This window comes from Thunnus thynnus, chromosome 15, assembly GCF_963924715.1.
Source record: "Thunnus thynnus chromosome 15, fThuThy2.1, whole genome shotgun sequence".
Classification (NCBI taxonomy): Eukaryota; Metazoa; Chordata; class Actinopteri; order Scombriformes; family Scombridae; genus Thunnus; species Thunnus thynnus.
The window spans coordinates 30,232,890-30,298,278 of record NC_089531.1 but is presented as its reverse complement, the minus strand read 5'-3'; the positions used below and the strand labels follow the sequence as shown (position 1 = coordinate 30,298,278).

The 65,389-nt window shown below is 39.2% G+C and overlaps 2 protein-coding genes across 2 annotated transcripts; both read right to left on the bottom strand.

Moving 5' to 3' along the window:
- Window positions 1-14,163: 14,163 nt before the first annotated feature.
- Window positions 14,164-40,557, bottom strand: sh3bp5lb (SH3-binding domain protein 5-like, b). Its single transcript, XM_067611728.1, has 6 exons — window positions 39,890-40,557; window positions 39,511-39,573; window positions 39,245-39,373; window positions 28,160-28,321; window positions 21,486-21,659; window positions 14,164-18,393 (listed from the first exon to the last, which is right to left on the bottom strand). The coding sequence occupies exons 1-6, from the start codon at window positions 40,151-40,153 to the stop codon at window positions 17,779-17,781; spliced, it is 1,407 nt and encodes a 468-aa protein (XP_067467829.1). The 5' UTR covers window positions 40,154-40,557; the 3' UTR covers window positions 14,164-17,778.
- A 2,230-nt stretch (window positions 40,558-42,787) lies between these two features.
- gtf2h4 (general transcription factor IIH, polypeptide 4) lies at window positions 42,788-62,386 on the bottom strand. The gene is made up of 14 exons (XM_067611727.1): window positions 62,230-62,386; window positions 61,678-61,796; window positions 61,464-61,568; window positions 57,155-57,286; window positions 54,881-55,066; window positions 52,794-52,902; window positions 51,264-51,332; window positions 50,709-50,792; window positions 48,584-48,752; window positions 47,912-48,042; window positions 45,031-45,078; window positions 44,846-44,924; window positions 44,381-44,442; window positions 42,788-43,077 (listed from the first exon to the last, which is right to left on the bottom strand). The coding sequence occupies exons 2-14, from the start codon at window positions 61,791-61,793 to the stop codon at window positions 42,967-42,969; spliced, it is 1,401 nt and encodes a 466-aa protein (XP_067467828.1). The 5' UTR covers window positions 61,794-61,796; window positions 62,230-62,386; the 3' UTR covers window positions 42,788-42,966.
- Between the last annotated feature and the right edge of the window lie 3,003 nt (window positions 62,387-65,389).

Here is a 65,389-nt window from a genome sequence, read left to right as displayed (position 1 = left end):
CTCCTTGATCGCTAATTTCATCTCTGATGGTTAAATGTCTCTGTGGCTGTTGTGTGAATTTATCTCCTTAACAAGAATGCAGCAGAGATCATATAATGTGCTGTGGGTAGTTTGCTTGTTGAAGTCACAGTGAGCTGTCTGGACTCATTCATTCATTTGGAATTGATCCCGTTTTTAATTTAGTGGTTGTTCAGTCAGCTGTTGATGTTGTGTGATTAGTGAATGAGTGTGCAGGAGGTCCGGCTGCTGGCTCGTGAGAATTTCTTCAGTTCGTTTTTAAGCTGAGCCGTATATTGAGTAATAAAGTAACTAGAATAATAAGTGTTAACATGTCAACTTTGTAGACTATATTTTGTATGTCGTGCATATAGATAAGACTGTGTAAGTCATGTATTTGATACATGCATTAATACTTTCTGATGTGAACCTACACTTTTAGATCTGTGAATGTTTTTATTGTTGCCCCCCACCCCTCCGATTTCATTAGGTAGAGACAATGATATAATATGATGCAGTTTATTGTAAGATTCCATGTTAGTTTTCTTCCTGTCCTCCCTAATTTTATGAATCATCAGCCACCACTGTCAGTGATAATGGCTAACATTATATCCATAAAAACATAGATTTCTGCACTGGGTTGCACCAGCCATGTGTAAGCTGGCATGAGCCACTTGGCATCGTAGCACATTGTAGTAAACTAGATCAATATTGAAATATCATATCAATAAATTAGGTTTTACTGGATTACTGTTGTAAAATGGCAGCAAGTAATGAAAAAATGATGCTGTGTTGCAGAAAAACTGCTGTTTTACCATCAGTGAGTTCTGTGACATATTATGATTGACACCTACCCTAAAGGCATGTGTGTAATTATTTAGTTGTTACTCAGAGTTATGTTGTAACTTATCTCCATGGTGCAAGCTTTTCTTTTAGTAATGCATAAATCACAGCTTAGTAATAATTTACATTATAGCTAAGTTTGAACTTACACACAGCTGGAGCAACAGGCTGCAGCAGTTGTTTGTCCTACTCTGCAGCTACATGTTTTTGCTTGTAATAGGCTAATATCTACTCTTTAACTGTCCAGATGCACTCAGGAAATATTTGCAGAAGCCCTCAGCTGCTGGAGAAGTTACATCTGATCTCCCATCTACACCACTCTCTGAAGCAGGTAAGTTCAGCCAGTTAGTGGTCTCTGTGTAAATGATAATACATTGCTATGTTGTCATGTTATTGCCATGTTATTATTATTATTATTATTATTATTATTATTATTATTATTATTATTATTATTATTATTATTATTATTAACATTAAATGTTACAGTTACACCTTGTTACTAATTAAATGTAGGTTTTAGTCAAATTAAATAAAGTTTATTTGTATCGTGCTACTTCATATGCAGTAGAATGACACAAATGACTTAGTGCAGTGGTATAACAGTATGGATGCATTGTATGCTTGAATACAGCTGCAGGTCAAGGAACATCTAGCACCATATCAAGCACACCAGCTACCTCCAGGGAAACACAGCCTGCAGCAGGTGAGTTCTGTTTATTGTATGTTGGGAGAAGTTCCCATCACCACCACTTTTACTGAAAATTAGTGAATGGAGAGAAAATCATTCAAGAGAGGCTGGGTGATATATTCCAAGAAATAGTCTTTACTGCTTCTGCTGCAAGCTGTTCTCACAAAAAAACTACAAACTAATCAGTAATGGACTTAATGACTGGAAAAAGTGCAATGAAATACTCAAAAACCATGAGAACAGTCCAGATTATTCTAGGCACATGACATCATGGAGGGAGCAATCTATCAAGTGTAATCTATGAATAACCATGTGCCAGTGTCTTGGATGTTATTAACAGGTAGTTGGTAATATTTAATAATTTATTAATTCTTTGATACGTAATTTGTTGGATTTAGAAGTAATTTTAATTTTTAAAAATAAATAAATACATTATTGTCTTGAAACCATTGTGCTGTCTGATGTTTGTTGACCATATTTTTTACTGCAGAATGAGTAGGTGGTGACCAGGCAGTACTGGTGGGGTAATTTGGGTGGAATGTTGTTGAGGGGATGGGGCACCATATCCTAATCTCGCCTGAGGCACCAAAATGGCTAGAGCGGCCATGTGCTGTGGAACGACCTGAAGCGGGCAGTTCATGCAAAGAAGCCCACCAACATCCCTGAGTTGAGACTGTTCTTTAAGGAGGAATGGGCTAAAAATCCTCCAAGCCAATGTGCAGGGCTGATAAACAGTTACTGGAAAGATTTGGTTGAAGTTATTGCTGTAAAAGTGGGTCACACTGAAAGCAACCTCTTACTGAAAGCAAGGGTTCACATACTTTTGCCTTATACCAGTATGTAAGATTGGATAATTTTCCTCTATAAATAAATTAATAAGTTTTTTTTTTGTCTCATTTCTAGTTTTAGGGCTTGTGTAAATATCTGATCATGTTAGGTCATATTTATACAGGAATAAAAAAAATTCTAAAGGGTTCACAAACTTTCAAACAGCACTGTATTTGTACATTTAAGAGGGTCAAGGAGGAGATGCCACTTCAAGAATTTTAATGATAATTATACTTTTTTGTGGAAAAACCATATCAGACACACATTGTTTTTTCAAGCAGAGTATTTTCATATGTCTTAATACTGGAGGAGACATTTAAAATTATGCATTGTTTCCTGGCAGCAGTCTTCTTCTTCTTCACTATCTTTGTTGGCACATTGCTACGCTTCTTTGAACATTACTGCCTACAACTGTGTACCCAGTAGCAGAACTGTGTATGGTGCTCAGCATTGATGTGTGTCCTTGTGTGTGTGCTGTCAGGATGAAATGTTAGGTTTTGAAATTAGATGTTTTATATTGATACTTTTATGATAGATTTTACAATTAGATGATTTATATTACATTTTGATACTTTTATAATTACCTTGTTTTCCTATCTTCTACCTTTGTAATTAATCATCTAGAAGGGTTACACATAATGCTGATGTGCTAATGTCATGGAGTTGTATGTCACCTGAAGGTATGCAGGTCATAAGCATTAACTCCATGGTGTGAAGAGTTGACACAATGGAAAGCATTGAATCAACAATGCTGGAACCAGACGGACAACAACAGAACATGGCACCTAGAAGGTGTTACTAACTGTCTGATCATCAGTGATCAGAAAACAAAGGACAAATGGGGGAAAACAAAAAAGACAGTGATGCACTCAGGAAGAAGGGGGTTCACCCTTCAGGGAGACCAGGAAAGCAGCGGGGGGCATTTACATTTGGGCAGGATCAAAGAGGGTCAAGCCTTGTCTGCATAGGGCCAGCAGAGCAGGAAGAGAAGGACATTTACATTCAGGCAGGATCAGTCAAGGAGAAATCAGCAGGGGGCAGGAGACAGGAAGGACATACATTTGGCATAGAGGTTGGGAGCTGAATCCAGGTGTTGCTTGCCTATCCAGATGTGTAATCTTCTTCCTCACACTATCTCAACCTGATTGGAGGAATCGTGTGCCAAGAGGCTGGGACCAGTCTAAACCACGGCCCCTCCCCAACTATAGTAACCAATCATATTCATTCTGTGTCTTCTTATACTGTGTATTGTAAAATTTCCTTATCCTTTTCTGGGCGATTGGTTGCAGAGTAACAGCGCTGGCTGACTGCGATTTTTCAAACAGAAAAGGACCTTGTACAAGCTTTTAATGATACAATTTGAAATAAAAGGTTAAACGGCAGTTAGGAGTTGGTCCTTTCTCAAATCAACAAACACGCTGTCAGTGCACAACACAAACAAAACAGGGATCCGCTCATAAAAATACTGCTCCATAGACCTAATCTAAATGTGGTAAAAAAAAAAACTAAAAAAACTTCATGTTAAGTTTAGTTTGAAGTTCAAACACTGAAAGGAGTGCAATTGATAAAGTGAGCAGGAAGTGTTAGTTTAAATGGAAATCCCAAAAGGGTGCCAGTATACTCTGTCAGAAATGTCTGTCGGATGGTCAAACAGCTTCAGAAACCTCCTCTCACACCTTTTCAACATCAGACTTGGGGGGAATGTGTCTGACAACTTTCCAAAATAGATAATTTGACATTTACACCCACTTCAGGCACTGATTGACTAGATGTGCAGAGGCGAGAAAGTTGACAGGGCTTCTCTCTCTTGCTCTCTTTCTTCATTTATGACACAACTATTTCTGTAACTTTTCATTTGAACAACCAAGTGCAACACTATGAATGATTTCCAGGAGAGACTGTCTGAACATGTGAGCCTTTATACTCATATTGAATCAAATTTCATGTCTCCCCCTCTCTATGACAGCTGGCTTTTCATTCTGCCTTTAAGTGTGGCCGTTAAGAAGAGCTATAAACACTTTTGCCCTTCCACCTGGTCAGATGTTTTTTAGCATAACTTGGGCCTTAGTGTCAGACCAATGAGGAACTGAAAGAAAATGTCAATTGAAGCATCTGTGACAGTCTGTGGATTAACAGCACAAAATATCTGCTTTCTGCAGTTTCAGTCTAAAACTATCAGCCCTTTAAAAACCTGTATCTGTCACATTCTAATGTGCACACACTGACACACAACACCTTTCTACTCTCTCTCTTACTGTGTGTTATAGACACGCCATAAGGAGATGCTGCTGTCTGTTTCTCTCCCCTCAGCAATGTTTCTCCATCAGGCCAACCCTGTTTGCCATTTTCATACTGCAATTATAAACAGATTATAAATGGATCAGCTTCATTATCGTGCATATAAACGCTCTTTTTCCACTTTGGAGTGGGAAATGACTGAGGAGCTGAGCTTGACAAAGGGCATCCTGGCTGCTCTCCATCTTCAGAGCTATCATCCATCTCCTTAACCATTTCCCATCAGTCCCTATGTGACTGCTCCCCACTCCATCATGTGTCATGTTCACCCACTACAGCCCTATAGTCTGTGGCCAATTTTTCCTGTCTCAACTTGCCCCCACTCTATCCCTTTCCTCCCCCTAGACTATCATAATCAATTATCATGTTTTCTATCCCCTTTCACTTCTCAGCTCTCCAGTTCATCTCTCTGTCTCTCCCTGGGTTGTCTGGGTGTATTTACATCACTGCTGAATAACTGAAGCTCATGAGTAGAAGATAATTATTTGTTGCCTCTATTTTTTTGACCATCAACCTCCACACAACACACATTATACAGTATATAATGATATAGTGGCTGTGCAGTTGGAACACAACTCTCTCAAGAACTGGCTGCACATGAATCATGCGTGAATGTATCAAAGTCAGGCTGAAAACAGATAGCCAGCTGGAAAAACCGGTTTACTAAATTGCTCTGTCATTTAGTGAGGGAAACTTTACTGAGCACTATTATGCTCCCCAGAGGATGACCCTAACCCTAACCCTAACCCTGCTCCTTCATTGTTTGTTCGTTATTTTTCCTTCATTTCTTGTGTGCAAGTGGAAACTTTGACCTTATGGTGTTGCTACAGGAATGGTCAGTACACCAACACAAACATGATAATTCATTCTTTAGAGACCAATAATTTGTGAAAATCTATATTCAAATGTGTTTTCTGTGCTTTATGGACCAAAACTTAGTCAAGGGCAAAGTTTGGCCTGATGGTGGCATCAGATCAAAGGTCAGGAGGTCACAACAATTGTTGGACATCATCTTCTGGAAACTATGATCATCTGTACCAGTTTTCATGTAATCTGGGAATTAATTGTTGAAGTATCTTGCTCTGGACCAAAGACAGACAAATGTTAGATAGAGAAGATAGATATTGCTATTCTTGGGCTCCATCCATGTAATTTGTGAATTGTTTTAATGTGGTGTGTTATAACCTAGTATTCAACCTAGTTGAATACAACCATTAGCAAAGTAAGTAAACTTTAACTGTGGTCCTGACTAGAGAAACCAAACTGTAGTTGTGATTCCACTGTAAAGTCTCTGTAGTTTAAATGTTGTTAAGAGGCTTTACTGAAATTTCACTCCACTGAAATTTGCATGTGCCAATCAGAACGCACCTACTGATTAAGTGTGTCTCACACAGTATATACGGAAGTGCTTTGCAGCTGCTCTTATCCAAAAACCACTTGAGCAGATAGTTCTTATAGAACTAGGGTTACAATATCATAACCTTTGTTCAGTCTCACATACGCTCTATGGGTACAGTAGGCAGACCCCAATGAATGTACACCCTGCTGTGACATATAATCAGACTGCCTGATTGAGACTATAGGCCATAGGTTAGTCACCGCAGCCCTCCTACTACTTTATAATCCAAGCCACTTCAGTGGAGCAGTAGGGGGCCCAACACAGCCCAATTAACATAAACATGAAACTGAGTGTAACCAGCTAACACTCACACCACCTTTTCACAAGTCCTGAGTTGGTCTTGCAAGCACAGACCCTTATAAAGGAGCCCATGCTGCCGTACAAATGTCCTCGACACTTGCCCCACTGAGTAAGGCCGTCGACACTGCTACATCATGTGTGGAATGTAATTGGACCATGGTGGGAGGTGCCTGCCTGTAGGCTTGGGAGATGCACTCACAAAACCAACTAGCCAGGTGTTCTTTGTTCAGTGGGCCAAATGGGGCTGTGTATTCAACATAACATGCCAATGCACATACTGGGCACTATAGATGCAGTTTTTCCTCCCTGACATCCCCATGTGGGTTGGTGGGGGGGGGTTGGCATCCAGTGGTGTATTAGCCACATCGACGCCCAACACTCCCAAATTGTTAGCTGCACATCTAGCTAAATCCTTATCCTGCACCAGCGTAGGTAGCGGCTTCCTGCTTGCTGACCAGCCAGCTAAGTGAGGAATCAGGAGGGCTGCAAGGGCCTCTTCCAGGGGGGGCACACCGGGACCGCCTATCAGTCCCGCTATTGGTGACTTTGTTTACAGCAGCTCCTTCTGGGACACTTTGACACACTGTCAGATGTCTGGGAAAGGAGGCAAAACAAAGGCTGGTTGAGCTGGATGAGCCAGGCCTTAAAAGCCTTCACATAGCTGGCTAACTGGTTTGAGTGAGACAGGCGGGGGCAGTGTGAGCCCTACATTCTCCGCTGCCATGGCCATAACTTTCGGGAAATCATGGCGGACTGAAGTCGGAGGACGATTTCCCAAGGTCAGTGATAGTGCAGACACAGTCAAGGGATCTATCTCAAGCTCCAGGTTGCTCTCATCGCAGCAGAATGAGACATCCCACAGCCGAAAATGGTCCCGCCATTGCCGGCAATAATGAGAACCTCTGTCTTGTCAGTATTAAGCTGTAGGAAGTTGTTTGACATCCAGTCCTTAATAGCAGTCAGACATTTGTGAAGCACAGGCCGTTTATCAGGGTTATCAGGCTTAAAAGATACATAGAGCTGAATATCGTCGGCATAGCAATGATAGGAAACATCACTAAATTTGCCGATAACCTGACCTAGGGGGGGCATATATAAGGCAAAGAGAATAGGACCCAGAATGGAGCCTTGCGGCACACCACAGGAAAGAGCAGCTGTTTCGGATGAGTAAGGACCAAGAGACACAGAAAAACTCCTATCTTTGAGGTAGGAGGAGAACCAGTACAGGGCGCTCCCTGAGACACCCACATATTGCCTGAGCCTTTCAGTCATTATTCTGTGATCAACAGTGTCAAAAGCTGTGCTAAGATCCAGCAGCACTAAAATGGAGCACTCACCCATATCTGATGACATCAACATATCATTGGAAACTCTGAGAAGAGCAGTTTCGGTGGAATGCTTCTGTCGAAAACCTGATTGAAACTTATCAAAAATGTTGTGTGCAGTCAAGACAGCAGTGAGCTGTTTGTCGACAACCTTCTCTAAAATTTTAGAAATAAAAGGCAGCTTGGATATAGACCTATAATTATGGAGACTGTATGGATCAAGGTACGTTTTTTTTAGGAGGGGCTGAACAACTGCATGTTTGAAGTATGCTGGGACACAACCAGATTGCAGGGAGCTGTTTATAATGGAAACCAGACATGGCCCAATACAGTCAAGTGCATTTTTGAGCACGGAGGTGGGTAAAATGTCAACAGGGGAGGAGGAGGATCTCATACTGCTCACCAGATCTGTGAGTTCTTGCATGGAAATAGGAGAGAAGCTGCCCAAAATTGATGGCCGAAAGGCATGAGTAGAGAGGGGAAGAGATGAGGGGATAATGCTTGCTCTGACATCTCTAATTTTATCAACATAGAAGGAAAGAAAGTTGTTGCAGTCCCTATTTGACCAGACAGGCACATCCGGAGGTGCTAGAGTGACAATGTTGTTAATTGTATCAAACAGGACTTTTGGGTTGCGCTTACTGGTGGAGATAAGGTTGGAAAAATAAGAAGCCCTCGCATCTTTAATCAAGCTGTTTAGCTCGGTTAATAGATCTTTTAAGTGGAGACGGTGAACATTGAGCTTAATGGATTTCCACAGTTGCTCTGCCCTCCGACATCTACACCGGAGACAACGAATGGTGTCATTTAACCAGGGAGTTGAATTTATGGATGGAACAGGTCGCAATTTATAAGGAGCCACTTTGTCCAAGATTGTGGAGCAATGGGAGTTAAAAGATTGGACTAGATAATCTGTGTCTGCTTGAGGAAACAAGACTGCACTTGGGTTAAAAGCTGCAGAAAACTGAGGTGATTTAAGATGCGAGAGCATTTCAAACTTTTACTGGGCAGAGAATCTAGTTTAAAAAACAGGTTGAACAAAACACAACTATGATCGGTAATAGGCAGCACCTCAGAACAAACAGAGTCAATAGATAAACCATGTGTAAAAACGAGGTCCAAGGTATGCCCCCTAATGTGTCTGGGCCCAGACACATATTGAATAAAATTGAAGGACTCAGTCACGTTAAGGAAATCAGCAGCAAAGTTGCAAGTGACATCATCCACATGAATATTAAAATCACCAACCATAAGAACTTTGTCGAACCTAATGATGGAGGATAAAAAATCACTGAATTCAGATATAAAAGAATTGTTAAAACCAGGGGGTCAATAAATTAAAATACAATAAAAATGGATTAGAGAGACCAACTTTAGTTAACTGCAGTTCAAAAGAGGTGAAGATTGCAGTCTTCACTGACTGACTCTGAAAGCATTTCTTCAGGACCACAGCAAGACCCTGGCCCGTGGATCTCGGGGTGCAAATAAAAGTGCAATCAGGCGGGCACAGTTCAATAAAAGGGCTGTAATCTGTACATTTCTGCCAAGTCTCAGTCAGAAACAGAAAGTCCAATCCTTTTGAGATAAAAAAGTCATTCAATAAAAAGGATTTATTTAAAATGGAGCGAGCGTTCAACAGTGCTAACCTGAGGGGCACAGGGTCATTGTTAGCATTGTTAGCAGCGGCCCGGGCCAAGGGGCGCAGGTACTGAGGGTCTGATCCGGGGATCATGGGATGGGATGAGACAGGAGAGGAAGAGGGGGGTTCCTGAGTGGGTGTGTGCTGTGTACACAGTCATGCACGTGGAGCAGACTGGATCGCATGCTGAAAGTTTGCCGACAGTATTTAAGTACCCTGCCTGTTGGGATGAATCTCGTCTCCTTTGAAGAGCGATGCACGATCCCAGAACAGGTTAAAATTGTCAATAAAAAACAAGTTTTGAGCGCTACATGCAAAGTGGAGCCAGGTGTTCAGGCTAAGAATTCGGCTAAAGCGCTCAGCTCCGCGTCCAAATGAGGTAATAGGCCTGCTGATAAGAATAGACTTTCCAGTGTCCTTTAAAACGCTAAAAAGGAGGTTAAAGTCATTTTTGGTGCCCTCAGACTCCCGACGGGAAGTGTCATTCAACCCTACATGCAGTACTATACATGTAATGGAGGCTGGGAGTGAGGGCAGCAAGCAGAGGATTTTATCCATAATCACGGGAACTGTGGCACCAGGGAAACAGCGAGTAATAGCATTAATGAAACGGATGTCCCTGGTTATGGAGTCACCGATGATTAATGTGGTGGGAGGAATGAGAGGACGAGGAGGTGAAGTGTGCTACCTGGACTGGGCAGCGGGCACTCCGTCTGCGATGACAGCTGTTCAGGTGGGAGAGTCTGTGCAGGTCGGCAGGAGTGAGGAGGCTCAGCCCAAGGAAGATCTCCCGAGTGTCTGATGATGGCCTCCCGCAGCATCCTATGGCGCCTATTCCTGTTCGTAGAGCAGCGAGCTGCCCGTTCTGCACTGGCCACAGGTGGAGGAGAAAGGATAAGAACCGCACAAAAGTGCTTCCTTATATGCCGATTATATGTGAGATACATGTAATGGGTAGGCGTGTCCTGATTGGCCGGCTAAGTACATGCAAATTTCAGTGGGAGATTGCATGCCTGTGATTGGACCTATTACCCATAGAGTCCAGTAGAGGGTGGAGCCGCTGTGAGATAGAACTCACTTAGTTTAAAGAGCTGAACAACTTAGTTTATAGTTTGCTCACATGATACATACTAAATAAAGTTGTGTTTCCTTAAATAACCTTGCACAAAACCTGGGGCCAGGTAGTATTCCACAATAGGAGAGCCAGGTGATTTATGGTATGTACTGTATGTATAGTCCGCTATGTGCACTGTACTCAAAGGGGACCTATTATGCTTTTCCTTATTTTCAGTCATACAGTATATATGTTACAATGTCGGATATTCATACTAAACATGGCCAAAGTGTCAAAATAATGAGGTAAACATACTAGTAGTGAGTAATCCCTGTGAGCGAAAAGCTCAGGCTTCAGACTGCTCCAAATGCTCGATTGCCAATGTTTTTTTTCTGCTTTCAGCCCAAGTCGATGTCGACTTGTGATGGATTTCTTTATATGGTAATCTGCTCCATGCACTGCTCTGCTCCACTAAAATTATGGCATTTTTACATTGTTTTGGGGGTAGTCACGGCAAGCCATGACTCAAGGCGAGCTTGCATGCTGTCAGTGTTTTTCCATTACACAGCAGGGCAAAGTAAAATAAGTAGTTTACCTGTTGGAGTAGTGCTGGTTGTCTGCATCTCTTCATCAACCATCTCACTGTGGCTCTTTCTGCTCGTACTGTTCCTCCCTGCATTATTGCTAACTGATGCACTCAACAAATAGCTCCAAATATGTCCATATGTTGTTGTGTTGACTGGTTTTTAGCACTGCTAATGAAGCTCTGCTAATTCGGTGAGGAACACATTTAATTTCCTGTAAATTCGTTACAATAAGAATCGCAGTAACTTAACACAACTCTGATATGACAGGCTTCCTGAAGCTGGCCAATTAGAACAGAGTGAGCTCATTGGAAGGGGGGCCTTAAAGAGACGGGAGCAAAGACTGCCTGTTGAGACAGAGGAATAGCTGAGGGGCGGCATAAAGGACCAAAATAAGATAAATAAGGAGCTTTTTGTACTGTGAATCATGCAAAGCTACTCTAGTGGAGTCAAAAAATAAAAATAGAGCTGGAAATGAGCATAATACATACTTACATTACTGAATACATACGCAATGTACAAGAAGGCATGAAATGGGGGTGGAGCCATATGTATATGTGTATATAATGTATATAATTAAAGGAAAAACCAACATAAAGTGTCTCAGTCAGGTGTTGGGCCACCACACGCCACAACATCAGCTTCCATCGGCATTGGCATTGATTCTACAAGTTTCTGGAGCTCTTCTGAAGGGATGAACACCATTCTTCCGAAAGATATTCCCTCATTTGGTGTTTTGATGATGTTGGTGGACAGCACTGTCTAACACGTGCACTCAAACATAGAACTGACTTGATAATTATTAATTGTATTTGCATACAACCTCATCAAAAATGCTGACAAGATGTATCAACAGTTCTGTCTCGGGTCTTTACAATACTGAAATAACATTTTTTTAAAAATCCATATCCACCTACCCACTTATACCTCTTGGCTGTGGCTCAGGAGGTAGAGTGGGTCGTCCACAGTGCCGCCGCTCAGCATATGCAGAGTATGCAGAGTACGCAGAGTGCGTGGGGCCTCAAGTACCAGGCGGGGGGCCCCCAAAATTAAGGTTTATAAAAATGTCATGATAATTATCACATTATTACACAAATTGAAAAAATATATAAATTAGTTATGGACAGGCCCACCGTTGGTTTTGTCATTGTATGTACCCTATCACTCAATTCAGGCAAATTGCCATATTAGCTTGCTTTATCAAGCTGTTTTTGAATGAATGGCAAGTAAGAGACAACATGAATCTGGTGCTTAAAAACGGAAGAGAAAACTGAGAGATGAAGCCTGTGCCAGTGTTGTAGTACTCGAGTCCAGAACTCGGACTCCAGTCCGTGACTTGACTCGGACTTGGGTACTGATGACTCGGACTTGGACTTGAGCATTGCTGCATTCGGACTCGAACTTGTTCATTGATAAAGAAGTAATATATATACGTTTTTTTTTTCGGTCAAATTTTCACATAGCTACACTATGGTTCACGTCACGCACACAGCAGCAGCTGCGGCACAGACATTGTTGCCACACACACACACACCATGCAGTCGCGCACACAGCGGAAAGACAATACAGCCACACACACACATCGTCGTTGGTATGGAAGTTTTTTAGCATGAGTGAAGAAGACACAAAGCTTGCAATTTGTAATATCTCATCTCATTAAAATCTCATTTAATTCTTATAAAGAAAATCAGAATCCAATAAAATTGCAAACAGTGCATCATTAATATTAATATGAAATCACAGCTGTGTCATTTTTGTTTAATGTAGACTTTTTTTATTTGTATGTCAGCTCTTTGACCGTTCCAGAGTTACTGGAGCCCATCTGGGGACTCGACTCAGGGCCCCCATGACCAATTATGCTTAGGGCCTCCAAATGGTTAGCAGCGGCCCTGGTCATCCATCACCCACTAACCCACTGACTGCAGGGTTGGCAGTTCGATCCCCAGCTCTTCTTGTCCATGTGTCAAAGTGTCCTTGAGCAAGACATTGAACCCTTAGTTGCTCCCAATGGTCAGGCCAGTGCCTTGCATGGCAGCTCTACCGCCATTGGTGTGTGAGTATGAGTGTGAATGGGTGAACAAGAGGCAAAAATTGCAAAGTGCTTTGTCTGTTAAGTCAGAAAAGTGCTAGATAAGTGCAGTCCATTTAAAGTACCATTTACTAAAAACAGAAAGAAAAAATAAGTAAATAAATAAAAAGCATAAGCAACAAACTAAACCATTATCAAATTATTATGTTTCAAACAAAACAAAAACCAAACAAAAAGGGGGTTTGCCGTAGCTGTGAAGCTTACAGTAGAGTATTACACACATATTTACTATTAACATAGCAATTTCCTACTGTTGCTGAATATACAAGATATTGGAATCCACAGTCTGCCCATACAGGTGCTACAACAACAGATTAAAGCAATTGTTGAAGAATTAATGATGGCTCTTATCCCTTTAAAGTCCCTCTCCACTCAAAAATATGTTTTACATAATGCCACAGCTATGCAGAGTGCTCTTTCAGGTGTGTATAGTGCTGTTTTGGGTGTGAGTGTTTTGTGCTGCCATAGGGACTATACAGTGCTCACACAAAGCAGGTTTGCAAACTTCAGAAGCCTGTGATGCCATTTGCTGAGGTAGCATCCAAAATGGTTGCCAAAGGGGTCAGGTCAAGTCACCTGGATGCCTATTGAATTATGTGTGTGTGTCCATCCTGTCAGCCCTCATGCCTGAGCTCATTTTCCATCAAAAAGGAAACATGGCTGTCCCGCTCACTTCTGAAATACATCTCAGTGTGACATGTCTCATTTAAATTCATTACATACAGAGCAGCAAAGCCACCCTGTTAAGTACACCTCACACTATGAATGTTATTTCATATTATACAATGTGAAAACAACACAATGAACCTGTGAACAACTGAATAATGACAGAAGATAAGACATCAAAAGACGGCTGTGAAGAGACAACATTGCCTGGTAGAATTTATTCATGACATGTAACGTCCAAATTTTGGGAAAGTGGTTTGACAAAAAAATCCTGACTCAAGGTACACTTACTTGTATTTCAACCACATCTCATGGTCTTCATCAGCATTTTATCATGGATATGGCTCAGAACTATACATACATCCACTGAAGAAGACTATGAGATGTGAAAGCACCAGGAAAAAACTAGTAAGTGGACTATAACTATTTCCTTCAAGAATGACACAGTAAAGCAGGTTAAATACTGTAACTTTTTTAATAATGAAGTTCCATAAAATAATATTTGCAAGTTAAATAAGGTACATACAGTAGCTTACGTTCAGCAGTATTACACATTAGTTAATCTTTTAAAATTTTACATTCACTCTGAACAAATATAGTAGTCAATACGTTTTCTAAAGCAAAGTTGTAAACCAGTGTTTAGACTGATGTCATTAAATAAAAGAAAGAAACCAAGTGCAAACACGCAACCAGTTATGCAAACCCACTTTTCTGTTTAAATAAAATCACAGCAAAGGTTTGCAAAACAAAGTTTGCAAACACAATACTGTTTAAGGTACAAGTTGAAGTCCTTCTGTTTCAGCTTTTACTGCCTCTAAATGAACAGTAGTAACTGATGTAAATGTATGAAGTGAAATGAGACAACTTTAAAACATACACATTAGTAAAAACAACCTTCCATTTCCTTCCCATTGAGTTACAATAAATACGATGTTCAAACAACAAATTAGCTTGATTTTATATTAAATGTTATGTTATTCAAATTAGCCGTTTGGCTTTTTTTCTAGGTATAAATGGGGATATGGCTATCTGTGCAGGGCCTCTAGTTACATGGTGGTAAACTGGCATCAAGTGGGCACTTAACGTTCAAATGATCAAACTTTTTGATTTCTTGCATTGTAAACAGAAGAAATGCATTATTTAATAAAAATTGGAAATTTGTGGTGGTGTAAAAGGGGAATTTCAGCTAGGAAATGTAATGCTAGTATCAAGCTAGCAAGAAATATGTGGGGTGGTGGCTCACCATTTATAGGCACATCACTCTTTAAAGGTCCCTGGTTGACATGCAGATCAGAATGCAATCAAAACATGAGTATTTCATGGATATTTATGAATATATTTCATGGAGCAGAGGCTTGTGGCTTTTACTTTCCATTTTTTCCAAAGTTAAAGTTCATTGTGGGAGCACTGACAACAGCATAGCCCAGAAAATCCATGTAGCCGTCTGATAAAATGGAACCAAATTTTGTTGAAAAGTTTAAGTTTTTATATTACAACTTTTATTTTAATGGCATATGATGACAGATGATTTTACAGGACTGCCTGGACAGATTTCTTGGCATAAGCACCCAAAAAGTGAAATCCTTTACAAACATTAGTGTTTATACAGGTTTACAAGTGAGGTGCCAGCACAGTGATGGCAGCTTGTGTGCAACCAGGATTTTTCAATACAAATGATTAATCATTCAGTCCTTCCATCACTGCTCTTTCTCCGCAAGCACATACCGACATACCATACCGCTGTGGAACTAGAAGCCCTAGTGTAACAGTAAATAGATTTTTTCATGATAAGATCTTGCAGTCTTGGAGTTTGTAAGTTACATCTTCAGGTAAGTAAACTATGTAAGCAGTTTTGCGCAGACAAAATTAAATCATTCAAGGCCAACAAAGAGGCTTTGTGTATATTTTAAGGCAATATCAAAACCAGTCGGTAACGTTCATTTTATGATACTATTGGCGGTTAATGTCTCTGCAGCACAATAACTCCATCAAACTGCACTTAGTTGATGATCTTATCAATATATTACATATTGATTTATACAACTGACCCCATATGGCTATAGTCACTTTATAAGGCAATGGAAAAGTGTATTTGGCCACATTATTTTAAATAAAAATGTGTATAGTGATAGAAGATAAGGCCTGCTTAAAATATAGTACCTCTCTTGTTTTTATATTACCCTTTTTTTTGCTATTGCCACAAAACAGTATTCCAGTTTATTACAACTTGGGTCTTATTTTTATAGTTTCCGACCTAATTCCTCACAAATTAATACAAGTTAACAGCTGAGATCTGGGAACATGGTAACATCACTAAAAAGAAGAAGTCTGCCAGTCAAGAAACATGAGCAGTCAGATGATCAGGCAGGTTGGAAACAAACCGCCAGGTTAGTCAAACGTATTTGGAAGAGAAAACGAAGGTGTATATTCAGGCCAAACTCAAATGTGATGAAAAGGAAAAATTTCCAAGACCAAACCCCTAAGGGGTTTTTAAATTTTGACATGAAGATGAAACATTCTGGCCCACACTGAGATTCAGCGAGAAATATAAGATTTTTCTGTTTTTTTTCTGTGGGTACCTTTCAGAAGGTCAGAGAAACTCTTCAGTTGAATTGCATTGAGGCCAAAAGCATAATTTCTTCTGTCATTTGACCTGAACCAGGAGTTCAAGTGCTGCATTCGAATAGCTGGCAGTGAAACTCCATCCTGTTAGTGTTGTGTCAACTGATGCCATTAGCACACACCAGAGACACCATTTAGACAGAGGCAGTCATGGTACAGTAGTCAGCAGACATGCATCACATTGCTGCCGTTGTATGGGATTTTACATAAAAAACAAAAAGCACAGGTATTTTGACACCAGCTATGATGCATTGAGATGAGAGTCATAGAGAGTGAGTAAGGGTTTATCTCAGTTTGCATTATCCAAGTATCCAAACAAATAAATAAATCAAACAAGGAAATAAAGTGCAATACATTACACATGTAATAAGTATTTCCTTTTTAAATATGCATTTATTGTGTCATAATTAAATGAAAAAACAAATGTTAAAAGGACAGTTATTTACCTTTTGGGTTTTTCATTATGACAAGAATTTTCCACGCCACATTAAAATCAAATCACAACACAGAAGTGAGGGGGTGCATTGCACTTCAGTGCTGTCAAGCTGAGAGCAGCATAGCAACATAATTTATGCCCATGGCCCCACCCCCAAACTATGATTGGACACAGAGCAAAAACTCTTTGCAAGAACTCTTTGGATCTTCTTGATTAACATGGGTGCCATACATTTCATGCAAAATACAAAAAAGCAAAAAGTTGGTAATAATACTGATGGATTATCAGATAATTATTTAACTTGCACTCACTTTCAGTTTGACCTCTAATAACGTGCTTTAGATAATCTGGATGAACTGTTGGCTTGTTTAAAACCTGTGTGATTGTCTTGACTGCTTTTGTTTCCCGCCTTGTCCGACTTAGTTGTAGATCTCAACAGTTGCTTTTGTGAGTACAGTGTTATTTTAACTGATAACAATGATGGCCAAAGCTACAAAAATGAGACCAAAAGTCATAACAAACTAACTAAACAAGAAGCATATTTATCCATCTCTAAAGCAAGAAAACAAGCTGACACCATGTCAACACAGAGATGGACTTTTTTTAAATGGTCTGTGGGGACATTAAAAACCAGACGCATGAATTAAACACTAACATGTGTTTACACTGTTTGTACTCTACAGTGATTAGCTTTGTTTCATGCACTTCCTGACAGACAGGACCAGACACTGTCACAGGTCTGATAGCTCTCTGTAGGACTGCTCTCTCTGTTTATTGCTGTCATGTAAGGATTCATTAGTGTGCGGCCAATGTACCTGCCAAACCTTCCTGCTATTCCTAACTGCAGTGTCAATCACTGTCAGCCCTCTCCATTCACATTCCTTCCAGCTCCTCCTCCACCTCTCAGTCAGGGTGCTTTCTCTCCCCCTCTCATTTCCTCTCTGATCCCCCTTCATACACTCGCCATAATCCTCACTCATCATCACTCATCAGCTTCCTCCTCCTGCTGACTATCATAGACTAACACTTCTGTGGTGCTGCTTGATGAAGCTCTCCTGATTCTCTTTACTAACCGTTCCCTTCTCCTGGAGGGCCCCATCATGCTGGGGCCCATCAGCCACTGCCTCCCTGCTGACTTGCTTTTGCGGAGTCTTCCTGTCCCGGTCCCACTCCTCACCCAGCATGCTCCCGCCATCACTGAGGTCACCCAGGTGTTCCACCGAGTCGCACTTCTCCAGGTCAGAAGCAATGGTCTGCAGGCTAATGACGGACATGCAGTCTGAGCTGGCCTGCTCCACCTCCAGCCGCTCCCTTTGGCCCCAGCCGCTCTCCCGGTGCTTCTCCACCCACAGCCTGGTTTTCTCACCGTCTGCCCAGTCATTCTCTATTCCGCCAACTCCAGCGCAGCTATTGACATGAATCCCAACAGCAGCTCTGACTTCAGCCTCAGCACCTACAGGGGGACTCCGACCCCCACAGACAGCAGGCCGCCCCCTGCTGGTCCGGATTCGCCCCCTCTGTGCGTGAATCTGCTCACTGATCTGTTCCAGGTTCCGCAGAGCCACAGAGTACCGTGTTTTTACTTTTGCCACCTGCTCCTCCAGCTGTACTACTTTAGCCTTATGTTCCTGAAAGACAGGTGACAGGAAGTCAGCAAGGCTCAAAGTAACTAGTCTAGTCTTGTAATTTGTAGTCTTGACAGACACCAATGGAGTAGATTTTTAAAAGACATTTTCACTTTTATTTCATTGTACTTTGGTTGAGCACTCAACTGAAGTGTACATGCAGGCATCTGTGGCTGACACACTGCAAACAGTCAAAGCATTCTCATTAATCTTTGCCTTTATCATCCTATTGTTTAAGTCAAACTGAATTCGCAATTTGTTATCCATTTTGCATCTAAAATCATGTCAAAGTGATTTTTAAATGTTTATTGCTAACATTCTTTTATTATCAAAAGGTCTTTAGAGATAAATCAGAAATGTTCCTCTAGCCTCTAAGCTTCTGAGTGGGTGTGTACGTGTATGATTGACAGCTGAGCGGAGAGGGGCACAGAGAGTCAATGTAAACAAAGTGTTCCCTGTCATTTTTTTATTAGACATTCAAACTACTGTTCTAACGTGGAAAAAATAATCTGAAAAATAGTTGGATTTCAAAAAATTCAGCGCAACAGGTTGTGCTGTGTACTCCAGCAGGGGGTGTTCCTAAAATGCACTGTCCATCTGACCTCCCTGCATTCTCTGTTGCCTTCAGTAAAGTAGGCTTGAAATAATCACCAATATATATGAGGAGTCATAGGAGGAAGAATTTGGGACTCAACACAATGCTGACTTAGTGCAAAGTAATTGCTTTAAAGTAAGGTTAGCTTGTCACTCAAGTGAGGTAGCAGAGGCTCCACAAATGAAAGGTCAGTCACATCGGATAAAGCCTGGCAACATTTACTTGTCTGCAAAATGCAGACGGGACAGGGAGATAGCATGGGCAGGGTTGTAAGCATAAACTGTAACAGCTAGCATGGCTACAGAGCTAACAAAAGCATTCCATGAGTTGAAAATGATGCCACACACCAACATTTCATCATCACCCTCTGCAGCTGCAAACTGCAGGTTATAGCTAATTAGCCCTCAGCAAGACAAGGTCCAGGAACAGACGTGTGTTCATCACTTCAGCAGGAAAGCTAATGTGGGCTGTTGTTATTTGGCTCTTGTGTTGAACCGGTGCCTTCATTAAACCAAATAAAATATTTAATCGTCTTCCTTGTGGGATACAGGGTTTTTTTTTTTTTTTAAAGGAGAGCAAAGGTGATTTACAGAGCAGATAAGTATGCTGTAGCAGAAAAAAAACATGCCATTTCATTTCAGTTTAAATGATTAGTAAGTCTGGAGCTGCCAGGATGAAAACAGTTATTCTATTCCTCATACAACCTGATTAATGAAAGACATTCAGAAATACTTGCAAACTATTAAACTTAATGCATTTTTCAACCACTCAAAATATAAATATTCTAACATTAATCACTTGATGCAAAAAGGCATTTGACAGTTAAAAAGAAATTCTTATCAGCAACTTAAAGAAATTTGGGATTGGAAAGTCATTTAGCCAATGCTACCGTCAGATACTTTCACTTTGCACAGGGGTACCAGGCAAGGATGTCCTCTCTCTCCCTCACTCTTCACCATATTAATCAAACTATTTAGCAGCTAAATATTACAGCTATCTGGAGAGCTAAAAGACAAAACAACATATTTTTTTTTTGTAAATGATGTGTTGTTATTCATTAGGGTGATATTACAAATCAATCAGCAAGACTGCTTTATGGGAATATTGGATTTGTATATGATGATTTTTGCATCAATGTGATGAAGTATACGGATTGTTCAGGATTATTCAAACAGACATTCCTATCTGATTCTTTTATCCATTAACAGTTTCTTGATTGCTTTAGTAGAAAGGTTACTATATCATAATATTTATCATTAACCCTCATCCTACCAACATATTTAATATACAAAAACTACTGACTGCGGTACCTGGGGACCCCAAGAATAAACTGCTGTAAGAAACAACCATCATAGCAAAATGTTGACTTGATTTCTTCTCAAAATGTTATTAGTTATGTAATTAATGTCATCTGAAAAAAGAGATTATTATTATTTTAGGAAAGTTACAGTTAATTTGCATATTGTGTAAAACAAAAATAAATACTTTTCTTTAATACAAATTCCAGCTTTTTGCAATCTGACTGACAGAGTGCCCCTACCCTACTGCTATGTGTGATACTTTAAATTAAGACCCATGGCAAATATGAATTCAATAAATAGTTCCATCTATTAAAACTGCATAGGCAGAATTGGGTGCTTTTGACTGGGGTCCCCAAGGACCCCTATACTTTGGCATTTTTAAAAAGCACTAATTAAAACAGAAACAGAAAACAATGGTATGAAATCATTAGGAACAAATTGATTGACAAAGTCATGAAGAACTGGAATGATAGAATAAAGCACCTGTGAGATATGACAAAAAGTATCCTATAACTGGGGTCTGTCGGTAGGATTAAGGTTAAATGACATACATATCCATGATGGAGGATTTTAGCCATATCGTCCATTCCTACTGTCAGAATTATATGATCTACACCTCAGCCCATTATTCGGACAATAGAAGATGACCTGAATCACTGGAGGGATTTACCATTTTTACCAGATTTACCAGAATAGCAACAATAATAAAGATAGCTCTACCCAAAATCTTTAATCTGTTCTTGATAATTCACATTCAGCCCCTGCAACTTTGTTCAAATCTTCCAACTTCGCCCTCACAAAATGTTATAGTAAAAATAAAGCAACTCAAAGCAGCTGAGCTTCATGGGGCAAAGCTTCAGGATATGTGGGTTATTAAAATTTAAATGACATCACTGAAGGTTGAATGCTTTGACTTGCACTTTTTAATGCCTCTAAGCCACAAATGTCTGCATGTTAAATCAATCACATCCATTAAAACATGCGCAGTTTGCAGACATTTCATTATCATTGTAGCTGAAACTAGCCACAGGTAAAGTACATCAACAGAAAAGATGCTAATTCATGTGTAGTATTGTTCAAGGTCAGCGTCCCTGCTCACGCCTGGTCAGAAAGGCTTAAATCATCACCCAAGTTGTTCACAGTATGAACACATGTTGTGTGTTTGTTATATTGTATAGAAAATCACTGCTGGTACACACCTCCAGAATGTGATTGAATTGAGCCTTCAATTCAAAGTAAGGTTTGGACTTGAGGATGACCTTCTTCAGTGCTTTCTGGAGGGTCTGTACACGAGCCTCAGCTTCCTGACAGAGCTGTGTGACTCGCTGGTGCTCCCGTTCACTGCGAAGGCGCTCCTCCTCTGCCTCGTTAACCTGCCCAGCACAAGAAACAAGACTCACAGAAGGCACACTGCATTATCATATACACCACACATGACCCTCTGCCAACACTAGACATGATATGCAAGTGTTCATGTATCATCACAATTACTCACTCTGTCTTGCCAATAAAGCTAAATTAATGAATCATATAAAAATGAGAATTACAGGAGAATTTATCAAACATTAGTAAACGGGTTAATTTAAGGTATGTTTATATATTTGGTATATTTAGTAAACACAGTGGGCCCTATCTTACGCCCAGTGCAAAGCGGCACCAAGCACGACAGAAGTGTCTTAAGTGACACAAGTGTCACAAGTGTCTTGTTAGTTTAAGACCGACGCAGTTGTCATTTTCCCGTCCAGCGCCCACATTGTTTAAATAGCAAATGCAATTGTGCCCATCTGAGCACCCATGGGCATGTTGGTCTTAAAGTGAGGTGTGGTCAGGCGAATTGTTGGCGCATTGCTATCCTGAGGCAGCGGAAAGCGAAAGTGATTTCTATCTATCTATCTATCTATCTACCCATCCATCCAGTTCATATTGAACTTTTATACATGAAACTTGGTTTAGGAACAGTTGTAACAAGGCGTTACAACCGTCCCAGTATCACCAGCCATTCTTTCACCTCATGTTAACTAACTTGACTGCCATTTCTATTTTTAGCTTACAAAACAGTGATTCTAATAATACTTGTTTGGATTCCTAGACATCTGATCTCAGGATAGTATCCAAAAAAATACATCTGATAGGAAAGTTACATTTTTATCTAAAAAAACCCACTTTTGCTGGTAACTTTCTCTGGGAGTTTCAAATGTGGCTCCTTTTTTGTAAGAAAGAAGACAATCTAACTGAGCATGTGTGGAGTGAGTGTAATCACTGTAGCTTGTTTCTGATTGGAGGAATTCAAGGTGTTACAACTGTCCAATGTTACAACTATCACTGGTCTCCCCTACACGGTACCAGCTCAACTCTACTCTGCTTGCTTTTGGTAGAAAGTACTTTTTGGGATTTTGTTTTCCACTGCAGATAGTAACCACTCAATGGGGGCAGGGTTTGCAGGGAGGACCGTCGCTGATTGGTCAAACACATATTGCACTGCTGCTTTGTGTGTCTGTGTACCGCTTCATTCATAAAACAAGGAAGTACTCAAGTATAGATTTAGGACCAGTTTTGGATGAGGGGAGTACATTTCTCTTTGCTTAATAATGTTAAAAATAAAGTTAGACTTTGTTGTTGGCATCCCAACTCATTTTAAAAAAAAGAGAGAGCACAAGTGAGCTGAGAGAGAGAGACAGCGTGGCGGTGGTCAAGCGAGGAGATAGAGCAGCAGTAGAGAGAACAAAGCCAGTGAATGAGAGCAATAAATAGTAGTTATATAGTTATTTTCTGACTGTTTACGTTGGTTACATTGTAAAGCACAAATAAATAACCATCAAACACTCAACAGATGATTTACTGTGGAAACAGACGCCATTATAGTTTCATATTTTTCCTTAACATTCATTAATTTTCCACTGCAGGATGTCCCGTGTCATGCAAGTGATGATTCTAGTGACGATTCTCTCTGACCAATCAGTGGTATGCAGTGTTTTCACATCACCTTTTAGTATCGGCTCAGCTAGCTTGGAACCTCAACGGAGGTGATACTAAAAATGTACTTGGTACCAAGTACAATTCACAACTTTCACCTAATGAAAAAGCAAAAAAAGTGGGTAGAGTCGAGTCGAGCCATACCATGCGGTGTAAAAGCAGCTATAGTGTTGTGTGATCACATCTGTTTATAACTGTTTTGAATGGCCACACTCAAAGTTGGGGTCATAGAGAGGAATTGGACGTCATGAGTGGTGCAAATAGAAATAATGGTGCATACATTCAGACAGTTACTCCTTGTCGACATGCATGGTGTTGCACTCATTAGTTCACACAAAAAGTAACAGAAATAGTTGCATGAAGAATGAAAAGAGAGAGTTGTTCAAACCCTGCCCATTTTCCCCCCTCCACAAACCTGGACATTGACTGCATGACGTGGATGCGATTGTCAGATTGTCAGTTATGAAATAGTTGTAGTAGGTACTACATCTCATTTGGTAATTTTAAAATACCAAGTCATAATAATGAGATGTGAATCTTATAACTATGACTATAAATTACCTAATAATTACAATAAAATGTCTCCAATTTTTCTTCTTTGCTGAATGTACTGTGCTTCTATATTCAACAGGTGACCTGGATGTTCAATGTAAATACACTACACCTGTCTTAATGTGCAATTTATAAAATGTAGTTTATATTTGACAGTAATAACAATGGTGCATTACTGACATATTGACATTTGTAGTAATTCTCACTGAGCCTCCATTTAATGTTTACACTTTTCAAAATCAACAAAAAATATATTTTCTGCATTTCTTTTATTTCCCGCATGCACTGTATGGAACCCTGGCTGCAAAACCAAGGTAAATTAATTTTATGTGGCACTGGTCATACTCAGCTAACTCTGCCTGTCTAAATTCAATAGTTTTACAGAAATTTCCTACATGGCAGGGAGGCCTGACTGCAGAACAGACTACAGTTCTAACTGAACTCTGTAGGCACCTTTACCAGTCACCATCAATCATTAACATTGCAACAGCACAATGACCTTTAAAGTTTAATACTGAGAGAAAAGGAGACTCGCTCTTTCATCCATGCTATTCAAACTTCCCCCCGGCAATGATGGATTACTGGATATTCATTCAAGGAAGTGCTTGTCCTGGTGAGTAACCGAGTTAAGGATCTCTTCACAAACTTTACAATGTTACCAATACTCCAAAGTAATTCCAATCAAGTGGCCAATCATAATGCAGCGCAGGGATGTACAGCATAATGGCTGCTTTGGAGATTAGTGTAGTCAACCTTGATTTGAGTGCATATAAATCATCAGTGATTTGTGAGGGTGAGCAGTAGTCAACTGGGGGTTGTCTACATTAAGTCATCTGTCTGGCAGAGAAGATACAGATGGGGCCGAAAATATTGGTACTTTTACACCTTAAAAAAAAGTTGAAACTGACAGAAGTATATGGTATCCATCATTCTTTATTTCACATTAAATATATATCTGAAACTTAAACATTAGTACCCTTAACTTAATATTTTGTAGCACAGCCTTTAGAGGCAATAACTGTAGTGCTTTCTGTAACTCTGAATAAGGTTTCTACACTTCTCCACTGGTAGTTCGACCCACTCTTCTTGAGCAAACTGCTCCAGGTTTTCTCAGGTTTGATGGCTGCCGTCTCCCAACTGCAAGTTCCAGCTCTTTCCACAGATGTTTAATGGGATTCAGATCAGGACTCATAGCAGGCCACTTCAGAACGGTCCAATGTTTTCTTCTCATCCACTCTTGGGTGCTTTTTGATTTATGTTTGGGGTCATTATCCTGCTGGAAGACCCGTGACCTGCAACTAAGACACAGCTTTCTGACACTGGGCTGTATGTTTCGCTCCAAAATGCCTTGATAGTCCTCTGATTTCATTGTGACCTGCACAGATTCAAGGCACCCAGTGCCTGAGGCAGCAAAGCAATCCCAAAACATCACTGAGCCTCCTCCATGTTTCACAGTAGGCATGGTGTCCTTTTCTTTGAAGGCTTCATCTTTTCTTCTGTAAACATAGGCTTGTCAACATTCATTTTGGCAAAGTGCAGTCTTGTTTTTTATGTCTCCCTCCGAGAAGTGGGATCTTCCTGAGTCTTCAACTATGGAGCCCATTTTCACTCAAACAGTGACGGATGGTGCGACTTGAAACTACTGTGCCTTGAACTTGAAGATCAGCTTGGATCTGTATTGAAGTTTAAAAAAATACAAAAACATCTTGAAATATCACAGAAAAGTTGTAACGATTGGCTGAGGTAGAAAAGTTGGTGTATCAATAAGAACAAAATGTAGCAATGGAAACAGACTTAGTGAATAAATTGATGAGTGTCAGTGAAGCTTCCACTGAAGAGAAAAAAACATCAGATCTGTGTGGAGTGATGAGGAGACTGTAATATTACACAACTTAATACATGAAACAATAATATAAATAGGATATGTGGAAAATAATATTTTCCAGATGGTTTTCCATCATTTGAGCTTTGACTGCCGCTCTTGTAATGACACCATCTCGTTATGTCCTCTTCTTCTGCAGGTGGTGCCATTAATAGTTTAATGGCACCAAATTGAGAATTAGCACTACCAACTGTTTATCTCCTAATATTCACATAACAGTAGTGAATGAAAATGTGCATTAATTCCCTTTTTTCTTTGCTGATTTTCAGTAAATTCAGTTTGAAAGAGTGCTACATTTGGATGGAAACCTGACGACCACAAGGCATCCTTTTATCCTTCAAGTGTCACGACCGCTGTCCAGGGTGCTCAATCTGGGGCTGCTCTTGGTGTTCCACTGGCAGGGACTAATGGGCAATAGTTTGCTTTGACTGATCAGCCTGAATGGCTCAGTAGTCCTTGTTGTTCCAGATCCTGACTGCTGAATCTTGGAGATCCAAAGCTTCTACTCCAGTTTGTTCTGCTTCATTAAGAGAGTTATTTAGTCATTTAGTTTATTCAGTGTCTCATACTGTGCATCACAGCCAACATGTGGTGAGGAGTGGGACAGAAACGCCGAGTAACTCTCAGTTACAGCTGGTTAAACCTTGCAGTCCCTTCCTGCTCTGTGTCAACACTCAGACTGTGTCTAACTCACAATTTAATTGTTCTCATTTACTTGAATACATGAATGTTTCTGAACCAGTGTTGAACAATGATTTGATCACAGTTCATATACTGTACGCTACCTGTTAACCAGGTGAACAGTAATTGCAGACCTGCTGCAACTGAGATGTTGATTCCACACTAAAAGGTGAAGCCAGCGTTTTCAGGTTAATCAGCTTCCGAGAAGGTTTTTGATAAGCTTAGTTTTTTGGTGAGAAAAATGCAGGCTTAGTGTGGACCGAGGGTCAAAATATACATGTATTTTCAGATGTAGCCAGCTTAGTGTGAATGTAATGTAGAGAGTTAAACAATGAGTTTGTTGGCGTTCAAAAAACTACAGCTCTCTCCTGTGACATTTTACCATCTCTATCATATCCACCCCCCATGCTCTGCTCTCTTCTAATGTCATCTTTCAGACTTTTTAGTTATAATATCTGCCCCTCCATGCTGTTTTTATTAAGGCCATGTCTTGACTAGCAATGACCACTCGACTCGCCTCAGTCTGTCCAGCTGGTGACATTTCACTGGCGATGGTGTGTGTGCTTGTGGCCAAAAGGCACCTACGAACAGTAATACAAGTACAAGTACAAGATACAAGATTGTTTTTTAAATATATCATCCCTGTCTTGACATATGAAGTGAACCACACAACATACTGTTTAGCAAGGTTGTATTCAAAGGCTGGATTTTTTTATAGTCAGCAATATTATAATAAGATTTTGAATTAGATTTTCTTACTTCAGGAACAGAAAACTATGTTCTGGTTTTACTTGGTATCTCTGTTACTCTGGCATTGCAGTTAGGCACTAACCATCCAGACTTAATGTCATGTCTGGAGATCTAGGTAACAAGTGAAAGACAGCAATAAACATTTCTGATATAATGTCGTAAAATACGTTCGCCAGTATTTATGTTAGAGTTCAATACTAGAATTTTGAAGCCAATACTGATATTCATATTTGAGAGTTCAAAAATCAGATGGCCAATGTTTGTTTTTTAACAAAAACATGACATAAACAAATTAAAATTTTTCATAAAGATCCCATGAATTTCATATTAACAAACTGAGAACAAGATATGTAGTGAGTGATTCATTTTATAGAGTAAAAACAAACTAGACAGTAAACACACAGGCAGAAAGGCAGAAAAAACTGATAAAGTAAACTTACAGCTGTATGTAGATGAATTACTGGCACAACCTGTAATCCATGTGTAAAGAAAATTACTGCCACACTAACAACATTTAAATACAATATTGACACCTGCTATAAAATGACAGATCTCTCAATACAGGTTCTCACACACAATAACTATATTAACTTTAAAGAGTTGTTTACATCAGTAAATCTTGATAACCATTTCAGTTATTTCAAAAACAAAATTCAGATTTTTTCACCTACATGTCAAACTTATGATTTATGTGTGCTTTGGCCTTATGTTTTATCAGTTTTATATTCCAAACATCAATCTATAATTAAGACTATAAAGACTGTGTGTCATGACATGACATAGGGCTGCACTGTCTCTAAATGATCTCAAACACATCACATATGGTAATTCTGTGCTGACATTTCTTGTTACTTATTAACATGTACATTGATACTGATAAATCTGATAAGCTAAAATCAGGTAAAAAAAAATAACTAAATAAATATAAATATAAATATTGTTTTTTTCACATGCTCCCTTCCCTCCTCAGAGAAACTACCAAATTCCCACATCTTCCTTATGTAGAAATCAAAGTTCCAGGAGCAAGGTGTTTACCTTGGAGGTGGCATGGTTGAGCATCTCCTGCCAGGTTGGGTCCATGGTGTTCCTGTCAGCCAGAAGGCCCTGCTCTGCCACATACACCATCTCTCTGGCAGCAGTGTGCATGGATACGGCCCTCTCATACCTCAGAGCTGCCTTCTGGGTCTCTTGTTGGGCCTGGAGGAACACACAGCAGCAGCTAAATGAACCAATCACACAACTGACTGCATCAATACACATTTAATTGCTACAAGCAGCATGGAGCTGCTACACAAAACTGCAATCAAAGCTGTACATTTTGAGAATTTCTCAATAAATCCTTTCAAATTTTTATTAAGACACCAAAATTTTAAATATACCATTTGGGTTTACCATTTAAATTCTGCAGTAACATTTCTAATTGTTTAGCTCTATTTATTGTTATTTGGGCTTTAGCTTGTGCAGTAGGAGTCACAACTGCAGCAACAAGGACTTGATCCCTCACGAGCTTCCCACTGCGGTTGTGTTTCACCTAACTGTGAAATGTAACCATTACTAAATAGTGCTTGTTGAAATTACTGGAGGGTAAATCAATGTAAATCAGGTTTTGTGACTTGATTAACAATTAATAAGTAATTATTTAATTAGTCAAATTGTGATCACAATATTCAAGTTATGTCAAAAAAATCAAGTCAGGTTGCACACATTGAATTATTCAGACACCAAATGTGAGGTGAAAAATTCAGTCTTGAACCTTCGGGATACCAAAACACAAGCAATTGACCCTGAATTGAACTGATCAGACCTCTATGCTATCAAATTACATTTATATGATCAAATTCACCCAAAATACAAGGAATAAAAGTTTTTTTGGGGTGGGAGTCAGCCTTTTTATTGATAGCAGATAGTGCAACAGGAAACATGGGGGGCGAGTGAGGGGATAACATCCAGACACAATCAAACTGGGGACGTGGAATGGAAGGCTTGAACGTACAAGTTTCATTCACAGTACACAGTTCAATAGTAGAGCTTAAGTCTCTTAAACTTTTTCATGTCAGTGAGTACATCTCAAGTCTCTTAAATTGCATCCACGTTTCCCTCACTTGTGTCCTTTTGTGAGGAAACCATGGTAGGAGGGAGGAAAAAAGGAAATTTGTTTTTAGATGTGAAACGTTCTTTCCTCTGAAGCGTCACGTGAAGCAACTTTGTTTCTGATGACAGTGGCAGCTGATCACAGCTGGATCAGCTGTCAGTCAGCTGTAGCGACTTTTGATGGAGTTTGTGTCTACACACATGGGCATTGTGCTAATACTAATTAGTTCAAGGCTCACAGTTATCACTGCCAGCAGCTGTTTTCTCTCTGCAGTCTGTTACTTGTTTGACAAACACCCGCACATGAATAAAAATCTGCATTCTGTATTTATACTGTGTACTATGCCCTGCTCAGAGGCATATGAACCATTTCTACTGGCAGAATGCGTTCATATTATTTATTCATTATTTGAGTCATTATTTGAGTCTGTGTATTTGAGTCTTGATATATGATATTCTGATTTTGAATTCATTATTTAATAACCAAGAATATGATCAGAGTCTTTTAAACACTGGATATTGTCTATTAGGTTAAATGTTTCAAGGAAAATGGAAATAATGTAACTCATATCAAACCCCATGCTCTGGAATTTTCAGCTTCACATGTGACTGAATGGAAATGACAACAAATAATAATAAAATATAAATGTCTTTAAATTGTGTTTCTGACAGACAGACTCTCCTTGACTTTAATTTTATCTATAATAACAGTTAATGGGGGAAATAACAGATCATGAAAAGAAAAATCTTTCTAATAAATGAAGAAAGTTATTCATGTTTCTTTTGTTGATCAGACAGACAATAACACAGATTTTAACTAGATGATGAATCATAAAACAAATAAAATATAAAATTTGGGAGTAATCTGTCTCTACTTAGGTATGAAACTGCAGTGATGTTGTGATGCATCAGATCAGCCTGATTTGTTGCAGCGTCCAATCAATAACTGATATTCAATAAGGGGGCGTGTCGGCTGGTAAAAGACTTCCGTGAGGCCTGCTCTCATGTGTCCTCGCTCATAGCTCCTCAGAGATCCTTCCTCGCTCCTAGCTCCTTGAAGCAGAAATAAGAGACTTGGGACAGCCTTCAAAATGGCAGACCAAAACAACTTCCGGTTCGAGTGAGGAGCAGGGAGTGAGGAAATACCAAATAAGAGACTTGGGATGCACCCATTAACACTACGGATGTAATCCCACTTCCGACCACCATATGGCTGCAATGGCAGAGTGGCGCTGTCTGTATTTCAGCTTGTTGACGCCACAGGCAGAAGAAGAAGCAAATCAACGCTGTTTATGAGATATTTTTATAAATTTCTTGAGAGGCGCTCATCCAAACAACTTCACACATTGACATTGCACATCCTTGATTCCCCAGTAATCCACCTGCAAGGTATGAAGTAGATCAGATGAACAGTTCTCGAGATATGCAAAGGACAAACGTACATACATACGAGATTCTGTGCTTTATATAGACAGATATATTTCTATAAATATTCAAAGTACAATATTTCAATGTCACCAATTTAGTGGTATTTAAATTTCAACATCGAGTATTCACAAACAGTTTCATTAATTGCTGACTAGAAGAAAAGCTTAAACTTCCCAAAAAGTACTTAAAAAAAACAATTGTGTGTTAAGTTAAGTAAGTTTCTTATTGTACATAATTCATCCATTCTTTACCAAACTTGGTACATGCCATATTTAGATGACCCCAAACAAAACATATGCCTCTGTGTCTGGATATCTCTTACTGTTTGTCTGTAATTGGTTACCAAAGTTATGTAGGCATGGCCAAATACACTTAATGAGGCATCATCCAATTGCAACCATATTTGGGAATGCTGTACAGACAGGGGCGCTGAGCAAGTCTATACAATCGGATGCAATTTCACCCATAGGTGGCTCTACAACAAAAATAATGTTACTGCAGAAGCAGCAGCTTGCAGTGATCACACACATTTTCTTCAGGAAATGCACATTCCAGTTATGTTTATTATTTCCATATATAGTAAAACCCCTGAGTATATTAAGTTGAGCAAGAATATGTTTTATTGAATTCAACTTTTTAAATATCATATTGTGCGATTTCTTCTTTCAAAACTTAGTCTGGCTTTAAGGCTGTTTGCTAGAATAGTTATATGTTGTTTAGGTCTCCCTTGAAATAAAAACTCAATGTCAGTGGAGTTCATCCTGATTAAAGAACAAAGTCATTCTAGACATGCAGCTCAGTGAGTTCTGTCAAAGCCTGGAGAGAGGTACATCTGTGTTAGTGTGGGAGGAGGTTGTTAAAGTCAAGGTTACTCTAATCACATGGGAGGGTCTGGTCGGCATCTCTGCATGAGAATGCAGCAGGAAGCCCAGATGGATGGAGGATACCAAAAAACATAAGGTCACTGCTAAAAGATTGATGACTGCATCACTGTGAGGATGGTTTTTGTGATACGGAGTCTTTACATGACAGCCTCAAACACGATGTGGTTTGCATCATATAGCAATGCAAACACTTATGAGCGAACATTTTTGAATATGATACTAATTACATTTTCCTCATTTTCCTATTTGCATTTTTGCAACTGCAAATGACTTTACTGCTTTACAGTTCAAATTAATAATCTATTATTTGCTTTATTGCTTTCAACTAGACTTCTGCTCTTTCTCCATGCAATTTCCTTTTGTTCAATTACACTTTCAAATGACTCCTCAGCATGTTGATTAAACATAACTGCCACTCCATGCCCTGTTCCTTCAAGGGTTCTAAGTTTTACACAATTAATTAGGTTTTATTAAAGGTACAGTGTATTTGATTTGATTAGATTTATTGATTGGGACAGTGTGCAGTTTTAAACATTAAAGATGCACTGCACCTGAGTTAGCTTGAAGCTAATTTGCATCCGTAGTCCCCCACAATCAAAACATACAACAGCACAACAACAAACAGTACAAAGCAAAAAACAAAACAAAACCCAAAAAACAAAACAAAACAAAAACAACAAAAAAACCAAACCAAAACAAAAATACCCCACACAGAACACACCATACAAAATACAAAGCTACACACAACAGCACATCACATACACCCACAATGTCAACTGGAAGTTAATAATGTAAACTAGACTCAGTGGTCACACAGCTGATTGGTCTTTAGTTGTTTTTTTTAATTTGGCCTTGAATGTATTGATAGAACTACAGTTCTTCATATCATCAGGTAGGGCATTCCACTGAGTTGTGGCTTTCACAGAGAAAGCTGATTGGCCAAATGCAGTGTGACGAAATGGTACAATCTTGTATAGAGGATATTCTGGAGGATCTAATAGAACTTACTGAGTGAGTGTACACAAAGTCACATAGTGGAGGAGGGACCAAACCATTTAAAATGTTATAAACTAGGCACAAATTTGAGAATAATCGAAAATTCTCAAAGCTCAGTAACTTGTATTTCTCCATTAACCTACAGTGATGGAAATGCATTGGCTTTTTGTTCTTTTAGTATTTTTTTAGAGTTTGTTTGTATAAGGACTCAAGCGGTTTTATGGCTGTTTCTCCAGCCTGCCCCCAACATGTGATGCAATAAGACATATGGGAAGGAATCATAGCATGCATAAATATCTTGGCTGCGTCCAAAGAGAGATAGTTTCTAATATGTCTAAAATTTGCTAAGTTGTACTTTATGGTATTAACTGTTTTTTTAACGTGTTTCTTAAAGTTCAAATTTGGATCCAGTGTCACACCAAGATATTTAAAGTCAGTAACTATGTCAATTTTTTCACCTTTGATGAAAATATCAGCATTAGGAGGTTGTACCATAGTTTTAGAGAAAAACATACCTTTTGTCTTGTTTACATTTAGACTCAGACATGATTGATCAAGCCAATGTGTGATCCTTTCCAATGCAATTGTTAGCTTAGCAGCAGCTAACTCAGCTGTTTTGCATGTGTACACAACGGTGTCATCTGCATACATTAGTCGTTCTACATCATGTCACTGTTGAAGGAGATCATTAATATATAGGCTAAATAATAGGGGACCTAACACTGACCCTTGTGGAACATCCATTGTGCACTTCATGTGACTGGACAGTGTGTCACCAACTTTAACACATTGTATCCTACTGGATAAATATGAAGACATCCATGCCAGTGCTCTAGATGAGAAGTTAAATTTAGAGAGTTTTGATATTAAAACATCATGATTGACTGTATCAAATGCTTTACACATATTTAAAAATACAGCACCCACTACTCCTCCTTAGTCAAGTCTTGATTTAATTTGCTCTATTAAGTGCAAGGTAGCAGTTTCGGTGGAATGATTTGCTCTAAAGCCAAATTGCATACAATGTAGACCAAAACTGCTTGTATTAAGAAATGTTGTCAGTTGTTTAACGACAACTTTCTCAGCAACCTTTGAGAGTACTGGCAGTATAATTATGGTCTGTATTTACTGGCTTCAAGGCGGTCTCCAGATTTAAAAATAAGCATGACGATGGCACATTTCCAGTCATCAGGAAAGAAGCTGTGTTTAAAAGACAAGTTAATTAAATGAGCAATAGGGGGAGTTAAAATATCTTTGGGTGATTTGACAAACATGGTGTCAAATTGGAAAGCATCTCTACTTTAGGAACTTTTTAAGGAGCTGATGATTTTGTTTACTTGTAAGTCATTAGTCTCTACCAGCTCAAAAACCTGACCTGTAGCAACTTTCCCTGTACTTTGAGTTTAAAATCTCCTTTGGGTCCCTCCTTGCAAGATTACCGATGTTTTTCCAGATCAATTTACTGTTGCCTTTTGCCTCATTCAAAATATTGAGATAAAAACAAGATTTAGCTTCTATTAGCTCTTGGATAACTTTGTTCCTTAAACCTTTATAAATCAGCATGTCAGTGTCTCTTCTAGTTTTCATTGCCTTCCTTAGTGCAGCATCTCTAGATTTCATTAGTTTCTACACATTTTCTTTAAACCACGGTAAATTGTTTTTATTTTTAGATTTTATCTGTATCCTCACATTAAATCTTTCCCTCACAGAGTTGATTCTATGAGTAAAAGTATCACAGCCATAGTCCAGATCATCAGAGGACAGTACATCATCCCAGTTCAAGTTGTTAATTTAATTGATAAATTCTTCTTGCTTAGCTCTGGGTATGGATTGAAGGATCATTGTCTTAGTTGCTGTGGTCTTAAATCTACTTTTAGTCAGTTTTCTCGCTCACAGGGTTAGGTTATGATCTGATAAGCCAGTGATTAAATTATAACTTTTAGTTATTCTTTCTGGTTTGTTAGTAAATATCAGATCAATTTGTGTACTGGAGCATTTTACAATCCTAGTTGGGCCTTTTACTAGTTGTTTTAGTTGGAATTTGTGATCATTTTTAGTTTTTTCCTCTTAGTTTTATCCCCCCAGTTCACATTAAAATCACCCATAAGTAATAATTCTTTGTTGAGATTGCACTCTTTCAAGACTTCTGTGAGTTGATCATAGAAAGTGTCATCTGCAGAAGGGGGCCTATAGATACCTATGATGTTAAAGGACATTTTTATCCCAACATATTCTAACGTGTTACTCACATTATAAACCACACGTTCACATTTGATGTTGTCTCTCACATAAAAAAGCACCCCTCCTACTCTTCCATCAGGTCTGTCTCTTCTGAAACATTGGTATCAGGGCACAGTGAACACACTTGCAGGAGTTGTTTGTTTTAACCATGTTTCAGTCAGACAGAGAAAGTCCAGATTTGAGTCAGACACAAGATGAGTTGGCTGATTGCTCTTTGCAGTAATTCTTCTGATGTTAAAATGTCCACCGAATAGCCCCCTCGGTTTCAGCTTCAGGTCCCATAAGACTTTTGCGTGATTGACAGTTTGGAAGGTTTTGAATAACCTCTGCGTCCTCACTGCAGGGTTTCGACACACAGTGGTGTCAGCAGCAGGTTTTGTGAGAGAGACACTGGACCTATCAAGGTTTCCACAGCCCGGTAGCGAAAAGTTATTCATTGAGACATCATGCCTTGTGTAAACAAAGTTTAGTCTGTTAAGGGAGAAGCCTGGCTCAGAAAGATGCTGCTCATTCATCATAAACATACTTGAGCACAAATCAGCATCGAAGTTCCGCAGCACTCCAGGGGTCACTGGTCCAGGATTTAGCTGAACATCTCCAGAGAGCAGAATTGGCATGAAGAGGAGACCTGCTATTCTCCGAAATGGGGTGGCAGATGACCGGTCCACTGGAACGGTGATTTGCTCTGGTACATGGGCTCGTCCGTGCCGCAGGACAGAGGAATAGATCGGAAAATATCCAAGTAAGTTATGATGAAAACTCACTGTAGGAGCATCAACTGATGAGCCAGCATTTGTCCCAAGCTCAATCACTCTGTCTCTCAGTTGTTTTCCATCAGTGTTGATTGCTCTGGCCAGACAGACACATGCAGGTAATACAGCAGTGAGTACCAACAGTAGTCCAAAAAGCACTCCATGAAACAGAGCGCAGGTGTTTTTGCTGATGAAACACTGCTTTGAACTTGACGCAGTTTTAGACAGACATGCTCTGTGGTACGATAAACGACCTCGGATGACAATCCTATGTAGCAATCCCATCCAGGATCCCAGTGGCCAGAGGGTAGATGCTCCTCTTAAGCCCCTCAGCACCGGAATCTCCTCTCGACCTCAGCGGGGAGAAAAGGCCGCCATCCGGGCGGTTAGGAACCCCAGAAGATCCATGTGGCTAGGACTGTTTCCTTCGATGTTGAGATGGATATACAGATGGTCTTACTTGATGTTTAATCTGATGTTTACATTTGAAAACGTGGACTGGCCTGGTAGCAGAGTCAGCAGTGACGCCCAGTCATATTCCATCACTACTAGCGGGGCAGCTGTGGCTCAGGAGGTAGAGCAGATCGTCCACTAATCGGAATATCGGCGGTTCAATTCCCGGCTCCTCCAGTCCACATGCCGATGTGTCCTTGGGCAAGATACTTCACCCCAAAATAGCTCCCGATGGCTGTGCCATCAGTGTATGAATGTGTGTGAATGGTCAGTTTCCTCTGATGGGCAGGTTGGGACCTTACATGGTAGCCCCTGTACCCATTCAGTGTATGAATGTGCGTGAATAGGTGAATGTGATTTGGAGTGTAAAAGTGCTTTGAGTGGTCAGAAGACTAGAAAGGTGCCATTTACCATTTACTTGAGTCCAGGGTGCATAGAGAGGCTCCAGCATGCATGGATTACATTACCAGCAAGGATCCTCTAAGTTTTCTTCTTGTTTTCAAAAAAAAACAAAAACACAACTCTTCTGTTAGCTTCTTTAGTGCTGTATCTCCTTTGGAATATTGATAACAGCAGGTAGCAGTTTGCAGTTGACAGCTAGCTAGTTGTTTTGATTTCAAAAATATATCCAAAGATGATGTTTTCTCTACTGTCCTTGCTGATCAATGCAATGACTTCTTCTATAGAGTCCTTTCTGAAGATTTTTGAGTGTTAATTTGCAAAATGTTGCACTTTTTTGGGTCCAAGTTTAAGATGTAATCAGGAGCTCACTCCCAGTGCAGCCACTCCTCCGGAATCGTATTCAATGTGTAGAATTTAGTGGCATCTAGCAGAATGGACTTGGCAGAAATGGAATATAATATTCATATGTATATTTTAATTAAACACTTTATATCTACATGGGGAGCAGGTCCTCTTCCATGGAGCCTGCCATGTTTCACTGTCATGTTTCTATAGTAACCCAGAATGGATAAGCCAAACACTGGCCCTAGAGAGGGCCTTTTGCGTTTTTTGGGAGTTTCGCGGCCACTGTAGGCTCTCCCACATGCTTGGAGTGGGAGGGAGAGGGGTATTCATTTGGTTGCAATCTGCAACCTCACTGCTAGATGCCACTAAATCTCACACACTGGTCCTTTAAATACAAATCATTCAATCTCAGCCGTCACTTACAGCCATTAAAGCTGCTGCATATGCATAACCATTACTTTTGCACTGCATTTATCTAGTGCAACTGTGTAGTGTTCTGACAGTGTGATAACTATGGAGAGAAAGACACCACACATCTTATATAAATGTCAATTACTCAATCCAATATAATTTTCATATGACAGGCTTGTCACTAATGAATTTAATGCGTTGTATGCATTATACATGATGTATACAATGCATTTACTATAACGCATACAATGCATATTAACATTAAATGCATATTAATAATTTTAACTATTATAATGCTTAACAACTGATAAAAACACTTTTTTCTAACTTTTAAATTTTAATCTTTTTTGCATTTATGTTACAGATTGTTGAAACTGCATGAATCACCTGATGTGTGTAAATTGGGTTACATTTGTGTTGAGACTTTTTAAACCTGCATCAAGTAATTTTTGGGGCCTTTTTGAGGGGCTGTACACACAACACTGACATATTATCACCTTATAAAGTTGATATTGCAAAATATGTTGGCAAATAGTTGCCGGTTTACACATCCAGCAGACAAGGAGCATTATTATGTGTTTGGAGTCATGTTTGAGTCCACCTGGTGAATGTAAGTCCAATATTCACTCTCTTTTAGCTCTGGGTTGGTCTCCACCAAACTCCTGAGAAAAATATCTAGCTCTTAAGCTGCTAAATGCTCCACTATGTTCACCAGCTAGTCTTTAACACTGTCTGTCTGCTGTTTGGTGCTGGGAAGATAGTGTACAGTGGCTTTATCAGAGATTTTTCACTGAAAGCAGCTGCTGCTGCTGGTGAAAACAAAGTTGTTGAGAACTGTGAGACTGAACTAAAACAGTTGCAGGTTGTAAAACCAAAACAAGAGCTGAAAGAGGTTAAAAGGTTCTATAGAGCTGAGAGGAGCAGCAAAGTTGATGAGAATTCTCTGTAGGCTCCTCACTAAGCAACCCCTTCCACATTACACATAGTTATTTGATCAACTGTTAATAAAAAAAATGGAGCACTAACTTAAGACCTCTGATCCACAAATGAATTTGAGGATTTCTTTTGGAATGTGAAATAGTTTTTTCAAGCTGGGTTTTGGGTTTTATTTAAGTTGGGTTGTATTTAGTGTCCGATTGATATACGAGCTGGGCCGATATTTTGATTTCCGATATATTGGTATCAGTGTCAGGTGATAAATAAAAACACATTTTGGTACAGAAATATCAAAGATATGTTTGAAGTCATTTAGAAACAGTGTCTCCATTACATAGTTTTTCCAACAGAGAACACATTTTTGTTTTGTTTTGTTTTTTTACACTGTAAAATGCTCACTACATTTATTCGTCATAATTCTTTAATAAACAAATTTATGGGAAAACATTTTCAATTAGAAATATTTGTTTATATTATGTGTTAAAGTAAAAGAAATATTGACTAATTGTTACCAGATTTTATAATCTCAGATATTGGTATATCTCAATATTGGTACATGGCTCAAAAATCTTGTATCGATCGGGACCTGTGATCAGACAGGTTGTCAGGAATTTATCAAGATTCTCTAAACAAATTTATCTGGAGGTCAAACTGAAAGTGGACACACCTGAAAAAGATCACAGACTGCAAACACAGCGCCAAAGATCCGCCATTGTACAAGAAAACTGTGTGCACAACTGCACGAGGTAAAGTGAGTCAAAGGTGAAGTAGGAAGTGGGTCTGTAAACTGTGATACATATTTACATCGGACAGTTTGAGTAATTATTTTACTGTTACTCACCCAACGAAAAAAAAGAGGGATAATTTGTGGTTTTCTCACAATGTTGTCAGCTAGCAATAAAGGAAAGAGCTGTAACACATTGCAGCAACCTGCTCTTTTTTGCTTCTGGAGGGATGATCAGGTCAAGCAAGATGACCAAATCAATTTTTAGATCATACCACCCAATGAATTATGGTCCTGCCACCTCTGAAATATGCCAACACTTGTGTATACAAGCTGGGATCACATTATTATCCACATAGGTTTTAGCATGATACACAGGGTCCAAATATATATCTCCTATATTCTAATTTGTGCATATACACTGCAAAGTTGCATGTAGCTGCAAAGGCAAACACACCTCTTTGGCAAGTCTGCGGGCTTCATAGTATGGCCTTGCTTTCTCAATGCAGGCACCAAGCTGTGAGCCCTGAGCGTTGAGCTTCCTGGCAGAATCAGTCAGGATCCTCCTGTAGCTGGACCTGGCATCCTGAAGGGAGCACACACAACAAAACACGCCAAATCACATTCATCAAGCCCTGCCATGACATTCTGAAATTTAAGGTGAATAGTGCTGGGTGACAGCTCATACAAATATTGTCATTGCGACATAAACAACTTTCTCACATCCAACTGCAGCTCCAGCTTGTTGATCTCATCGCTGGCCTGGTTGAGGTGCTCCAGCTCCTCCTGGTAACACAGGGGAAAGATGATCTATACTGTAAGCAGATAAAGGAAAAGGGAGGCTGGCAGATATTGGAAATGAGGCAATGATGTGTTCAGTTGGAGGATAGTTGCAGCCCAGAGATGCTGCTTGAGGCTGCCCATCCCCGGTACCAGTCTGTGGAAGGAGCAGACTTAATGCAATACATATTCATGTTTATTACAGCTTAGTTTCGTGAATACGGTTTATAATACTTTAAAACTGGAGAATTCGTCAAAAGATAATAGGCTAACGTTACGTCTACTTGGCCAGTATAAAAATCATTTCAATTTTGCATCATGCCTGAATTCTTGGGTCCAACTCCTCTTCATATTTGCCACCATCCTCTTCATCTCCGGCTTTAATCTTGTTCCCAGCATCTCCATCAACTTCACAATGAGCGTTCACCTCCTCTGCCGAGTCGCCTTCGTCTCCTCCTCTTCGCTTCAACATCACAGTGTTCCCCTCTCCGCCTTTAGCCTCTTCCCCCGGTGTTTCCTCCCGCGGACCGGACGGTTCAGGGCACCCCGCGCCGATTAGGCGTTCACGCGAGGTCCCTGACTCCATTTGCGGCCTGTCGTTCGTTTCCCGTTTTTGTTATGTTCGCTTTCCCAGACAATACACCATCAGCGTTTATGCCACAGGAAAACTGCTACTGTGAAAACGCAGATATTTAGGTGTTAAAATGCCCCGCTGTGCCTGCAGTGCAGACAACACTGTTTTGATAACGCTAGCTGGCTGCTACATCCAGGCTGCACATGACAACAGAGCTCTCTTCAACTCTTCCTCGCTCTGGTTTTGTTTTTTATCTTCTGACAACTATTGTAATTTTATCTATTTAGTTTTTCCGGATATTTTTATGTATTTATTCCAGTTTGATCCATTAAGCAGAATGTTAGTTATACTGTGGCCAGGAGCGGTTCAAGCATTTTTGGGGCCCTAAACAGAGCTACCCCCGTCCCCCAAAAATGAGAGAGAACTCCTTGAGAGTCATGATAAATAATAATGAAGTCATGATAATACTGTATGTTGCAAAATAAAAAGAATACAGATATTGGAATACAAAAGGTATTTTGAGATTTCAATATGGCAGGACACTTACACAAAGCCAATGTTTGTTGAAGGAAGAAGAGTAAGGCATGGAAAACTTACAATGCACTGAGCTACACATTAAATCTATGTATTGCACCAATAATAATAATAATAATAATAATAATAATAATAATAATAATAATAATATCTTTACTCATACAAAACTTTTTAAATACATTGTTTACATTGTGCTTAACACTGTCTGCACATTTGTAAACAAAACAGCAAAAGCCCATATGAATAATTAATACATTTTAAAATTAAAATGTTACCATGATCCACCTTGACAGGTGTTCATGTCAACATGCTTACTACGCAGCTTGATCATTTCATGGTTTTGGGGTTGTTCTTGACATGGACAAGAGGTCATTAAGTGCTCAAAAAAATGGACATTTGAATGTGTACAATTCCATGACAATCAGGAAAACTCCATCGCTGATAAAAAATCATATAATATGTTCGAAAGCTACTTAATGGACCGTAAGGTGTTTTGTCAACTACTGTTTCCATGTTCAAGAATGAACCTCAATAGCTAAGTACTTTACATAGCCACTGAAGAGTGGGACAACATTCCACAAGCCATAATTATAATAATCTATTCTAAGTAAAGGAGATTATATGGGGCAAACAGTAGTTTTCAAGATACTGACTCAGAATTCTGTGCCAGGACCCCTTCTGGTGTTATGCAGGGTTTGTCTGACTAACTAATGAACATTTGTATTCCAATTGAAAATATGAATTTCTAACTAATTATTTTCAGTTGTTGTGTCTCTACTTATAAACCCCAGTTTAATAAGATCTTCGATGAGTTGAATTTTTAAATTTTAAATTGTTTGCTCAGTTTAGTTTTGCATTCCAACAAACATGACTGGACATATTTGGGAAGCCAGTTAGTTGTTATCAGTGCAGAAAACAGACAGCAGGATTGTGAAGATTGGTTAAAGGAGGATCTGTGCAAATTATAGAAGTGATAGGTGACACTGTTCACTTACCAACAGGTCACAATAAATATTCCCATGCATCCAATTATTGTACATTGTAAACCAAACAGGCTCTCTAAGGTTTACACACTTTACACTTCTCTATCAGGTGTAATATCAGGAAGCTTGGTCACCGGCTGTATGGTTTCCAAATAGAGCCCTGCTGATGCTAGATTTCCTTTAAAACACATGACTCAAACAAACATTTTTGATTTGGATGTTAAAGTTGCACTAATCAATATTTTTATATAAACAATGGCTCAAATGACTATATGAAAGGTGTCACTTATAGTGATGAACCCAAATAGAATTATCATCAGCTTGGCAGCTTTGTTTTTTTATAGAATACAACTTCACTCTTCTGGTTAACACTCATTGTATTTAGTTCAAATGTATCTTGGCCTTTCTGTGCAGATATTTTTTGTTAATTATTGACCAACATACCTATGTATCTGTGATGACCTAATATCTGCTATTAATACTGGCCACATATTTATATCCCTGGCCGTATTTTCAAATGGTGCTGAAGACACAGGCAGCATATTGGACTGAAAACAAGGAATCAGCTGGTCTGTGCAAGATATGCTTAATTACTGCACCCTGATCAGCTATTCTTCTTTATGACAGGCCCCTCAGCTGGTCACATGGTCAGAAAACTGTGAGGTCAGATGCTAACTCACTCACTCACTCACTTATTCAGTGATGCGAGATGGATGGTGCGTGAGAACAGAATTGTGGTTTGAAGTTGATGTGGTTCCTCGTCTGTGAAAGGGAAAATAAGAAACCCCTGTATTGGTCAGATACTGTCGTCTACAGAACTCAGTAAAATGTTTCAACTTCAGATGGACTGAAAACCATTGAATCCAATCAATACATGAAAAAAGTTGGGAAATCCATTCCTTTCTCTGGTGTTCCTTTAAAGTAACCCATTTCTAAAATTCACCAGAAAATTTCATTGATTTTACAGAAAATCAATGAAATCTATTCCACTTAGCCTGCAACAGACTGGAAGAATATTATTATCAAAATCCCTATTTAGTCCATGTTTATGTATTTAAGACAGGAAATCATTACTGGCTTATCTGCAAATACACAATGATTCAAACAGGAGAAGAAAAACAAGCAGAGGTTTTCTTCATATCACCATTTAATCCAAAATACATGGAAGTCAACCTTTTATGAAAAATACAAAATAATGAAGTCCTCTCCACTTTCTCTGTCAGCACTGACAGCAATGAACAACTGTACAGCAGGAAGTGCTGTCTTCATCAGGTGTGATATCATCACTCGTGTTTCCTCTTCCTCCGGTTATGTGTGAGATTTCTGTCGTTTCCAGAACCTCTTGACCTCGCTGTGTCCCTGTGGTGTCACCACCATCACCCTGTGAGCCACGTCCTGCCACACCAGGCAGCCCAGACCCTGAACCACAACAACTTCATTACACAGCAGCATGCTACTGCAACAACGGATAGTATTGCAAGGAGTTGATGATCATGTCATTAAATAGCGATAGAGCAGCAGTGAGTTGGAAAGGTTAAGGAGATGGAGTAGATGGATCATTTTCCAGAGTTACTGTTGAAGGCAAACAGGATAACAGGATACAGGCCTTAAGGCTGGCCACTTATTATATTTTTCTTATTGTCAACAAATCTCATGTTGGGATCCAGAGCAACAATGAACTGTAAAAAGTATTGTGTGTGTATCCAAAGCCTGATAGACCTGATTCCTCTGTGCTGTAGACCTCTGTTGTTGTCCAAAAACTATTAAAAACATGTCAAAGAGCCACACCGCTGCAGTGGGTGACATGTTCCTTCACCATCAAGAGTTTGGTCACATTAGACAAAGACTAACAACTGCGATCACATTTTCAGCCTCCAGAGTAAGTACTGACAGTAGTACTAACCTTCATTGAGAAATTTACAATGTATGTAGTAATAAGTCAAGAGGTTGCATTCTCGTACATGCTCAGTGGTGTCTGCCTTACACAGAACCACTCTCTGGAGACTAGAAACATGATCACTGTTATTAGTCTTTGGAGCCGTTTCTAAACAAACTAACATACTCTTTGTGATGAAGGAACATGTCACCCAGTGCTACAGCGTGACTCATTGATGTGCTAATAGTTTTTGGAAGACTAATTTTCAAAACACTTGAAACACTGCAGTTCAGGTACTGCAATCAAAAGTCAAAAAAATCTTTCACACTCTGAAACTTCAACTTCAGTTTATTTAAAGTGCACATCAGCCAGAAAGTCTCTGTACACTTTAATAAGTCAATAAAAATGACAACAGAAAAAAGAAGCACACGAAATTACACGTAATATCGTCAGAAATCTCTCTCTTTATTAACTTACATGGCTGAGCACACATGTAAGTTAATAAAAAAGAGAGATTTCTGAGACATCTTTCAGAGTGCAAAAGGTTTTTTGACTTTTAATAGTTTTTGGACAACATGGAGGTCTTGTACTCTAGTACATACTGTACTGTTGGCCATGTAGTGTATTGGTGATTTCAGTATTGTAGGTTTGTAAAAATGTGGGAAATTCATGCTGTTATCCTTCGAAATCCATGAATAAAACGTGCCATTGTAGAATTTACAGGATGAAAACTGGCAGCAGAATGTAAGAAGACAGAAAACAATGTAAACTACCTAAAAATCAAAATAATATGCATTATAGAATAGTATATTATTAACTTATGTAGATAAGAAACAAAATCCAAACCTGAGCTCTGTCTCGTAGCACCTCAAAGTCAGCCTGAGAGAGGAACTGGTTATAGAGCACTCCTGAGGGAGATGTGGACATCAACAGACAGGTGAGAAATGAGGTTAAAGGCCAGCACAACATCAATACTCATCCTCTCTATTACAGTGAACAACAGCACAGTTACAGCTCAGCTCTATTGACTAAGCCCTATCAACAGAGTGGAGCCAGCGTCTGTCAGTCATAACCTTCAGGAAGGACAAATGATGACACTCTGAGAATTCAATCAGTTCACAGCAGCTCTCCACACACCTCAGACTCCACCACACACAGCTTCAAGCTCTCTATTAGGTTTCCTTTCAGCTACCTGATTCCACATTACCTCACACTGTTTCTAAGACATAAAACACTGGCTACAACATAAAGCAATGATTTTTAGAATCTTATTAAAGATGAAAACACTCACAGATAAATAAGCCCACTCACCCTCTGTAAACTGCAGTCGATCTCTCTCCAGCTCCCACAGTCTGATCTGATCTGTTATGGTTGGAGGCAGCACCGGGATCTGCACACACAGATAAAAGGATGAAGACAATGCAGACCCGTTACAGGCCAACCAGCCATGATTATTAGAATTAACAGAGTGAAAAGAATGGGTGGATTTCATGTACCTGTTTGAGCATGACAGGGTGTGCTCTGGTTCTAAGAAAGTGGATAATCTGGAAAAGTAAAAAAAAATATTATATATTAAGCACATATTAAGGTGGATTACTAACCAGGAATGCTGGGTGATACCTGAAAACTAATAAAATATTCCATATGATATGAAATGAATATCTGCCACATCTGTTTAACACATATTTTCCCCAATAAAAAAAGAGCAATTATATGTCAAGTCACAAAAAACCTACATTGGTGCCAACACTTTTAAAGGGAATTAATGACTTATTTTTATCACTATAATTAGGTATTAGGTAATTAGGTAAGTACATACTTGATGAAGGTAAAACACTAAAACCATTGCAGATAAATAAATATACCAGCAATAAATGAGAGAATGTGTGGAAGTTTTTTCACCTTTATTTTTTGTCACAAGTGGAGCATTTTTCTAATCTGGATTTCTGCTCTTCCCTGAGTGTTGCCTTTGATATGTGTGAGTGTGGTGTTCATTAATTATCAAGTTCAACTTGAGATTAGTGACTTGTTGACCTCTGTGTAGTATTGTGTGGTGTAGACAATGACGTGAGAAAAGGAGGATGCAGGATGCTGAACACATTTCAGTCAGGATTTATACAAAACAAGATTTAGTGAGGGGCAGGATGGTTCCTTTGTTGGGATTTTGTGGCGCTTAGAAACATCTGTTTTTTTTTTTCCAAATGAACTGTAGTGATTGTGTGTTTGTTGCTGTTAACTGAACAAATAGTACACACAACTGTACTACTGTAGTTGTAGCTGTGTTGTAGCTCAGACATGTATAAGCAGCTCACTGGCTGCACTGAATAGATGCATCATAACTAAAGCAAAACAGCCAAAGTAGTATTTCACTGTGTACCTTGTTATAACAATTCATTTGAATCAATCAGTGCCTTTAATGCAAATTAGGTGTCACTTCACACTGGTCTCATTTCTTGCATCTTACTATACTATTACTATTTATCAGTAAATAAATTATTCAGTTATTTATTTTGTTGTTGGGTTGAACTTTGAACGAGGTTGCTCATCAGTATTTTCGTTGATTGTCAGGTTGTTTATGCTCCTCTGGCTCATTCTACAGTAAAGTGAAAGAGTTTACAGTGTACCCCCCCTCCTCTTTCTCTCTCAACCCAACCGGTCAAAGCAGATGGCCGCCCACCTAGAGCCTGGTTCTGCTTGAGGTTTCTTCCTGTTAAAGGGGAGTTTTTCCTTGCCTCTGTCACTTAGTGTTTGCTCATGGGGGAATTTGTTGGGTGTCTGTAAATTAAAGAGTGATTAACCTCCTCTATGTGAAAAGTGCCCTGAGATGACTTTTGTTGTGATTTGGCTCTATATAAATAAAATTGGATTGAATTGAATTGAACTATATACAGATTTGCTAAAAATGATTTTGTTATTGTGCCTGTAAATGTCAAGGTTTTAGTACATCAACAGTTAGCTGGGAGAAAATCTGGGTATTTGGAGGTGACACTGAGCACTGAGCAGCCACTGTTAGAAAACATATTTCTTATATTTTTGTCATTTTAATGAGAATTTAAAGAGACTAGTTATGAAAATACTGTATAATGCTGAAACTTTTTGTAAATTACTTGCTGATTGTTATTTGTATGCAATAGCTAACATAGGTTACTTTAGTGAGAAAGCGCAGATGCAAGCAAGAAAAGGTAACTGCCAGAGTGAGCAGTAGAGACAGAAACCTTTACTTATTGTTTATGACTTCTGTGTCATGAAAGTACCAGGAGATGTGTCATATTGTTCAATGATTGAGTGTAAAATGAAAGCAAAAAGCCTGGGAAACAGAACCAAGTAGAGCTAATGAGTCAATAAAAAGACAACAAATCTAAATGAAATATGATGAAATGACATTTTAAATCCAGAACACTACACTTTTTATTTGCTGTATAATATATTCTGCTAGAGTCTAGTAACTTTAGAGTGAGACTACTTTACATTAACACCACTTTGAGTTTTTTCTACAGTAACTTACATTTCTCTGTCATTCGTGACCTTAACAAACTATGCTTGTATTAATCTATCACAATAATATATGTAGGCCTACTCAACAGTGAGTTGATGTTTTTTCTCAGTATAATATTACAGCAATGGTTAGTCTGTTGTCAGCAGTCTGACACAGTGCTGTTAAACCTGAACAGTGTTCCAATGTCATGTCAGTTGAGTGTTTCTAACCATGTGTGTGGCCTGTGTGCAGGTGACCTTATCTTTTGTAAATAAGCATATCATTTATCTAGACATGTGGTAAGATGGGTTTTTATGTCTTATGTCTGTGTTCTGTTTTAATATGTTTGATTGTGCACACCTTTGCATAATTATTATTTGTGGATTTCATCAAATTAGATCAAGAACTATTAATGGCTAGGCTGCGATGTGCTACTGAACTGTGCAGTGTTTCTACGCTATGACAGAAAGTTATGAAGAAAACATTTAATTTTATTAATTAGTAGGCTATTAATAAGATGTGGTTATAGCCTCGCCTCTCTCTCTCTTGACACTATCCATGGTTCTAAAACACTCATCATCACAGATATATCACCTCTGCTGACCAGCTTTCTTGAAATAAATTAAATAAATCTATTTTAAATTACAGGTGAACTCATCTGTAACAATGTTGTGAGACATGTCTACATGTCAAGTTCATGTGGTGATAGGAACGTCCTCTTAAACATAAAGTGTTATATTCTTATATCATATACAGTTTATGTTTGTTGTTATGTTTGCTATATAGTCATATGGTAAGGCATGTAGCATTATATTTGACCACTCAATTTTAGCTTCCCTAAGCATGATGTCCTGGCGCAGCCTATGTCCCCTATATATGCAGTGTGTGCAGTAGTTGAGTACCTGTTGTGCAGTGATACCATTGGCGATGGCCTGTTGCACTGACTCTCTTGTGACCTGAGCCACCACTACATTTGGAAAGCGATACAACATTTCACTGAAGAGAGCCACCAGAGCGATCTGAAGTTCTGAGTCTGGGAGGAACACACAAACAAGTCAGTACATACTCTTTGAGCTACTGCCAAGTTAATATTTTCATATGTTCAACATGTGCAATATCAATCTTTTTTGACATGGAAATATGATTGTATTAACTGAAAAACACTGTATAAATTATGGTGTGCTTTAGAGATCTCAGTAGGTGTACGTTTTTTGGACAGAGCCAGGCTAGCGGTTTCTTCCTGCTTCTAGTCTTTATGCTAAGCTAGGCTAACCACGTCCTGTACTTGACACAGACATGAGATTGATATCTGAACATCTCACTATGAGAAAGAAAGTGAAAAAGCGAATTTTCCCAAAATTTTGTGTGTACAGCTGGGTAGTGTACTAAAAGTTATCTTCATCAGAACAGGCAGGAATGAGCAACAGTCCGCTGATGTTGCCAGAATCAAACATAGAGCAGTCTGCCAGCCTTCTCAGCTATGCTCTCATATGAACAAGGACTTGAAAATTGTGTAAAAATGTATTTATTAGTGTTAACATGCGTCACAGAATGCTTCCAGTGCTCAGACATACTTGTGTAGGCGTAGATACGATAATTGGTTTCTACCACAATGAAACCTGCATCTCCAGTACCAGGAGTAGAGCCCATGTTAGAAGAGGAGGAGGAGGAAGATGAGCTGGTAGTGACTCCCGCAGCCAGAGTGATGGCCAGTCTGGTGGGGTAGTACCGCCTTGATTTCCTCTGATGACAAAAGAGAGAAGAATTTATTTCTGATTGTTTTGCAGTTTCAAACACATCACCTAAACAGAGTAATGTCCTCCATACACTTCCATTTTGTAAGCCTGTTTGACTTTCACATTTGACTGTCAGTTATCAGTCACAATAAGAACTGCTGACTGTGTGTGTGGACTGACCAGTGACGATGTCTATGGTGAAGCTAAAAGCAGTGTTACTGTCAGCTATCTGAGGCAAAAACAACCTGTTAGCTTAGAGTTCCCTCAGTTACCAATGGACAGTTAGCTCCCTTCTCCTTCACTCAAATTGCAATAGAGTAATATGACATTGCTTTCCTTATAGTATGCTCTACTGTATGTTTTTGTAGATACTAGTATAATTTGCCAGTGGATGAATGCAAGTCTAGAACTGGGCTGGACTGGATTGGTCCATTGGTCCATCAAGCCAAAACCTCTACAAAAATAAAATGGAATGGATGGAAAAGGGAGAACGAAATATTTTTCTAAAATATTTTCATTTCAAAATCCCCCAGTCCCACTTTTCAGTGCCAGCACAGAACCTTTTTTCCCACCAATGAGGCCACGATTAAAATCTGAAGAGAAAAGCTTATGTGAAGGACCAATCTCAGAGGAGGAACTGTCCATGGCTCTTAACTGCTTTAAAATCTTTAAGAGCCCAGGCCTGTATGGAACAAATCTTTTATCACCACATTAAAGCTCATATGTTGGCATGTTTTAATAGTGCATATACGGAAAGGAAACTATCAGGAACTAAATAAGAAGTGCTGATTTCACTAATTTCAAAACAGGAACACAATGGACAATATAAAGACCTGACAAATCTCAAAAACTGGAGGTCTATTACATTACAGTGTTATGATGCAAACATCAGATAAAAAGGTATTACCTAGGGTCATTCATCCAGATCAGTCAGGATTCATGAAAGGAAGAAGTGTAAATGATAACAGACAGATTTTTAGAAATAATAGAGTTTTATGATAGAGTACAAGAACCTGGTATAGTTTTTATTTCAGATCTCGAAAAGGCCATTTTGGTATAGTTCAGTCTTGTTTTTATGTCTCCCTCTTAGAAGTGGGGTCTTCCTGAGTCTTCAACCATGGAGCCCATTTTCATTCAGACAGTGACGGATGTTGCAACTTGAAACTACTGTGCCTTGAACTTGAAGATCAGCTTGGATCCTTGGTTTTTTCTTGACCATTTGAGCAATCCTTCAATTCAATTTTGGGCCAATTTTCCTCTTGCGACCACGTCCAGAGATGTTGGCTGCCATTCCATGGGCCTTAAACATCTTAATAATATTGGCAACAGTGGTCATAGGAACATCAAGCTCTTTAGAGACGGTCTTGTAACCTTTATATTGACCATGCTTGGCCATTACCTTTTTTCTAATGTGATATTTAATGGTATTGTGGGTGGAACATATGCAACAGTGCCAGGTCAACCTGGGCTTCAGAAGTCATAATATTATTAATCATTAGTATGAAGTAATGTGATAGAAATCACAATTAACACAAATTTTATAGCTTTGATTTGTACATACTTCAAATACAGTATGTTATAGTTTTAGTAGTCTAGTTTATTAGTATAATATTGTATATTTAATTATTGCCTTAGTCATGTCTGCTGTTGTTGTTTAAACTTTTACTGTTTTACTGTAGTCTTTATATTTTCCATACATTATTATTTAAACATTATGTTATTGCTGTATATCGATAACATATGCAGTATTTACATAACCCCTTTTCTACCTTTTTATGTCAATTTAGTGTTTCTTTTTTTTGCTGTGAATTTCTAATTCATTTTCTAGTAGTGATCAAAGTATAACTTGGTGTAGACCAGCACTATTGCTGATGCAGTGACCCAGCTTACCCATGAGGATCATTAAGTGGGGATGACAATATTTTAAGTGTAAGTGGATTTTTCCTCTCATCATTAGCCTTACCTTCCTCTGGAAGACCAGTCCAAACTCCCGGAGGTGTTGCAGGAAGGTGAGTAATGACTCACTCATACCCTCCACTGAGTAATCCTGAGGCACACAGGCAATGCATGATCAATAACAACAAAGAAAAGTTATACTAAGGAGGAATTTCAAAACCTCAGACCCTTGTGACACTGTTATGTTGCTTTTCAGGACACACACACACACACACACACACACACACACAGTCATGTTTCAATCACTTCAGAGGACATTACATTGACTTACATTCATTTCCTGGAGACTTATCCTAACCTTAACCATAACCACCACATGTTTACATTAAGGGGACTTGCATTTTGTCCCCATAAGGGAGGCGAGCCCCCACAACATGACTGTGTAAATAGATTTACGTCCCCACAACATGAGGAATAGCTGGTACAAACAAACAAACAAACACACACACACACACACACACACACACACACACACACACACACACACACACACACACACACACACACACACACACACACACACAATGCTCTGAGAGTCAAACAGAAACTGCTGTGCACTTACTCTGCCCAGAGTGGAGAAACTGAGTTGGAATAAGAATGATAAGATCTCCACCAGGTCCATCCCTCTGGACTGCAAAAGAAAATATATGAAATATATACAAATAGATATAGAAATACCATAAATTCAGGTATTCGAATAATGTCTAAGTTTGAAATAATAGCTATCACAAAAAAATAAAGGCTGGTCACTGATAAAGACTGGGTAACAGGGTAAAAAACACTGAGGGGATGTGGAATTACCTGTGCCCTAGCAGCTCTTGATAAATTCAGTATGAAGTTCATCTCCACAGCACTAATTCCATCAGTACAACAACAGTCATATCATAGTCATCACTCTGCTGACAACACTATCTCTGTTTAAGACAAATACAGTTTCATTCATAGTATTTTGAAAGTCTGCAGCAATCATGAAGCCCGCTTTAAGCTCCTGGTAGTTGGGGGGCTTTAATTTTGAAAATCAGGCCATTGGTAATCTCTTGTTACTATCTGGGGGCTTCTATTTTGAACATGGGACCTTTGTGTGTGTGTTTGTGTAACTAAGTGTGTGTGTGTGTCACCTCAGTTCAGAATCGACCAACTGAAATTAACTGCTGAGGCCCCCAAAGGGATGCATGATCAAACAATCTGTTCAAGCACTGAGGGAAATGAAATGAAATGGGAGGCAGAGCCAGAAGAAGGATATCCTTCTTCTGTCCCTCTCCTGCTGTTCCTGCTGTTGCTGCTGTTTGTTGTTGCTAGTCATATATCTATTGTTGTTGTTGTTGTTTTGCTTCTCTGTGTCCCTACCCCCCCACCCCCTTCTCTCTCTCTCAATCCAACCGGTCAAAGCAGATGGCCGCCCACCTAGAGCCGGGTTCTGCTTGAGGTTTCTTACAGTATTTCAGTGCTCTTGGGATGTTTCCTCTCCATTCATGTCCTGCCTTTGCTGGAAGTGGAGGGTGACTGAATGATTATATTTAAATGGGCCTCATCAGAAGAAGAGAATTAAGCCTGATTGGGTCAGCTGGAAATAAAGTTCCCATATTAGGCCTTTTTAATTTTCTACTTTACTGGGAAATTATTGGTTATTCAGAGCTGACAGAACAAAAAGGAGCAGATTGATTAGCTGCTGCTGCATAACTGTTTCTCAATCAGAGAATTAGTATCCCCATACTGCATGTTTTATAGCAGTTCATGGTTACTTTGTCCTCCTTTATTTTGTATTCATTCCACTCCCAGCAGTAGACATTCTTTTCCATAAATAAGGCATTAATCAGGTTTACACAGGTCATTAACCAGAGCCCGGTAGAGAGCAGAAAGTCTAGAAATGGATCACTGTGACCCAAAATCTGCAGCTTTTTTTATTCAAGCCAATCTCTTCAGTAGCTCATGTCACTGATTAGAGCCCTCACTGCCTGAAGATGTCTGAATCAGAGTAATGACAGGCTATAGAGACTCTTGAGCCTTAATGGCACATAGCTGATAACCATTGCTTTATGCCATCCTAACTTCTTTAAACCTAACCAGGTCAAAATAGATGATACACAGGTACCTGAGCAGTTTTGAGGTACTGCAGGGTGAAGTACCACAGCTGAGAGGCTGTGTCCAGCAACAGGAACTGGAACCCAGCTGAGGTGATGTAGGGTGCCTCCCCTGACTCACTGACAAACAGAGAAGATGACATGACTACATGAGGTACAGTTATAATTGGAGGTCTTCATGTAAAAATGATTCAACCTATAGCTAAATTCATCAAAGCTCTCAAGAGTGGAGTCTACATTCATTTTTATTCTCTATCTAGCCTGAGATGGATTCTGCTCATGCACAGGCTACAGCCAATTTCTATCTCTGGATTTCCCATGGTTCTATATTAATTAATGAGGATGCACTATTGAGTAGCCTTTTTTTGGGTGGATTTTGCCATCAGGGATGTAATTTAAGTGAAGTTAAAGCATGAAGCTGGTGCTTGTCAACGTTTCACTGACATTTAAAACACATGATAGCACTCTTTTTAGCACTGAAAAGCTCTTTCTGAACTGGATTTTCTTTGATTTAAGGTCTTAATCAGGTTTGTATTGAGGAGCACGGTGGGCATTCAGGTACCCAACTGTTTTAAGTATTGACCATTCACTTAGCCCCACACTTTTTTTTTAAAAAAAAGCAGCTACTGACTTTTTGGGCAGACCTTAACTCATCTCCAATATTGATTGTGAATGAGTGCTAATGTTGCTGTGGTTCTTTGGACTGAGTAGATGGAACAGAGCAGTAGCACGTTCAGTCGACCAATCATCAGCCAGACAGAGAGGTGAATGAGCTGTGAATGTGTGTCCCTACTGTAAAGATCAATCACTAATCCACATTGTTTGACCAGGGAATTCCTTCTCCTTTGTTTTTACTTGAAATTATTTAACTTGACTATTTAAGCTTGATTTTGTTTCATCAAAATAGACTGAGTTTATTTCCGTGTCTGGATCATCTCTCTATTCATGAAACTTCAGATACATAGTCTATGCAACAGCTTGCATAATGCATTAAAATTAGAGGTGGATAGATGCATATTATAAGGCTATAGCTGCTTGAAAAAAAGCTAATGATATAGCTACTTAGAGTCAGTTTAGTTTGACTTAATTTTCTTTCATTTTTAAAAATCTTGTATGTTTAGCTACTTCCCCCTGAAAATAGTTGCCAACACTGGTCTGCTCTGATGTAAGCCGTAAGCATTAGCATGCCTGGCTGACTATCTTGTTACTTCCAGGGCCAGGACTTAGCATGTCATTAGCTAACTACATTATTTTTAGGGGTTTTCAGGGTGAAATCCTCTGTGTAGGAGATACTACTATATAGAGAGTTTAGGCCAGCATTAACAGCTCTGTCCTGCCCTTTATTGGATTTTGGAAGTTAGCCCAAGATGCCGAACTCATTAGTAGCCACATCATTAAAGCCTTCTCTTGTATAAAATTATGCTGAGGATGCTGACTTTTTTACCTGGGACATTAAGCTTTAACCTCTGTCTTTCTTGTTTTATTACATGGCGCTGAATTAGCATTGTATCATGTATGTAGCCATCAAAGTCAGATTTACCCTTTTGCAGAGATCCCATTTTTTATAAGCGTCAGATGAAGAAATATAAATGAGATAACATATCTGCTTTAGCTAGCTAGAGCAGATAAAATCTGCTAGCAACAGTGGTCATTTCAGCCAACAAAAGCTAGAAATGAGAAACTGCTTTTATCTTTTTCTGTCTCAAGTCAACAACCTATTGTTTAAAAAATTCATATGAATTCCAGTGCTAAATCTGCCACCATTATACACTGATTATGTGCTGTGCTAGAATGAGGGATTGATAGGCATAGAAATAGTAAATAAGGGCTTAGCAAAGGTTCATTTAGCTCTATGCCTTACGTATACCACATTTTTGAGGCCGATCTCAGATATCAATATCAAAGAGTTGAAAAGAAAAGATCTGACAATGATGTGTTGAAGAATAACTGTTAACATGTATTTATAAACACAAATATTTTTTGATATGGATCCTTTAAATTAGGTTATTAAAGATTTGTGACCAAGATATGAGCAGTACATTTTACAGTGTAAAAACAAACTTGACAGTGCTCTTTACTATAACTGTTACATATCTACCTTCTCATGAGGCCTGCTTGAACCAGCAGCTGAGCCAGGTCCTGACTGACAGCAGCACTGGGAGAGCCCACCATGAAGTGCAGGATGACCTCCCAGCGTTCCATGGCGTAGCGGTCCAGACTCTCGATGTCCCTTGCGTGGCGGTCAGGGCCCAGAGAGCTGCCCTCATCCGCCCACGCTCTGCCCCTGTGGTTGGTCACAGTAGTGAAATATTTTAGAAAGACACTTAAACTTACAATATGTGACAAAAGACGGAGTTTGATGCTGTTGTTTTCATCGTTGCAGTCAGCTTCTCCCGGTTAGGATTCCTTCAGTGTTCATTGTTCAGGAGGTTTTTACCAGAAGCCGAATTATCCACAGAGGTCTCCTCCTCTTCAAAACAAACGGACCCAGTGATTAAAACTGGTAAAAACACTGAGTAGCAGTTTCACGCTAAAAATCAGTGTTTCTCTGATGCTGTTCAGTGGACACAGGACATCTGGAGGGGCTGCAAGCTGAGCTGCTGCTAACGTTTGCTCAGCTTGTTTCTCTGATAACTTAAGATCCAGACATCTAATGACTTAAGTCCTTCATCCGGTTAAAAGAAATAGTTGAAAACAACCATGAACTTAAAAGTGTATTGTAAAAATGTGGCTATAAACTGAAAAAACAGTAAATTTATGACAGCTTCTGGTGAAAACCACAACCTTGACGCATGCGTAAAGGGAACATGATGCCATTGACAGGCAACCACATGAAATAGACCGTCACCTTTATTAAAAGTACGATTTCTCTGGGTTTGAAAATTGTTGGAAACATTTGCAATAATGTGAGTCAACAAAACTCAACAAAATAACAGACATTTTATTGCAGAAAAGTTACATATCATATCTTTAAGTAGTCACATATGAAACTGTACATCAAATAACAGGTCTAGATGGATAATTCTAGCCACTGGAGGTTCATCTAAAATTTGGCCATGACAGATGAACTGTGCCGAGCCTAGCTGGCTGAAAATAAAATGAGATGAAATTAAAATGTCATATTTCTCTTAATGACCCTGACATCACAATTTTAACCCTAATTTTACCTCTACATCTAAATAATCATTCTAAGAAGAAAAAGTAAAAATGGCTCATGTTTAAAGGCTGACAAAGTACTTAAATAGGCTTTTAAGAGAACTTCTGACATTGTAGACTGAAAATTTGTGAGATAAACCTGTAATGAAAAGTCCTGTATCCCTGCATCTATTCACATAGACAAAAGTTGTAGCAGATTATTCTATATGTACAACAATACGGGACAAACAGCTTGTGATACATGGGCCAAACAATAAGTAATCATAATGACTGGGTATTTTCAAGGTTGAAATTAGCTTGTATAATTGTCATACATGAAGCTAACCAGGCAGGAAGCTAACTACAACTGGCAGTATCAGATTTTTACTTGTTTAAAAGGGAGGCTAATCCATGGATGGCCACTTGGAGGCAGCAGAACACCCTGAAAACAACATGTTCATGTTTACCTCATGGATGTAAGACCCATATTTACTCTCCTTTTAGCTCTGTTTTGGTCTTGACCAACTCCTGAGAAAAATATCTGTCTCTTTAGCTGTTAAATGCTCCATTATGTTCACCAGCTAGTTTCTAACTGTGTCTGTCTGCTGTTTGGTGCTGACCAGGTAGTGTACAGTGGGTTTTTCAAAGCTTTTTCAAAGTAAACAGTTGCCTGCTGCTGCTAGAAACCAGGCAGACGAGAGCCGTGAGACTGAACAAAGGGAACAAAAGAGTTGGTGATAATTCTCCATCAGTTCATCATTGTAGCTGTGGTAACAGAAAGAGGGGTTTTGTAACTAAAAAGACTGTAATGTTGAAAGATATCTACTTGATTTGACCCCATTTAGACGTCTGAAGCTTCATATTAGATTCAGATAAACTTTTAAATACATTTTTGCAGAGAAGGAGGACTGTGGATTTTGGCTCCAATCACTTACATTTTAAGTACATTATGAAGGGATCTTATAATGGTCAGTATGAACAGGAGGAATGATAACTGAGAAAACTTGTGTCAATGTTTGTTCGGGCACCTGACTATTGTTTTAGGACAGACTTGAAAAATTGTGAACCTGTCCTTTAACATGTTGGATCTTCATTTGAAACTCTAACCAACCAGGTCCTGGATGGCAAAGGCTGAGAACAAACTGACAACAAAATGAACAGTTTCTAAACACAGAGTGAGAGAGAAGAGTACTGCAGCCCTGCGATTGAACAGTGTGTTCACAGGGAGCAGACCTACCCGCCGAGCAGTGCTATCCTCAGGTTGTCTTTGAACACTGGATTTAAAATGTATCCCTGCAGACCACCCTGCAGCTGCTGACTGTGCCAAAGGCGGAGTCCTGCCAACACCGAGACACATTCATCATGATCCCTGGAAGCCAAAGATAAAAAAACACACAATGAACTGAAATGGTTATCACTCTGAAATGTGTAGTCCACCATTTTTCACCCACTGAAAAAGTGATAAAAAGCTGCTAACTCACATGACATTTCATTAACTGTGTCAGTTTCACTTTCCCCTTGATGCTATTTAAGATGGGTATGCACCCTGTAAGTACACTAGTCTGGTGGTAACACTGTTGCAAACATGCATAGATCCCACTGTAATATCTGACAGATTCACCATCAACAAACTGGTGACTATATGTTTATGTGCACCAGTCTCCCAGTTATGATCAGGTTTTTTCAGTATACCTGTTATGCGTTGCACATGTAAATATGTGTCATGGTTTCAGATTTCCTGGAAAAGACTCCCACTTTTGAAAAACCTGGATGTGCTAGCTGGAGAACTCCAGGTGGGGCATGTACACACTAGATCCAGTTTTCTGATCGCTGTCTGTCATGTGGGCAGGTTCATCATCAACTCCAGTTATGCCAGTAAAACAAGTACAACAAATATGATGGTAAATTATATAATGATGATCAACACCCTGGAATAAGGGGAAAGACTTGGTAATGTAGAGCATTAGTTGTATTGTCACTCTTGCTTTCCATACCTGATAATCAGATGAAGAGATTAATTGCATAGAGTGGTAATGCAGCAAGGTTCCGACGACCAGAAACTAAACTCAGAAATAAGTGTTTGAGATGTTGAGGGATCATGACACAAGTGCTGCTGTTATAATCATGTACTGTACAATGTAAATGTCATATTCTAAATATATGGTGGCCCCTAAAAGACAAAACACATAGTAAGCGAAAGCAGTATTAAGAGAAATACAACAAATATCAAAGCAAAGATGTATTTTACTGTTTTGTCTCATTTTTCTTAATGTTTGTGCTTTTGCTTTTGCATGTGTTTTGCCCTTAGTGGCCACCGTACAAATATGATCAAAACCAGAATAAGACTCAAAACCCAGATGCAAGAATTCCAGTGGTGTCAAATCATGTGCCTTGGACAGCCAACAATGTGTAGGACAATAATACACACCTCAGAGGAATTTACAAGTAGAAAGCAAATTATAAATATCATTGTTTTCTGCAGCATTGAGACTTAAATATGAAAAACAGCCTCAGACCAAAAATACACTAAACTATGTGGATAGGGCTTACCACATATGTCACCCATACTAAGTAAAAAGTAGGAATGGTCTGGGTGTATATCATCTCCACAGCATTCAAATTTAATTTTTTTGTCTACCTAATTCAATGGCTGGACAAAGTAAAAAGGAGTAGTGGATGGTGGTGAAACTGGCGGTGGCATTCTGAAGTCACAGTTTCATTTTCTTTGCACAGCACACATATTGTATCATTTCCTAACAGTATAAAACCATGTAGTATGTTGATTTCTTCTATACTAACAGTATAAAATGAAGATAAGTATATAGTATATAGTGTATACAATTTATACGTGGTATGGAATTGGGACTTAAGTGTGTGTGTTCACTAGAGTTGGGTGAGATAACAATATATACTGTGAGAATGTTAATACCAAGGTACTGTATCTATCTGGTTGTTTTTGTGTGGGCAAAGTAACAAACCAATAAGCAGAGCCCTGTTCTTCATACATTGATAACTGAGTCGAAATTGGTTTAATTGTTGATCATTTGACACAAACCTTCAATTTGTATTTGGAGCTGTTTCAAAGTAACAAGACCCTAAGATCAAACCTGCAAAAATGCAGCCCAGAGTTAACTTCTAGCTGGATCATAACCCAAAACATGAAGTCATGAGAACATTCGGGTTACTGATAAACCATGTGATTTCTTGGTGTACTTCTCACAATGTAATTTTTACAATAATGAGTTTAATATCTACAAATGATAACAATACAAAACAACTAATCAACTAATCATGGAAATAATCAACAGATTAATCGATAATTAAAAGAGATCAAGGCTCCGCAAGGCTCTCTAATGTCCAGTTGGTTTGAGAAAGAGGAGGGACTGACCTCTCATTCAGAAAATGTTGTCTGTTTATGTTCTTGTTTTATAACTTCTTTGAACACCACATCAGACCAGAACTGCCTTTTTCCACCTAAAAAACATAGCTTGTCTTCATCCATCACTCTCCTTGTCTGCTAACTAAACTTTGATCCATGCCTTCATCACATCCAGAATTGACTACTTCAACAAGGTTCTTTATGGCACATCATCCAAAGTCCTAAATAAACTCCAGTACATCCAGAACTCTGCTGCTCGCCTGCTCACTTACTCCCACCCCCATGACCACATCACCCCTGTCCTCCAGAACCTCCACTGGCTCCCTATCCCACAAAAGATCCAATTCAAAGTCCTTTTCCTCACTCACAAAGCCCTCCAAAAACAGGCTCCCTCCTAACTCACTGACCTGCTCCACCAACACACTCCCTCCTGCTGCCAAACTCCTGTCTCCACCACTCATGACCAAGCACCAGACCTGGGGCAACAAAGCCTTCTCCATAGCTGCCCACTCCCTCTGGAACTCTCTCCCCTAACACATCTGAGACTGCACCGATCTGTCCATGCTCAAAATGGACAAATCGGTGGACAGAAATGCTGTTCCTCCCAACCCACAGCAGTGCAACAACAACAGAAAGGATAAAGAAAGTACATGTCGATGTGGACAGTTCTTGCATGTCAACCAGTGACCGTCACTGATGGGGAGTTACATATTCCATTTTAGTTTGGCAGCGCTCCAAAAACCATAACTACGTTCAGTGTAGCATTTTTCAATATTCATGGCTCACCAAGTCAAGTCTCCTCAGTTTTTTGCCTTCAAGTCTCAAATCAAGTACAGTCTTTTTCAAGTGTCAAGCAAGTTGAGTCTCACAGCAGAGGGGTCCAAGGCGAGTCACAAGTCCTAATTTTTCCGACTCGAGTCCAATTCCAGTCCAAGTCTCAAGTATCCAGCTCTGGCGAGCAGAGAGTAGGAATTGTTACAGCAACCACCAAGACCACATGTATTTCCACATGTGGGCACATATTAAGACTGACTTGGAAAAATCTGAACCTATCCTTTAAGATATATAGAAATACCATAGACTTGGTTCTTTTTTTATATATATATATATGGATAACAGAATTCCCCAGCTGCTTATTTTATCTAAAAACACTTTCTCGAATTCTTCAATTAGTGAGCTCAATCTGAAATCTCACTTTCAGAAAGAAAGCGGACAAATTTATTTCAGAAAATGTTGAACTATTCATTTAAATAACTCCATTCCATCAATTTGCTTACAATATGATGACTTCAAGCTTGATGAAGGCATGACATGCCATTCCTGTCAGTGTAGACCAAGTATCCCAATTTCATTCACATTATGACCAAGAGAGGCTGTATCTATGGAACTTTGTTATAGAGCTGCAATGATTAGGGGATTATTCATTAATCAATTAGTTGTCAACTATTAAATTTAATGACCAATCTTTCTTTCTTTAAGTAAAAAATGTCCAAATTCTCTGGTTCTAGCTTCTCAAGTGTGAATATTTTCTCATTTCTTTAGTCCTCTATGGCAGTAATGTGAATACCTTAGGGTTGTGGACAAAACGAGATATTTGTGGACGTCATTTTGGGCTTTGGTAAACATTGATCGACGCTTAAAAACAACGAACAGATTAATCAATAATGAAAATAATCGTTGCTGCCCTACTTTGTTAAGGACTGTATTTTGACTCACTACTATGCCACACCTTTAGTCCATACAGATACATCACCATTCACACTGAGCTCTATCATGTCTTATGGGTGGAACTTGTTTCACACTGCAGGCCTGGTTAGTTTCAGTCAGTCTAACACAGAAGTGTGGAGTAGCTCTGTTGTGAGTGGGTTCATGTTTTCTCATTCATTCATTGAGTGGATGACCGTTTCTGCTGCCCCCACCTCTCAAGAGGCTGTCTGTCTTGCTGACAACAACATGTGATACAGTATGCATTAAACTGTGAACCTATCCTTTAATTACAGACATCAGTAGCAAACTCATGTGGATGCAAATAAAAAGACAAATGATGTCTTTGCTTTACATTCAGTGGTAGAAATGTTACTCAGCGGTTCAAGAGGGCGATGAAACAGCTCACCACTATAACAATACTTCTAGACTTAATGAAGTCATGACAAGGTAAGAGACTCACTTCTGACTGTCTTTTTTCACCCACAATGCCACTGCAGCCTGTGGGAGAGGCTGGTCCAGGAACAGCATACGCATCACATAATTCTTGGCAAGAGATGGGAGTTCCCTGCAGAGGATCACACACACACAATATGAAGTTATACACCACAGTCGTCTCTGGACTCATATGACCATAACAACAGCAAATCCATAAGCATGTGTTGAAGCCATCTTACCTGTAGACAGCCAGACATGTTGCTGGATGGTTGTACAGTCTGTCCAAAATGTCAGGACTCAGCTCTCTCAGGTATTCATGCAGATTCTTGCACTGCAGCTGGACACGCAGCTTCATTATCTACAGAAACAAGGAGGAGTGGCATGAAATGCACCGTTTCTGTAAGCAGAGGAATTCAGTCCACCTGATAAGCCATTTATACGCCCCAAGGGAGAGCGTCTCACCAAATTCTCCTTAAAAATCTAGTTGCTAACTTATTGTTGCTTTAGTTATTCCTGAACACACAGAGCTCACTCATAAAAAGTGTCTCTAGACCATTTGTATATTGGATCCCGTATTCGATTTGGCATGGATAAGGTCTGGATGGACCCTTATTTAAAATGTAAGTTATGCTGTCAGGAAATACTTTCCTTTAGCATTTTCGGACAGTAACATTAAAACAAAGTTCACATTAAAATCTAGGCTACATTTAGGAGTGGCAGATTATTCCAAAAACGATGTCCCACTTCCACAATGAGCTTCTTAGCATATGTGTATGAAAGGCTTTATTTACCGGAAAAAACGGATAAAACTATCGACGAACTCCTTGCTGTAAAATTACTTCATCGCACACAATATGAATTGCATTGTTTTTATCCGATTGTAGTCTGCACAGTTTTCACCAGGCAGCCATACTACCGGACCATGTGACCTTCTTCTTCTTCTGATAAAATTTGCGGCCGACTAGACACAACAAAGGCGTATTGCTGCCCTCCACAGGTCACTTGTAGATCTCCATTGAATGAGTTAAATCCTTATGTAGACTGCAACCATCCATATTTAATCAAGTTGTCTACAGGCCACTTCTCTACAGCCTGCAGACACCTCATCAACTGGAACATATCCTGAAGTATGTGAGTCCTTCAAGGCAGCATCTATAGATCCTGCTGCCTAGCCAATCCTGTCTAATATGATGAGGACGGAGTTAGTCAGCATAGGGTAAAATAAGACTCTACATTTCCAGAATGAGAGGATGAGAGAAGTTCCCATCACCACCACTTTTGCTGAAAATTAGTGAATGGAGAGAAAATCATTCAAGAGAAGCTGGGTGGTATATTCCAAGAAAAAAATAGTCTTTACTGCTTCTGCTGCAAGCTGTTCTCAAAAAAAAAAAAAAAAAACTACAAACTAATCAGTAATGGACTTAGTACTGGAAAAATTGTAGTGAAATACTCAAAAGCCATGAGAACAGTCTAGAACATTCTAGGCACATGACATCATGGAAGTAGTAATCTATTGAGTGTAATCTATGAATAATCAAGTGCCAGTGTCTTGGATGTTACTAACAGGTAGTTGGTAATATTGAATAATTTATTCATTCTGTGATACGTAATTTGTCTTATTGAGAAGTAATTTTAATTTATAAAAATAAAAAAATATATTTTTGTCTTGAAACCATTGTGCTGTCTGATGTTTGTTGTCCATATTTTTACTGTAGAATGAATAGGTGGTGACGAGGCAGTACTCGTGGGGTAATTTGGGTGGAATGTGGTTGGGGGGGTGGGGCACCAAAGAGGAACTACAAAAATGGGAAAATAAATCAAATAGTTATAAAAGTAGAATTTTAATAATAAATACTTTTAAATTGTTATTTTTATCTACCCTATTCCCTCCTAAAGAACAAATAATAAAGAAAATAAATAAAATGGCAGTCAATTTTATTTGGGAACCACTAGGGAGGTCACAAAGAGGCAGTTATTGTGCAAATTAGAAAAGATGGAGGTCTTGGGGCTGTACACCTGGGTTTAAAATTAAAGATAGCTTTTTGTAAAAACATTGCAGTGAAGCCCTGAGCTTGACCAAAAAAAGAGGACGTGCGAGAATCTCTATTCCATATTATAAACTTATGTACAGTAACTTTATGACTAAGTTTGCACACTTAAATGTCGATTGGGTCAAAATGTCTAGTAAAAATATAGATATATTAAACTATGTGATAACATGTATGGTGGTGTTTTTCCCCTACACAAATTTAGATGAATCTGACTCTCAGGTATGTATTAAAAATATGTTTAGTAAAAGCTTATCAGAAAGTAAACGAGACACTATGTGGCTCATATCAGTTGGGAGACTAGCAGTCCGAGCAGTCATCATGGTGCTGTTATGTCAAACCTGAAAAGTGCCCTATTGACAATTGTAATGAGGATGAAACTATTGAACATTTACTCCTAAAATGCCAGAGCTCTAAAGATGTGTGGGGGGAAATGGCAGGAGTTGGTTTTAATGTAAATGTAAACTATAATTCAGTGATGTATGGTGTCTTCCTGGAAAAGATGCCAAGGTCACATCATGAATTTTATTAACACTAACATAACATTAACATTAACAATTTTATTGACAATAATATGTACAGTAGTAACAAAAATATGGAAGACAAGGTGTGCTGGGGTCCTTCATAAAGCCACCATTACAAGTGATGTTGTCTTTAAACAAACAGTAACTGAACTGAAGAGACAGAGAACAATGGAGATCAGACAAGAGACTCAGACCTTGGCACTTGTTAACTTTGTAAATGTATGCTTTGTATTTTTGTTATCAGTGTTATTTAATGATGTATTGCTGCTATGTTAATGATTAAGATTGATGATTATATTGATTGTGTGTTTTATTGAAGCTTTTTTCTTACTTTTATGTATATAATCTCTCCCCGTGTAAAACTTGAAGTAAATTTAAAAAGTCAAAGCAAACACCTTGCTAACATTGTAATTTATGCTATCACTGTTATTTAATGATGTATTATTAATGATGATGTATTATTATGTTGAAGATGGATGATTGTATTATTACTGTATTTTACTGAAACTTTTCTTTTTCCCTTTATGTACTTTGTAATTTTCCTGTGCAAAAACTTAATAAAGTATATTTAAAAAGTGGAAACCACCGCATTGTGCTGTTTGTGAGGAAGTACTATATTTCCACACCCTAAGCAAACCAAAAGACATATGCAGTGAGAGTGACCTGGACTGTGGTATTGAAGGCTGGACAGAAGTATGTGGTAAGAGGCCACGCCCACATTAGAGAACCTGTTAAAGGAGAAGTGATGCTCAGCCCCACCAAAGGTTTTGTCGAGAAGCACAGTGTTAGTTGCGTGTGTCCTGGTAGAGACCCAGCCCTTTAAAACCGTACCCCTCCACATCTTTAACCCTGGTAATACAGCTGTAACCATCAAAAAGAGAGACATTGCAGGGTTCCTCCAGCCTGCAAAAGTCCTGCAGCCTGCCACCACCACAATCAAGCCAGAACAACCAGAACATCCCACTGTTCCCCAACACTTGCAGGAGCTCTACAACCAGATTTTAGCTGAGCTCAATGGAAAAGAGCAAGTCCAGCTAGCTCAGCTACTGTGCACCTATGGCAGTTCAGTTCAGTTCAGTTCGGGGCGGGGGAGCGGGAGGGGCAGCATAACAACAATAATAACAATAATTATAATAGAGATATGACCAGCAATAACAAATAGCAGCAATAACCAGAGAATGACACCAACAGGACCACGCCACCATTCCTGCACCACTCCTGTGGTGAAGGCCCACAGCCTGCAAAACAAGAAAGCACAAAAAACTCTGGGGAAGAAGCCACATTAGTAACATGCAGTAATGTTACATGAATGCATACAAATGGAGAGGAGGAGGAGAGAGGAGTTCAGTGCATCATGGGAGGTCCCCCTGGCAGTCTAG

Excerpts from the sequence above, each read along its gene's own strand:
- gtf2h4 (XM_067611727.1), bottom strand. The coding sequence starts at position 61,793 with ATGAAGCTGCGTGTCCAGCTGCAGTGCAAGAATCTGCATGAATACCTG. Across the intron at positions 48,043-48,583 it reads TCGTATCTACGCCTACACAA|ACTCAGAACTTCAGATCGCT; the intron begins GTATGTCTGAGC and ends TGTTCCTCCCAG. Across the intron at positions 43,078-44,380 it reads TGCTACGAGACAGAGCTCAG|GGTCTGGGCTGCCTGGTGTG; the intron begins GTTTGGATTTTG and ends GTTGTGGTTCAG.
- sh3bp5lb (XM_067611728.1), bottom strand. The coding sequence starts at position 40,153 with ATGGAGTCAGGGACCTCGCGTGAACGCCTAATCGGCGCGGGGTGCCCT. Across the intron at positions 21,660-28,159 it reads TCAACCATGCCACCTCCAAG|GTTAACGAGGCAGAGGAGGA; the intron begins GTAAACACCTTG and ends TGTGCTGGGCAG. Across the intron at positions 18,394-21,485 it reads AATTCAATCACATTCTGGAG|GAACATAAGGCTAAAGTAGT; the intron begins GTGTGTACCAGC and ends CCTGTCTTTCAG.